We start from the raw sequence: 72,089 nt of genomic DNA on the forward strand, positions 1-72,089 counted from the left end.
CCGGTGCATCCAAACCCCGTGATATGATACGCTCTTTCACACATAAACCTCCTTATATCTTCCTCAAAACAGCCACCATACCTACCTATTATGGCATTTCCATAGCCATTCCGAGATATATTGCCATGCAACTTTCCACTATTCCATTTATCATGACACATTCATCATTGTCATATTGCTTGGCATGATCATGTAGTTGACATAGTATTTTTGGCAAAGCCACCATTCATAATTCTTTCATACATGTCACTCTTGGTTCATTGCATATCCCTGTACACCGCCGGAGGCATTCATATAGAGTCATCTTTTGTTCTAGCATCGAGTTGTAATCATTGAGTTGTAAATAAATAGAAGTGTGACGATCATCATTCTCTAGAGCATTGTCCCAAGTGAGGAATTAAAAAATAAAAAAAGAGAGAAAGGCCATAAAAAAGAAGAGAAGGCCCAAAAAAAGAGAAAAAAAAGAGAGAAGGACAATGCTACTATCCTTTGCCACACTTGTGCTTCAAAGTAGCACCATAATCTTCATGATAGAGAGTCTCTTGTTTTTTCACTTTCATATACTAGTGGGAATTTTTCATTATAGAACTTGGCTTGCATATTCCCACAATGGGCCTCCTTAAGTGCCCTAGGTCTTCGTGAGCAAGCAAGTTGGATGCACACCCACTTAGTTTCTTTTGTTGATCTTTCATACATTTATAGCTCTAGTGCATCCGTTGCATGGCAATCCCTACTCCTTGCATTAACATCAATCGATGGGCATCTCCATAGCCCATTGATTAGCCTCGTTGATGTCAGACTTTCTCCTTTTTTTCTTATCCACATACCCCCCATCATCATATTCTATTCCACCCATAGTGCTATGTCCATGGCTCGCGCTCATATATTGCGTGAAAGTTTATAGGTTTGAGATTACTAAAGTATGAAACAATTGCTTGGCTTGTCATCGGGGTTGTGCATGATGAGAGCATTCTTGTGTGACGAAAATGGAGCATGACTAAACTATATGATTTTTGTAGGGATCAACTTTCTTTGGCCATGTTATTTTGAGAAGACATAATTGCTTAGTTAGTATGCTTGAAGTATTATTATTTTTATGTCAATGTGAACTTTTATCTTGAATCTTTCGGATCTGAATATTCATACCACAATTAAGAAGAATTACATTAAAATTATGCCAAGTAGCACTCCGCATCAAAAATTCTGTTTTTATCATTTACCTACTCGAGGGCGAGCATGAATTAAGCTTGGGGATGTTTGATACGTCTCCAACGTATCTATAATTTTTGATTGCTTCATGCTATATTATCTACTGTTTTGGACATTATTGGGCTTTATTATCCACTTTTATATTATTTTTGGGACTAACCTATTAACCGGAGGCCCAGCCCAGAATTGCTGTTTTTGCCTATTTCAGGGTTTTGAAGAAAAGGAATATCAAACGGAGTCCAAACGGAATGAAACCTTCAGGAATGTGATTTTCTCACCGAACATGATCCAGAAGACTTGGACCCTACGTCAAGAAATAAAGGAGGAGTCCACGAGGTAGGGGGCGCGCCTACCCCCCAGGAGCGCCCTCCACCCTTGTGGGGCCCCTATTGCTCCACTGACGTACTCCTTCCTCCTATATACCTACGTACCCCCAAACGATCAGATACGGAGCCTAAACCCTAATTCCACCACCGTAACTTTTTGTATCCATGAGATCCCATCTTGGGGCCTGTTCTGGAGCTCCGCCGGAGGGGGCATCCATCACGGAGGGTTTCTACATCAACACCATAGCCCTCCGATGAAGTGTGAGTAGTTTACCTCAGACGTTCGGGTCCATAGTTATTATCTAGATGGCTTCTTCTCTCTTTTTGGATCTCAATACAATGGTCTCCCCCTCTCTTGTGGAGATCTACTCGATGTAATCTTCTTTTTGCGGTGTGTTTCTTGAGATCGATGAATTGTGGATTTATGATCAAGATTATCTATGAACAATATTTGAATCTTCTATGAATTCTTTTATGTATGATTGGTTATCTTTGCAAGTCTCTTGAATTATCAGTTTGGTTTGGCCTACTAGATTGATCTTTCTTGCAATGGGAGAAGTGCTTAGCTTTGGGTTCAATCTTGCGGTGTCCTTTCCCAGTGACAGTAGGGGCAGAAAGGCGCATATTGTATTGTTGCCATCGAGTATAACAAGATGGGGTTTTTATCATATTGCATGAATTTATCCCTCTACATCATGTCATCTTGCTTAAGGCGTTACTCTGTTTTCATGAACTTAATACTCTAGATGCTTGCTGGATAGCGGTCGATGAGTGGAGTAATAGTAGTAGATGCAGTCAGGAGTTGGTCTACTTGTCTCGGACGTGATGCCTATATACATGGTCATACCTAGATATTCTCATAACTATGCTAAATTCTGTCAATTGCTCAACAGTAATTCGTTCACCCACCGTAAAATACTTATGCTCTTAAGAGAAGCCACTAGTGAAACCTATGGCCCCCGGGTCTATCTTCATCATATTAATCTTCCAATACTTAGTTATTTCGTTTGCTTTTTACTTTGCTTTTATTTTACTTTGCATCTTTATCATAAAAATACCAAAAAATATTATCTTATCATATCTATCAGATCTCACTCTCGTAAGTGACCGTGAAGGGATTGACAACCCCTTATCGTGTTGGTTGCGAGGAGTTATTTGTTTTGTGTAGGTACGAGGGACTGGCGCGCAACCTCCTACTGGATTGATACCTTGGTTCTCAAAACTGAGGGAAATACTTACGCTACTTTGCTACATCATCCTTTCCTCTTCAAGGAAATCCAACGCAGTGCTCAAGAGGTAGCAATGACCTAAGGTTTATCAACCCGTGGGAGGCGTAGGTTGAAGATGGTCTCTCTCTAACAACCCTACAACCAAATAACAAAGAGTCTCTTGTGTCCCCAACACACCCAATACAATGGTAAATTGTATAGGTGCACTAGTTCGGCGAAGAGATGGTGATACAAGTGCAATATGGATGATAGATATGAGTATTTGTAATCTGAAAATATAAAAACAGCAAGGTAACTAATGATAAAAGTGAGCGTAAATGGCATTGCAATGCTAGGAAACAAGGCCTAGGGTTCATACTTTCACTAGTGCAAGTTCTCTCAACAATAATAACATAATTGGATCATATAACTATCCCTCAACATGCAACAAAGAGTCACTCCAAAGTCACTAATAGCGGAGAACAAACGAAGAGATTATGGTAGGGTACAAAACCACCTCAAAGTTATCCTTTCTGATTGATCTATTCAAGAGTCCGTACTAAAATAACATGAAGGTATTCTTTCCGTTCGATCTATCATGGAGTTTGTACTAGAATAACACCTTAAGATACAAATCAACCAAAACCCTAATGTCACCTAGATACTCCAATGTCACCTCAAGTATCCGTGGGTATGATTATACGATATGCATCACAGAATCTCCGATTCATCTATTCAACCAACACAAAGAACTTCAAAGAGTGCCCCAAAGTTTCTACCAGAGAGTCAAGACAAAAACGTGTGCCAAACCCTATGCATAAGTTCACGAGGTCATGGAACTCGCAAGTTGATCACCAAAACATACATCAAGTGGATCACGTGATATCCCATTGTCACCACAGATAAGCACATGCAAGACATACATCAAGTGTTCTCAAATCCTTAAAGACTCAATCCGATAAGATAACTTCAAAGGGAAAACTCAATCCATTACAAGAGAGTAGAGGGGGAGAAACATCATAAGATCCAACTATAATAGCAAAGCTCACGATATATCAAGATCGTGCCAACTCAAGAACACGAGAGAGAGAGAGAGATCAAACACATAGCTACTGGTACATACCCTCAGCCCCGAGGGTGAACTACTCCCTCCTTGTCATGGAGAGCATCAGGATGATGAAGATGGCCACCGGTGAGGGATCCCCCCTCCGGCAGGGTGCCGAAACAGGGTCCTGATTGGTTTTTGGTGGCTACAGAGGCTTGCGGTGGCGGAACTCCCGATCTATTGTGGTCCCCGATGTTTTTAGGGTATGGACATACATAGGCAAAAGAAGTCGGTCATAGGTGAAAGAAGTCGATCAGGGGAGCCATGAGGGGCCCACAAGGGTGGGGGCGCGCCTAGGGGGTAGGGCACGCCTCCCTGCCTCGTGGCTTCCTCGAAGCTTCCCTGACGTCTACTACAAGTCTCCTGGGTTGCTTCCGTTCCAAAAATAACTCTCCCGAAGGTTTCATTCCGTTTGGACTCCATTTGATATTCCTTTTGTTCGAAACACTGAAATAGGCAATAAAACAGCATTTTGGGCTAGGCCTCCGGTTAATAGGTTAGTCCCAAAAATAATATAAAAGTGTACAATAAAGCCCATAAACATCCAAAACGGGTAATATACTAGCATGGAACAATCAAAAATTATAGATACGTTGGGGACGTATCAGTGGATTAAAAGGGGCAGACGGATTGGGATAAGAGATGAGCAAATATTTCATAGTTACCTGGTTCTCGATGAGAAACCCCCAATACCGCGGTGACATGCAAAGTCGGAGAGGAGTGCAGGTGCGACTGGGGACGGGGTTAGCAGGTGGGGGTGAGGGTTTTGTGACCTGCAATATGTCGATTGTGCTCCCAAGGACTATCACGCCGATATCGCTGCCGATGGGCCATGCTGCCTGCACTGGCCGATGAAGCTCTTGCTCCCCCACGTGCTCCAGCTCGTTCTCGTCGCCGAAGATGTAACGCAGGTAGGCGTCGACGTCGAAGCTTTGGTCGTTGTCTGGCATGCTTCGAATAACTATGGTAGATGTGTGAGGACTAGATCCGTGCAGAGTGTCGTGGCGGTGCATTGCCGCCTGGGTTGTATGCAGCAAGCCGTTAGCTGGTGGCGGGAAACAGGTGAGGGAAGAGGCATGGATTTTACAATTCACGCATGTGGAGGGCGGGAAGCATTCGCTGGAGTGCGGGAAGCATTCGCTGGAGCGCGGGAAGACTAAGTGGAGCACACACACAACCCGAATACCGTATCCGGTGCCACGTGTTATTTATCTCACAAGTTTTAACATAAGCAAACATATGTGTAACTTACTAATCATCGCACACGAGTACTCGCAGACGCATCATGTGCGATACTCCTAGCCACCGCAAGCAACTAGTTTGCATTTTTCAAAGTTTTTTTGTACACACAGAATCGAACACGAACTAACTGTATTAACCGTCTGTGTTGTACTTTCTCATCGCAAACAGTTCATCTGAGTCGGCTGTTTGCCACGTATCACACATATCTTGTTAAGTTGAACCGTTTCTGTTGTGTTCGTAATCAAAAACAGTTCGTCCGAGTGAATCGTATGCCTATATCACACACACCTTGATCTGGCTAACTGTTTCTCTTGCACTCCCTAATAGCAAACAGTTCATCGGAGCGAACTGTATGCTGTATATCGCACACACATTGATATGGCTGCCCATTTCTGTTGTTCTGTGTCATCGCAAACAGTTCGAACGGGTTAACCGTGTGCCCTGAATCGCACACGCAACTGAAATCTGAACCGTGTTTGATGGCTCCACCATCGCAAACGTTTTGCACCTTTTTTGACGGGTTTTTTACATCCCCGTTTGTGATTAATGCATCGCACATAGTTTCGTCAAAGGGTCTCTGATCGTAGTGTCGCGTTAGGAGCATCCTGCAGTAGTGGAAGCACACAAAGCATTCTATAAAGCCATACTCAAAAGATTTAAGTGAAGCACAAAGAGCATTCTATAAAACCATACTCAAAAGATTTAAGTGAAGTGCATGAAGCATTCTATAAATCAATGAAGGACTACCTCATACTAGCATGGATCACATAGGAAAAGAAAAGAGAAATAAACACAAAAGACACATATCATGTGAGCAAAACAAAAACCGAGGTATACCTATAATTCTTGAAGAAAAAAGATGGGGTGCCTTGGGCATCCCCAAGCTTGAACTCTTGCGTCTCCTTATTCTTCCCATATCTATAACTCCTCAATCTTCGAACACTTCATCCACACAAATGTAACATCCCAATTTTCAATTTGGATGTTATACATAGGTCATCATATGCATATCATATTTTATTTGCATATTTGGTTGTGATCCTAGAAATCTTAAGCAGCTCAAGGACCCAAGGAGAGAGTTGGGGATTTCATAAATTTTTATATTTGAATTTTCTGAAATTTGAAAAGAGGATCAAATTGATTTTTATATTTTTTTTCTCTCCAATTTTTTCCAATATTAAAAATAAAAGAGAGAAGATAATATGACTTCTTCAAAAGAAAGGAAAATTGGAGAAGAAAATTTAAAATCAAATTAAAATTTTATTTGTTATTTTATTTGAATTATAAAAATATGCAATTTTGAAATTTGCATTTTAGGCCAGAAAAATGTTCACCTTGTTCTAAATATTAAGTTTAGAGGTGAAAATTGTTTCTGGTATTTTATTAGAATTTTTTTATATTTTATTAGGATTTTCTTCGGGCGGAATTTTATTTTTAAAAAATCTTCTTCCCGCCCGACTAGGCCGATGGCCCAGCCGAGCAGGCCGCGGCCCAACTCCTCGGCCGCGTGGCCCCCGACCGTGAGGCGGTTTCCCGCCGCCGCACGGTAGCCGCCGCCGACGCCGTGTCCGACCGGGACACGCGCCGCCCCCGCCACCTTGCCCTCCTCCCCAAGGCACCGTCGCCCCCTCGCCCTTTAAATACCACCCCACCCCGCCGCCTCCTCCCTCACCTCGTCCCGCAGCCTCCGCAGACTGAACCGCCGCCCGTCGCCGCTACTGCCGCCGCTGCCTAGCACCGCCCCGCGCCGCCGACCACTGCCCCTCGCTACGCTGCCCTGCCCCACAGCCGCGCCGCCCCGCTCAAGCCGCCGTCCGCTGGAGCCGCGTCGCCTCGCCGGTCGCCGGAAACCGCCACCGCATGCCAGTTTTTCCGTCGGTTTTAGGTATAAAACCTAGATCGGTTTTTTAGGGTTTTGCCGGTTTTCTTTTCGGTTCGTTGGTTTAGATCAGTTTTTTAGGGTTCGCTAGTTAGCGAACGATTACTGTTTAGCTCATTTAAACGAAAATGTTCATTCATTTGGTTCTGTTAGAGAACGTTTGTTCGATAGGTTTTTCTTTTAATTTTGTTTTTGGCCCGGAACCTATCCGCGAATACTTTTCTCACGGATCAATCCCTGATCTTCAAACCCTCGCAACCTTTTGCTCACTTGTCCAAATCCAGTGAAACCAACACCAAAATCTTATTCTTGTTCCCCTCTTTCCAGCTAACCAATTTGAACATGGCTTTGACGAATTAAAATTTGGTTTCAAGCATATTTGAATTCGAACTTCTTTTGATCATAGTTTGAGTTTCGTTGCTCCGATTTGGTTGATTCTTTTTGCAAATCGAAGCTCTTCAGTTGAACTTTCAGTTTGGATCTTTTCATTTGAGTTTTTCCCTTGCATCTTATGCTTGATTTCTTATGTATGTTATTGTCTGTTCACGATAGAGTTTCCGGAGTGCGAAGCGTGCTACTATGAGTCACTAGGGTTTTCAGATCGTTAGCAAGGCAAGTAACACTTTGATCATATCCTTTATTACCCAGATTTTATGCATCAGTCTCAATCTTCAAACATTTCATGAGTAGGATCTTTTAACATGTGGGTATTGGGAAGTAGTTGTTGAGGTAGTACCTATTGCCCTCTTATTCAAACCTGGGGATTTAATATGTTACGCTTATTATACTTTGCTATGCTAGGCTCATAGACGTGGATTGGTTTGAGTGATTCATGACAGTTGTGAGTATTATTATGAACTAAGGGTTTACGTAAGGTGGCTACTTTAACACACATCTGGGTGGATTTGTTTGTGGGCACCTGGGGAAATCCAGTGCTGTCCAAAGGAGAATCCCGGGGTATCCGTGTGATTTTTCCTATGGTTCGCCACCCAGGCTCAAAGGGATCATTATGTTAGTCATGCTGGAAACTTCCGTGTGCAGCCACAAGCCATTATGGGCTCTGGCATAGTCGAGTAAGTTGTGGGAATCCTTTCCATGATGGGCTAGCAGATGTAGGGGATTGTAGGTGTACCGGCCTATCTATCGGTTAAGGGGACCTCTTCGGAAAGACTGTGTCTCGGTCATCCATTTCTAAAACATCATGCAGTGTGAGAAATACAACAGAGGAGATCGAGTCTTGTGGGGAAAAGTGCGCAAACCTCTACAGAGTGTATAAACTAATCATGGTTAGCCGTGTCCACGGTTATGGACATCTTGAGTATCTGGTACTTGAATTACTATGCTGATCTCATCACTTTACTTAATTAACTTGTTGGGTTAATGATTATTAATTGGGATTGAGATGGGGTTACCATTCTCAATGTTTTCAACAAACTTTGTAGTTAAATAAAAATATATTCCTTTGTTGTAGGAAAAAATTGGCTTTTCGCAAAATGATAACCATAGAGCCTCCACCAGCCATATATGCATGTAGTTATAGATGCTACTTGTTCATTGCTCTATAGTGTTATGTTGCCAGCATATTCCATGTGCTGACCTACACAGGGTGCAACGTATTATGTTGCAGAGTTTTCAGATGAAGAGTAAGGTGTGCTAGGTCGTTGTCCTGCACTTAGCTATGCCGTTGGAGTTGATGGACTTATTTACCTTCGAAGCTTCCGCCGTTATCTTACTTAGATGGCCTTCAGCCATATTATTGTAATACATACTCTCTTTGAGACATTCGATGTAATAAGTGTGTGATTGAACTCTGTTATAATTCCTTCAAGTACTATGTGTGTCAGCATTACCGATCCAGGGATGACACTTATACATAGAGATTTGACCGTTTGAGGTCAGATTGGTACAAGATGGTATCAGAGCACACACTGACTGTAGGACGCAACCACTAAGATGAGCCATAGGGCACTCTTCTCTACTCATTTTTGACTCTTCTCCATTTTCCACTCTATAGATGGTGGACCCAAGGAAGAAGTTTGCTCAACCGGATGAAGACACTCCTTTTGGACGACACTTGAAGGAAGCCACTAGATACCTGAACATCGGAATACCAACCTTCACCGGGACCTACACCGCCACTCTACCTGAAGAAGAACGCTGGACAATATGAGTACATGTTTTAGGAAGGACATTTACGCCAGTTACCGAGCCCATAGAGTTTCCTTTGATGTACCAACCTGGAGTCTAGAAAAGAGCATGGCAGCTCACATAGCCATGGGACGCATTGGCGAAGTTTACCACAAGGATCTAAAGGACACCATCTACCAGATATGTGGACACCGAGATGAGCAATGGGAGATGATTTGCACCAGGAGGGACAAGTCCGTTGCAGCCTACATCCAGTAGTTCAACACATTCGTCGTTAGGAGAACCATATGTGCACCAGCATGATAGACCTGAAGAAGGTGATGACCAGGAACATGGAGCTAGAAGAGGAACTCAAGTCTACACGTGATGGATATGAAGAGGAAATTGCAGTACTATTGGAGAAGAATGAAGACCTGAAGAAGAAGCTAGGAATATTCATGGGAGGCCCTGCGCCAGGAGGTGACGACCATCCCGAAGACTACATCATCTTTGACGACACCGACTCTGACCGTGACAGTGATGATGACTATGAAGACGAAGCTGGAGCAGATATCATGGAGTCTTCTTCCGATCAAAATTTCTAGTCGACCACCATATTATCAGTAGTATTCCCCCATGTATATAGTAGTAGTCTGAGTATTTTGTAATGGTAGCTAGATCGATTGTATGCCGTTGTTTGAATTGAGTGGTGTGATATGAATGTGTTTGTCTCATGTGCATATGGGTAGTGATTTTTCTCCTTGGACCTCACTCTATTCTAATTTCTCCCCTCTAAACCTATGAGATGCCTCCGAGACGTGACCCCGGATTTGTCTTTCCACCAGAGCTCACCCAGTTGATCCAACAACAGAATGCCTTGATGCAGCTACTAGTCCAGAACCAAGGCAACAACAACAACAATAACAACCCATCGCCACCACCTCCAGTTGACAACTTAGCCCGTTTTTTAGGTTGAATCCGTCGGTGTTTTTCAGTAGCACCGAGCTGATTGTTGCTGATGACTGGCTCCGCGGGATTAGAAGGGAGCTGACCACCGTAGGTTGCACAGATGCTGAGAAGGTGCATTTTGCCGCACATCAATTGGATAGACCCGCAGCCTCATGGTGGGAGAATTACACAACCACTTTTCCCATAGCCAATGTCACATGGGATCAGTTTCAGCAAGCTTTCTACACATACCATGTCTCAACTGGAGCAATGAACATGAAGAAGTGTGAGTTTCGCAACTTACGCTAGGTAAATCGTACGATGGGGCAGCACGTGGATGAGTTTAGTAAGTTAGCTCACTATGCCCCAGATGATGTGGCCACAGATGTCACGAAGCAGGAAGTTTATGGAAGGGCTGAACGATGAGATGAGTATGCAGTTGATGGTGGCAAAATTCACTAACTACCAGGAGTTGGTAGATAGGGCCCTTATGATTGAAAGCAAACAATAGCAGATAGAGAGCCGCAAACGGAAGTATGGACAGGGGAAGTACAATTCTGGAGCTCAGCAGAAGCCTCGCTTTACCCCCTAACTCTGGAGGATACACCCATAATCATGGAGGCCATACTCATAATGGAGGAAGCACACATAACCACAGTGGCCATAAGAATGGGAATGGGAATGGAGGAAGAAGCAGCCAGAACCATCCCAACCCAGCAACACCCACTAAGAAGGACCTGAGTCATGTCACCTGCTACAAGTGTGGGAAGACTGGGCACTACGCCAATGACTGCTCAGAGTTGAAGAATGGCAATGGAAACTCTGGGAAGAAGCCCAACCCTTTCACCAGAGGACAAGTGAACCATGTTAGTGTGGAGGAGGTTGAAGAATAGCCAGATGCAGTTACAGGTAAGTTTTTGATTAGGTCATTCACTGCAATAGTTCTTTTTGATACTGGTGCATCGCATTCATACATATCAAGGGGATTTGTGGATAAGTATAAGTTGCCCACCAAAGTTGACACCTATGTTAGTAAGCTAACCTGGAGCGGTGTATATGGCAAGCAGTGGATGTTTTCAGATGCCATTGACCATAGGTAGTCATGTTTTCCCCTCAGACCTAATAATTTTGGAGTCAAAAGGATTTGATGTGATATTAGGCATGGATTAGCTATCCATGTATGGAGGAAATATCGATTGTGCCAGTAAGTCAATTCTACTCACCACCCCGGGGGGAAAGAGGATCAAGTACATGTCTAGGCATGCGCCAAGGAGGACCCAAGTGAATTCTCTCTCAGGAGTTGTTCAGGAAGAAGTGCATGTTGTGAAGGATTACCCGGATGTATTTCCAGAGGAACTACCAGGCATGCCGCCAGATTGAGACATAGAGTTTTTGATAGAGCTGTTGCTAGGCACCGAACCAATATCGAAAAGACCGTATTGGATGCCCGCAAATGATCTGGAGGAAATTAAGAAGCAAATTAAGGAGTTATTGGAGAAAGGTTATATCCGACCCAGTTCATCGCCGTGGGGAGCCCCAGTGCTCTTAGTTGAGAAGAAGGATGGATCTTTGAGAATGGTTGTTCATTATCGGGCTTTGAATGAAGTGACAATCAAGAATAAGTACCCACTACCGATGATGAATGATCTATTTGACTAGTTGCAAGGAGCTAAAGTATTCCCCAAGATCGACTTCGATCAAGATACCACCAGTTGAAGATCCGAGAACAGGATATACCTAGGACATCTTTTACCACAAGGTATGGGCTATATGAGTACACGGTCATGTCATTTGGATTGACTAATGCCCCTGCCTATTTTATTAGTATGATGAACAAGGTGTTCATGGAGTTTTTGGATAAATTTGTTGTGGTGTTCATTGATGATATTTTGGTGTACTCGAGGAATGAAGAGGAACACAAGGAACACTTACGCTTAGTTCTCGAGAAGCTCAGGGAACATCAACTATATGCCAAGTTCAGCAAGTGTGAGTTTTGGTTGAAGGAAGTTGGATTTCTTGGACATGTTATATTAGGAGAAGGTATAGCCGTAGACCCTACGAAGGTTCAGTCTGTCACTGAGTGGTTGGCACCCACCTCAGTTGGAGAGATCCACAGTTTTCTGGGACTCACAGGATATTATCGGAGATTTATTGAGAATTTTTCCAAAATTGTGAAACCCATGACTAAATTCTTGAATAAGGACACCAAGTTCAAATGGACCGAGGATTGTGAGGCCAGTTTTCAAGAGTTCAAGAAACGTTTGTTTACAGCCCCAGTGTTGATTCTTCCGGATATACACAAGGATTTCCATGTGTATTGCGACGCTTCCCTCTTGGGACTTGGAGGTGTACTTATGCAAGACGGAAGAGTTGTATCATATGCCTCATGAGAGCTTCGACCTCATCAGTTGAACTATGCCACGCATGATTTGGAATTAGCAGCCGTAGTTCATGCGCTCAAGACCTGGAGACATTTTATGATTGGAAACCGTTGTGATGTGTACACGGATCACAAGAGTTTGAAGTACATTTTCATGCAGAAGGAGTTGAATCTCAAGCAGAGGAGATGGTTGGAGCTAATAAAGGATTACGATATGAAGTTGCATTATCTTCCAGGAAAGGCCAATGTCGTAGCAGACGCTTTGAGCCGCAAGAGTTATGCCAATACCCTCGTAAGCGGAGGATTATCGTAGGAATTAGTTGAAGATCTCAAGGAACTTTGTTTGGAGATAGTTCCAAGAGGTTTTGTTGCGACAATGGAGATTCAGTCTACATTGTTGGGAAAGATTCGAGAAGCATAGAAGGATGATAAGGAAATTGCTGAGATAAAGGAGAAAATGAGCAACGGCAAAGCCAAGGGTTTTCGTGAGGATGAGCACGAAACTTTATGGTTTGAGGATCGTGTTTATGTGCCCAATAATGTGGAAATAAGGAAGTTAATACTTCAGGAGGCCCATGACTCACCATACTCGATTCAGCCCGGAAACACCAAGATGTATTTGGATTTGAAGGAACATTTCTGGTGGAGAGGTATGAAGAAGGATATTGCCGAGTATGTATCAGTATGTGATGTATGTCAGAGAGTGAAGGCAGAACATCAGAAGCAAGCCAGATTATTACATCCTATGCCGATACCCGAATGGAAGTGGGATAAACTTGGCATGGATTTCATCACCGGATTACCCAGGACCCGATCGGGATATGACTCAATCTGGGTTGTAGTTGATCGCTTGACCAAAGTGGCTCACTTTATCCCAGTGAAAACCACCTATACAAGCGCGAAGTTGGCCAAGATATATATGACCAGGATCATATGTCTGCATGGAGTTCTGAGGACCATCGTATCAGATAGAGGGACACAGTTTACCTTGAAGTTTTGGAATCAGTTGCACCAGACTTTGGGTACTAGGCTAGAGTTCAGTACAGCCTTTCATCCACAGACCGATGGACAGACAGAGAGAGTCAATCAGATTCTGGAGGACATGTTGAGAGCTTGTGCGCTTGATTATGGATCTAGTTGGGACAATAATTTGCCCTACGCAGAGTCCTCATACAACAACAGTTATCAAGGCTAGTTTGAAGATGGTCCCTTTTGAAGCTTTGTATGGAAGAAGATGCAGGACACCATTAATGTGGGATGAAGTTGGAGACCGTCAGTTGTTTGGACCATATTTGATCAAAGAGTCTGAAGAGAAGGTTAAGTTGATTCGAGATAGACTGAAGGTAGCTCAGTCCAGGCAGAAGAGTTATGCCGATACTAAATGCAAGGAGGTAGTCTATGAAATTGGAGATCGAGCATATCTTCGTGTATCACCACTGCGAGGAGTTAAACGATTTGGAGTTAAGGGGAAGTTAGCCCCGAGATTTGTAGGACCATACCGAGTTCTGGAACGTATGGGAGAAGTTTCCTACAAGTTGGAGTTACCCGAAGGATTGTCAGGAGTTCATGAATGTTTCCCAGTTGAAGAAGTGCCATGATGAGATGGCCGATATTCCTCTAAGAGATACAGTGCCCCTGGAAGCAATTCAGTTGGAGAGTGATCTGACCTATGAGGAGAAACCCGTTAGGATTCTCGAGTTTGCTAGCCGAGTTACACGCAACAAGGTTATCAAGTTTTGCAAAGTTCAGTGGAGCCACCATACCGAGGATCAAGCCACCTGGGAAAGAGAAGAAGACCTACGGAAAGACCACCCACACCTATTTTCTAGCCAACCCGAATCTCGAGGGCGAGATTCATCTTAAGGGGGTAGGTTTGTAACATCCCAATTTTCAATTTGGATGTTATACATAGGTCATCATATACATCATATTTTATTTGCATATTTGGTTGTGATCCTAGAAATCTTAAGCAACTCAAGGACCAAAGGAGAGGGTTAGGGATTTCATAAATTTTCATATTTGAATTTTCTCAATTTTGAAAAGAGGATTAAATTGATTTTTATATATTTTTTCTCTCCAATTTTTTCCAACATTAAAAATAAAAAGAGAAGATAATATGACTTCTTCAAAAGAAAGGAATATTGGAGAAGAAAATTTAAAATCAAATTAAAATTTTATTTGCTATTTTATTTGAATTAGAAAAATATGCATTTTTAGGCCAAAAAAATGTTCACCTTGTTCTAAATATTAGGTTTAGACCGTGAAATTGTTTCTAGTATTTTTTTTACAGTTTTTTTATATTTTACTAGGATTTTCTTCGTGCGGAATTTTATTTAAAAAAATCTTCTTTCCGCCCTAGCAGGCCGCGGCCCAGCTCCTCGCCCGCGTCGCCCCCGACCGCGAGGCAGTTTCCCGCCGCCGCACGGCAGCTGCCGCGAACGCCGTGTCCGACCGGGACACGCACCGCCCCCGCCGCCTTGCCCTCCTCCCCAAGGCACCGCCGCCCCCCTCGCCCTTTAAATACTGCCCCACCCTGCCGCCTCCTCCCTCACCTTGTCCCGCAGCCGCCATCGCCGCCACAACCCGCACCGCCACCCGCCGCTGGTGCTGCAACCGCCGCCTAGCGCCCCCACCCACCGCCCACCGTCGCGCCGCCCTGCCCCGCAGTCGCGCCGCCGTCGCCCGAGCCACCGTTCGCCGGAGCCGCGCCACCTCGCCGTTCGCCGGAAACTGCCGCCGCCTACCGATTTTAGGTATAAAACATAGATCGTTTTTAGGGTTTTGCCAGTTTTCTTTTCGGTTCGCCGGTTTAGATTGTTTTTAGGGTTCGCTAGTTAGCGAAAGTTTACTGTTTAGCTTGTTTAAACGAACACGTTCGTTCGTTTGGTTCTGTTAGCGAACGTTCGTTCGATAGGTTTTTCTTTTTATCTTATTTTGGCTAGGGACCTATCCGTGAATACTTCTCTCATAGATCAGTCCCTGATCTTCAAACCCTCCCAATTTTTTGCTCGCTTGTCCAAATCCAGTGAAACCAACGCCAAAATCCTCGTCTTGTTCCCCTCTTTCCAGCTAACCAACTTGAACATGGTTTTGACAAATGAAAATTTGGTTGCAAGCAGATTTGAATTCGAACTTCTTTTGATCATAGTTTGAGTTTCGTTGCTCTGATTTGGTTGATTCTTTTTGCAAATCGAAGCTCTTCAGTTGAAATTTCAATTTGGATATTTTCATTTGAGTTTTACGCTTGCATCTTATGCTTGATTTCTTATGTATGTTATTGTTTGTTCATGATAGAGTTTCCGGAGTGCGTAGCGTGCTACTATGAGTCACTAGGGTTTTCAGATCATCAACAAGGCAAGTAACACTTTGAACATATCCCTTATTACCCAGTTTTTATGCATTAGTCTCAATCCTCAAACATTGCATGAGTAGGATCTTTTAATTGTCTGGGTATTGGGAAGTAGTTGTTGAGGTAGTACCTATTGCCCTTTTATTCAAACCTGGGGAGTTACTACATTACGCTTATTATACTTTGCTATGCTATGCTCATAGACGTGGATTGGTTTGAGTGATTCATGACAGTTGTGAGTATTATTATGAAGTAAGGGTTTACTTAAGGTGTCTACTTTAACACACATCTGGGTGGATTGGTTTGTGGGCACCTGGGGGAATCCAGTGCTGTCCAAAGGATAATCCTGGGGTATCTGTGTGATTTTTCCTATGGTTCGCCACCCAGGCTCAAAGGGATCATTATGTTATTCATGCTGGAAACTTCCGTGTGCAGCCACAAGCCATTATGGGCTCTGGCATAGTCGAGTAAGTTGTGGGAATCCTTTCCATGATGGGCTAGCAGATGTAGGGGATTGTAGGTGTACCGGCCTATCTATCGGTTAAGGGGACCTCTTCGAAAAGACTGTGTCTCGGTCATCCATTTCTAAAACATCATGCAGTGCGAGAAATACAACAGAGGAGATCGAGTCTTGTGGGGAAAAGTGCGCAAACCTCTACAGAGTGTATAAAATAATCATGGTTAGTCGTGTCCCAAGTGATGGACATCTTGAGTATTTGGTACTTGAATTACTATGTTGATCTCATCACTTTACTTAATTAACTTGTTCGGTGAATGATTATTAATTGGGATTGAGATGGGGTTACCATTCTCAATGTTTTCAACAAACTTTGTAGTTAAATAAAAATATATTCCTTTGTTGTAGGGAAAAACTAGCTTTTCACAAAATGATAACCATAGAGCCTCCACCAGCCATATATGCATGTAGTCATAGCTGTTACTTGTTCATTGCTCTATAGTGTTATCTTGCCAGCATATTCCATGTGCTGACCTACACATGCTACAACGTATTATACTGCAGAGTTTTCAGACAAAGAGTAAGGTGTGCTAGGTCGTTGTCGTGCACTCAGCTATGTTGTTGGAGTTGATGGACTCATTTACCTTCGAAGCTTCCGTTGTTATCTTACCTAGATGGCCTTCGGCCATATTATTGTAATAAGTACTCTCTTTGGGACATTCGATGTAATAAGTGTGTGATTGAACTCTATTATAAATCCTTCAAGTACTGTGTGTGTCAGTATTACCGATCCAGGGATGACCCTTATACACATAGATTTGATCGTTTGTGGTCGGGTCGCTATAATAAAACTTAACAAAAAGCCTTGTGAGATCCATTAGTATAATAAAGCAAATCACTACTTTTAGATACTGTTGTAAACTCATTCCAATTTCCTATTAGCATTATACCTACTATATTCCAACTTCACCATGGTTCATACCCCCCGATACAACCCATAGATTCATCAAAATAAGCGAACAACACATAGAAAACAGAATCTGTTAAAAACAGGACAGTCTGTAGCAATCTTGAAATTTCGTATACTTATGTAACTCCAAAAATTATGAAAAAATAGGAAAAAACAAAAAATATGGATAGAATTACTGTGTAAAAATTTCAAGATTTTATCATGCTCCAGTAAAAAATGTAAATTCAATTACTACAGAAAAAGTTTCTTTTTTTCTGCTGCACACACCAAACAAGCAATTTAAACATTCTAAAGCCAAACCTTGGCACATTATTTTTATAATAAAATGGATATATACAAGGGGATAATTATTTTCATGAAACTTCCATGAAAAATTCTACATTGTTTCCATGAGCATGAGCACAAGTCTTCAAGGTCGACCCTCGCTTCTCTAATGAATAACCTTCCAACCACTTCTCTTTTTGAAAATGTTTTTTAGGCATAAGAGGCAAGTGAATTTTTTGTATTTTCATTATTTTAATTTTTTTTGTTTGTATCACCAATGATTAAATAAAACAAAAACAAAAGGGAAAAGAAAATCTACTTAGTGAAGAAAGCAAACAAGCATACACAAGAATATCAACCCCACTCTATTGCTCCTCGGCAACGGCGCCAGAAAAGAGATTGATAATCCCCAAGTGCAAGGAATCATCGTAGCAATTTCCAAAGGTGGAAGTGATAAGTATGGAGTGTCAAAACCACAAGGAGCTAAAGGTAAGATCAATATTCTCTCAAGTCCTATCTACCACTGATACGACTCTACGTACACTGAACGTTTGCTTCCATCTAGAAACGAGAAATTAAACTACATTGTGGGTATAAAGAGAATAGCTTTGCATGATATCGGAGGACTAAAATATAAAAATAGGGGCTGTTAACATAAAGTTAGAATATATTACTATATATTATAAATAGCGAGTGTGGAATAATGATGGATCGGTGTGCGGAATTATCCTAGGCAATTGTTAACAAGATCGGTAATCATTATTGCAATTCCATATGAGGGAGAGGCATAAGCTAACATACTTTCTCTACTTGGATCATATGCACTTATGATTGGAACTCTAGCAAGCATCCGCAACTACTAAAGATCATTAAGGTAAAACCTAACCATAGCATTTAAGTATCAAGTCCCCTTTATCCCATACGCAACAACCCCCTTACTCGGGTTTAAGCTTTTGTCACTCTAGCAACCCACTATAAGCGAATCATAAACATATTGTGATGACCCACAAGTATAGGGGATCTATCGTAGTCCTTTTGATAAGTAAGAGTGTCGAACCCAACGAGGAGCAGAAGGAAATGATAAGCAGTTTTCAGTAACGTATTCTCTGCAAGCACTGAAATTATCGGTAACAGATAGTTTTGTGATAAGGTAATATGTAACGGGTAACAAGTAATAAATATAAATAAGGTGAAGCAAGATGTCCTAATCCTTTTTGTAGAAAATGACAAACCTAGACAAACTCTTATATAAGGGAAAGCGCTCTCGAGGACACATGGGAATTATCTTCAAGCTAGTTTTCATCACGTTCATATGATTCGCGTTCGGTACTTTGATAATTTGATATGTGGGTGGACCGGTGCTTGGGTACTGCCCTTCCTTGGACAATCATCCCAGTTATGATTAACCCCTCTTGCAAGCATCTGCAACTACAAAAGAAGTATTAAAGTAAACCTAACCATAGCATGGAACATATGGATCCAAATCAGCCCCTTACGAAGCGACTCATAAACTAGGGTTTAAGCTTCTGTCACTCTAGCAACCCATCATCTACTTATTACTTCCCAATGCCTTACTCTAGGCCCAATCAATGGTAAAGTGTCATGTAGTCGATGTTCACATGACACCACTAGAGGAGAGACAACATACATCTCATCAAAATATCGAACGAATATCAAATTCACATGACTACTTATAGCAAGACTTCTCCCATGTCCTCAGGAACAAACGTAACTACTCACGAATCATATTCATGTTCATAATCAGAGGGGTATTAATATGCATAAAGGACCTGGACATATGATCTTCCACCAAATAAACCAACTAGCATCAACTACAAGGAGTAATCAACACTACTAGCAACCCACATGTACCAATTAGAGGTTTTGAGACAAAGATTGGATACAAGAGATGAACTAGGATTTGAGATGAGATGGTGCTGGTGAAGATGTTGATGGAGATTGACCCCCTCCCAATGAGAGGATCGATGGTGATGATGATGGTGATGATTTCCCCCTCCCGGAGGGAAGTTTTCCTGGCAGAACAACTTTGTCGGAGCTGTAAATTGTTTCCGCCAAGGTTCCGCCTCGTGGCGGCGGAGTTTCGTCCCGTGAGCTTGCTTATGATTTTTTCCAGGGCGAAAGACCTCATATAGCAGAAGATGGGCACCCGAGGCCTGCCAGGGGGCCCATGAGGCAGGGGGCGCGCTCAGGGGGTAGGGCGCGCCCCCACCCTCCTGGATGGTGGGTGGCCCCCCTCTGTTACTTCCTTTGCCCAATATTTTATATATATTCTGAAACATGCTCCCATGAATTTTCAGGACTTTTGGAGTTGTGCAGAATAGGTATCTAATATTTGCTCCTTTTCCAGCCTAGAATTCCAGCTGCCGGCATTCTCCCTCTTCATGTAAACCTTGTAAAATAAGAGAGAATAGGCATAAGTATTGTGACATAATGTGTAATAACAGCCCATAATGCAATAAATATCGATATAAAAGCATGATGCAAAATGGACGTATCATATTGCAACACCCTACAGCAGGAATCGTTCACGTGTGCGCAGCACGAAAGGCACCATAGGACAGCACGAAAATAAAACATACAACTCAAACCAATCTAGATCATCAATCAACCCAAAGGACAAAATAAATCTACTCAAAACATCATAGGATGTCAACACATCATTGGATCATAATATGTGGCATAAAGCACCATGTTCAAGTAGGGGATTACAGCGGGGTGCGAGAGAGTGGACCGCCGAAAAGAGATGGGGAAGGTGATGAAGATGGTGATTTTGATTAACACGATCAGCACATCGATGATTCCCCTGGTGGCACTCCAGCAACGCCGATAGAGAGGGGGAGAGAGTTTCCCCCTTGTGCTTCCTCCTCCATGGCCTCCCCCGTAGATGGGGAGAGGTTCTCCCTCTGGTCCTTGGCCTTCATGGTGATGATGCCCCCTCCGGCTTCCTCCTCCATAGCCTCCGGTGATGATGGCCCCCTCCGGCAGGGTGCCGGAGAGGGCCTAGATTGATTTTTCGTGGCAACAAAGGCTTGCGGCGGCGGAACTTCCGATATAGGTTTCTTTCTGGGGGTTTTGGTATTTATAGGAATTATTGGCGTCGGTCTCACGTCAAGGGGGTCCACGAGGCAGTGGCAAGGCAGGAGCACCGTACCTGCCGGGGGGTAGGCTACACCCCCCTACCTTGCCGTTGCCTCGGGACTCTTCTGGCCCAACTCTGATGCCTCGGGGGTCTCTTTTGGTCCATAAAAATCACCGTAAATTTTCAGCACATTCCGGGAACTTCCATTTCTGCACACAAAAAACGACACCATGGTAGTTCTGCTGAAAATATCGTCAGTCCGGGTTAGTTCTAATCGAATCATACCAAAATCATATAAATTTGTTGTAAACATGGCATGAATACTTCGTAAATTATAGATACGTTGGATATGTATGAAAACACTTTCAGTTTAATTCGCTAGGACCTTTGCCGCGATCTTGTAGGGGACATTCCAGAGATTGATAAACCTGAACTGTGAGAGCAGCTCCGGTGAGCTACACTTTGGGATCATGACAATAACGGTTGCATTGATAGCATCGGGAGCCGCAACGCCATTCAAAAAAATCCTTGATTGCCTGACAAGCATCATCGTGAACCAACGACCAGTGTCGTTGATAGAATAGAGCTAGATTAATAGAGCCGGTAACCCATCCGGCCCCAGCACCTTCGTCGGACCCATTTGCAAGAGCACATTCTCGATCTCGCCATCTGACATAGGTGCCATTAGGGACTCGTTCATCTCAGTTGTGACAAGATTTTCAATCTCACCTGATTTTTAGAGATAGATGAGCGTTTTCAGTGGGTGATACATCTCCAATGTATCTATAATTTTTGATTGTTCCATGCAATTATATTATCTGTTTTGGATGTTTAATGGGCTTTAATATGCACTTTTATATTATTTTTGGGTCTAACCTACTAACCGAAGGCCCAGTGCAAATTGCTGTTTTTTGCCTATTTCAGTGTTTCACAGAAAAGGAATATCAAACGGAGTCCAAACGGAATGAAACCTTTGCGAGGATCTTTTTCGGAACAAACACAATCTAGGAGACTTGGAGTGGAGGTCAAGGAAGCAACGAGGCAGCCACGAGGTTGGGCGGCGCGCCCAGGGGGGCAGGCATGCCCCCCACCCTCGTGTGCCCCTCATTGTCGATGTCAAAACTGACAGATCTCGGGGTAGGGGGTCCCGAGCTGTGGATTCTCAGATCAATGGTAACAGGAACGAAGGAGACGATGTTTTACCCAGGTTCAGGCCCTCTTGATGGAGGTAAAACCCTACATCCTGCTGTTGTTTATATTGATGGAGTATCAAGTACAGAGTTGATCTACCTTGAGATCATATGTTGTGGTCTAAAACCTGAGGGTATAATGAATAATGTCATAATCATCTAGCGACTAGCCTGGCCTCAGCTTATATAATGTACCAGAGGCCTAGGATAACAAGAGTCCTAGCCGAATACGTCGGTGGAGAGGAGTCCATGTCTTGATCACCAAGTCTTGTGGAATCTTCCTTGTATGCGACATGGGCTGCCTGAAGTGGCCCATGAGTAAACCGCCATGGGGGTCCTCGGCCCGATCCACCTGATTGGGAGACGACGTGTGAGTACCCCCTAGTCCAGGACACCATCAGTAGCCCCCTAAACCGGTCTTCAAGTTGGGGACGCTCCTCGATTCTTCCAAACTGTTCTTCATCTTCGGCCATTGGTCTTGAAAACTGGTTCAACAAATCTTCTTCTCTTCGATCTTGAGGATCGCCGACATAAATTCAAAGAGTTTACATGTCGGGTATCCGAGGATCCCCTTTAAGTTATCGGCTTTTATCAATGCCTTGTTATTTTTACGCCCAGCTCGCGTTTGAAGTTGTTCCCGGGCGGCGGTGTCCTCTTGCATCCGAGCTCCAATGCCGGACTGCATTCGGGGTATCTTTTGCAGCCGAGCGCGAACGCTAGACTATATCCAAGGTGTCATAGATCACCTTGGCTTGAAGAAGTTTAAAGGAGGTTAGTCGAGCTTAATGCCGGAAATGCCCTCTATAGAGCCAGCCACTTGCATCCGAGCATTATGCCGGACTGCTTCCGAGGTGATGCACCACTTCGGGCTTGGGATGATTGTTTACGGATTTTATTTCCGATGCATGTAAATTAATTTGCGGTCAATATGTATAACTAATAGCCCTCAAGGTGTGTGTCGGTCTAAAACCCGAGATGCCCCTGAAGGGAAACATGAAACGGCTGATCCTAGTAGCCCCTGAGACTCAGGTCAATGCGTGAAATCAGCCTGAGGATCAACTCCTAGCTCGGCAGCATACATAGGAATAGAAACACGGTGTAATATATTAGAGATAATAGTGATTGGCGAACGGGCCCTTGAGAGAGGGTCTTGAGAAGTTGCTGTAATATATTAGCTTGATGCCAGATAGGTCTAGATGGTACCTGTTGTTGTTCGAAGACACGTTTGCCTATAGTTCGGTCAAGCCAAACACTAAGCACTTTGAATTTTCTACATTGAACAGGCAATGCAGTAGCCCCCGAGACACTGGTCGGGTGGCAACACCAGATCAGGGGATCGATGTGCCCCTTTAATATTTGTGAATGATAAGCCGAAGCCCAGTAGCCCCCGAGCCTTAATGAGGGCACGAGTGGCCGAATTACGGATCAATATCCAGAGTAAAATCACAAATTATGTGTAATGATTCTATGTATCCAAGTACATTACCTCATTAATGCTCGCATCCGCATTGTACAAAACTTTGTTGACCGACCATCGGCTTCAACCTCCTCGGCCAGAAGCCGGGGAGTGTTTGTCCTACTTTATAAAGCCTTTTCAAGGGCAAAGTTTTATGACAAACAAGGCAATCCGGCCATATGGTTTTATAAACAAAGGTACGCGGAGAGATATGTTATATTACTTTTTAATGTAAGAAACATTGTCCAAGGAAAATAGTGCCGCTATCGGTTCCTTTCTTTGAGTTGTCATGCTGATCATGATAATGAAACCTCACCTCCAATCAATGTGGGAGGAAAATATTGAGGATTTAGTTTGGGGAAAGTTCCCGAACTATGTGGTCCATAGTGAACCTAAATTTTCACTTCCGTCGTTGCCGACCAATTATATCCTTTAAGATCGCTAGCTTTTGGCTTCACCTAGTCTGAGGTACTAACTCGGATGACCCGGTAGTAACAATCACAGAGGTGCTCCCTTTACCGCCTAGCCGAACAATCGGGAACATAGGGTAAGCGCAGGAGCCAGGCAACCCAGCTTGGCCAAAATCTTAAGTCAAATTGATGCATACTTATGGCTTTATAACTTACGGAAGGTAGCTCTCATATGTAAAATACGAACACCGATGATATATTTATTTTGACTCCATTGCGACCGTTTATCACTTGAAAGTGGCCCATCATCGGCTTCCACCCCATTGTAGATGCTACGCAGGGTGTTTCCGCAATAACAAGACAACCCTTAGACGATGTCTCGGTGCCCGAAGGCGGTTGTGTTAGCAGAAACAAGGCAACCAGATATGCGGGCTTTATAACTTTCACTTAATCATAGGAGCTTTAAACTGGGGAAGCTAGCTACGAGCCCCCGGTTAGTGTTCGGGACCGACCGAAGTCTAGCCATTATCACTTCGGCCAATGTTATGAATGGCCCATCATTTAACACGGGGTAATCAATATCGATCTATAGTTTGATACCGTCATCAGATCGCTGACCAGTTTACGCGCATTGTGACAGTCAGTTTTTGGCTTTCTCCACTAAGGTGCTTAACCATTCGAGCTAGAAGCACAGTCGCAGTGGTTCTCCCTTTGCACACCTAGCCAAACAAAGCGGAACATAGGAGGCAAGCACGGGAGCCGGGCAACCCAACTATCGACTGAAGACACAATTTGAAACCGATGCATATGTAGCAATATCCGAGAATGTTTTTGCCGAATCTCTAAAGGTGTCCGGTGTTGCATTGCGAGACTTATGCTGGAAACACACAAATAGTTTAAAAGTGCCAAAGGCTTGGAAGACCAAAAACTTCAGTAAAAACTTGACATCCGAACTAGATCAAGTGTTCGGTGCCAATCCGAAAATTGGCCTTAGAGAAAAAAATGTGCTTCTATCGTGCTTTAACATGACACATCCTATCTCAAGACTTAAAGCGGGTTACCTACGGCTTCAACCTCCTGTCCCGAAGGCGGAGTACTTCTCATTAGGCCAATTTAGCAAACTAAATTCTAGCGGGTTTGAGAGAGAAATTAGGCTCCCCGGCTATTGACCACACACTCGCGTCGAAAAAAGGAGTGATAGAAAAAGACTTTGCAACGACTAGGAAGAACACTTATTATAAAACAACTCAAACTAATTTAAGAGCCCCCAAGTGACTTGGGTAAAAGAATTTTATGTATAATGATTGTATGTACCGAAGTACTTATATCATATCTATGTTCACCCAAACTTTAAATGCGTCTTAATCGAACGTCGGCTTCTCCCTCTTCGGTCAAGGGCCGAAAAGTGTTATGTACTCCACCTGTCGAGAGTATCGACGATGTTTCGGATAACCAGGCAATCAGGTCATAAGGCTGTAATAGACAAAGCGCGCTCAGGGAAAATTATGCTATATTACTGACGAAGTGTAAGAAGCATCTTCGAAGAAAATAGTACCTCCGCCGATACCTTTCTTCGGTTGCTCATTGTTACTATGAGACTTGTGCAATAGATTTTTTGTACTCATGAGTTCCGTTGTGTGCCGACCATGATTGAAAACAATAAGAGCACTAGCTTTCAGCTTCACCCAGTCTGAGGTCTGAGCTCGGATGACCCGATCGTGACAATCGCAGAGGTGCTCCCTTTACTCCCTAGCCGAACAATCGGGAACGTAGGGGTAAACACAGGAGCAAGGCAACCCAGCTTGCGGAACACTTAAGTCAAAATGGTGCATATTGTGGCGTAATACATGAACAAGGAACAAAGCCATACAAGTATAATCATATGCAAGAGGAAAAGCTTCATAAAGGAAGCCCCCAAGTAAACAGGGTATTTGAATTTGTGTGTCACAAACAAAGTTTTGACAAGGAAGTTTTTCACAAACAACTTTTTGGCAAAAAAGTATAATGCTTGAACCAAACAAAATTGAAAACTAAAAGTTATTGAGCATGAAAGCGACTTAGTTGGCTAATGTGCTCGATATTGATGACGCGGTCCGAGCTTACAGCGGGATGAGCTCCCAGCTCCCAAGCCGGTCTCGAGGTGGCAAAGCAAAGAGCTCGATGCTCCAAAGTGGTGACATAGCACAGCCGATGCAGGCCGGCTGTGTGACACCGAAGTACCCAGTGTGGGTTAATGAAGTGATGATGAAGCCCCCCGTCCAGCCGAGGTGACGTGGTATGTCGATACGCCGAGGTGACAACACTGCCCAATCCGGATTATTTACTTGTGCACAGAAGATAGTGCAAGCCGGAGATAATAGTAATAATAATAATATTTTTTTTAAAAAGGATTCATGATTAATAATTTATGCAAAGTGAGTAATAAAAGAAGCATGTCCTGTGTGCCAAACACTTGATGAGGTAGAGCTCCCTCAGGGATGCCGAAGTCCCGAGACAACCGAACATGTCGGTATGGCAATTCGACCAACAAGGTGATCACGTGAGCCGATTTAGGCCGATTGGGACGACGACGTCGGCTTGCCGAAGTGATCGCGTGACGCTGTCGAAGTCAATTACCTACACATGTAAAATAGTTTAGTCCAAGAATAATAATATAAATATATAAAAATCCTCCCGTAATTAATTTACGCAAAATAATGTATTTAAAGATATGTGGCCTGGCGCCGAAGTCAATGTTGATGCAGGGCGTCGGCGTGATGCGGTAAAGGCATGGCAAAGCCGAACCACCATGCGACCGTCGTTAATGCGGCCACCATTTGATAGACCTGTGTACAGATGATGGAACAAACCAGAGTAATAATTCCTCGGGAAAAATAAATCCAAACAAGCAAAAAATACTAGGATTAATAGCACCTGGTTTATTTTTTGTAGCAATTCGAAGAAAGGTGACTCCAAAAATTGGGACACGATCCGCACACCCATTGCCTGATGGGCGATAAAGCGACGGCATGGCGACGCTGGCAAAGGTTGGCTCGCCGAGGTAAAGCCCCTGGTCCAGCTAACGTGACGAAGTTGATTGGCTGGTGACGCCGGTCACCGGAGTATGTTGATGAAGAAATAGCAAAGTCCCCGATTCAGCCGAGGTGTCGAAGCCTCCATGTCAGCCGATGAGTCGAAGCAGGTCGGTTGGTGACGCCGAAGTCACCGGAGTAGGTTTGATGAAGATATGGTGAAGCCCCCGGTCCAGCCGAGGTGACGGAGTGGGTCGATAAGGAGACTTTGCAGCTGCCGTGTCAGCCGAGGTGTTGAAACAGTTCGGCGTGAGGGACATCGGCTTGAAGAAGCAACAGTGCGGCCATGCCGATGCAGGTCGTAACTTGTGACACAGTCAATGCCGGCTTGATGAAGTGACCATGCGGCGATGCCGGTGTGCCCGCTCCGTGTGATCCGTAGGGTGGCGATGTTGGTGATAATTTATCCTTTGTGATTCCGAACTCTTTGTTCAGCTTGCCGAGATGATGATCCGAAGAAGTTGAGCTCGGCTCAACAAAGCGACGACATGTCTAGTGCAGGTCGGCAGCCGTGAAGCAATATTGTCGGACTGGTTCGTCACCAGCATGACGGTGAAGATTACCTCCGAAAAGGAGCAAAATTCATGGGCATGTGTTCGGAAACAAAACACAGTACCCTAGAAAGAGATTCTTCCAAAAAGGTTGTCCAATATCTCGTTCATGAATAGAGATGATCTCAGGTCGGATTCGTATTCGTGCAGAAAACAGATCCGAAAAGTGATGCACTAATCGGAAGGTTCCCGGAGTTTGAACGGTCGGATCGAGCTAAAATTTTGAGAGGTGGTAGATATGGAAATTCCACAGCAGATAAATAGTTGGATCTTCCAAATAACCTCCGAGCTGGGCTTTGGAGACCACGCCCTAAACTCGTCCTGATTCACATCCAGACTCGACAAGGCTCTGGTATATCGGAGATCGGCGGAGATTGCTCCATCGGAACGCAACAAAATTTTACACGGTTGTTGTAGACTCCATTATGCACAATTCCACCGAAGGAATCGTTAAAGCGATGCTCGAGGAGGTGGTGGCAGCGGATACAAGTTTGCTGTCCGGAAGAACAACACGGTCGCCCGAGGGCAATGTTGACGTTGAGCCCCCGAGCTCCAAGGATGATTCCTCCATGATCATGATAGAGATTGGAGTTGATGTTTGATGAAGGCCCTCGTCGAAACATGATGATTGGAGGCGGGGCATAGTCCTTGGCCAACCCAAGGTGACCAGTCGAGCCAGCGACAAAGACGCCGACGTCGCAGTTGATCTGCACCTTTGTCGATCTCATGGCGGAACTCTCAATGAAAGCACCATTGTTGGTGTCAAAACTGGCAGATCTCGGGGTACAAGGTCCCGAGCTATGGATTCTTGGATCAATGGTAACAGGAACGAATGAGACGATGTTTTACCCAGGTTTGGGCCCTCTTGATGGAGGTAAAACCCTACGTCTTGCTCTTGTTTATATTGATGGAGTATCAAGGATAGAGTTGATCTACCTCGAGATCATATGTTGTGGTCTAAAACCTGAGGGTATAATGAATAATGTCATAATCATCTAGTGACTAGCCTGGCCTCAACTTATATAATGTACCAGAGGCCTAGGATAACAAGAGTCCTAGTCGAATACGCCGCTGGAGAGGAGTCCATGTCTTGATCACCAAGTCTTGTGGAATCTTCCTTGTATGCGACATGGGCTGCCTGAAGTGGCCCATGAGTAAACCGCCATGGGGGTCCTCGGCCCGATCCACCTGATCGGGAGACGACGTGTGAGTACCCCCTAGTCCAGGACACCGTCACTCGTAGCTCCACCGACCTACTTCTTTCACCTATATATACTCTTATACCCTGAAAACATCTAGGGGAGCCATGAAACGACTTTTCCACCGCCGCAACCTTTTGTACCCGTGAGATCCCACCTTTTCCGGTGATCTGCCGGAGGGGGATTCGATCACGGAGGGCTTCTACATCAACACCATAGGCTCTCCGAATATGTGTGAGTAGTTTACCACATACCTTCGGGTCTATAGTTATTAGCTAGATGGCTTCTTCTCTCTCTTTGGTTCTCAATACAAAGTTCTCCTTGATGTTCTTGGAGATCTATTCCATGTAATATTATTTTGCGGTGTGCTTGCCGAGATCCGATGAATTGTGGGTTTATGATCAAGATTATCTATGAACAATATTTGATTCTTCTCTGAATTCTTATATGCATGATTTGATATCTTTGCAAGTCTCTTCGAATTATCAGTTTGGTTTGGCCTACTAGATTGATATTTCTTGCAATGGGAGAAGTTCTTAGCTTTGGGTTCAATCTTATGGTATCCTTTCCCAGTGACAGTAGGGGCAGCAAGGCACGTATTGTATTGTTGCCATCGAGGATAACAAGATGGGGTTTATATCATATTGAGTGAGTTTATCCCTCTACATCATGTCATCTTGCCTAATGTGTTACTCTGTTCTTATGAACTTAATACTCTAGATGCATGCTGGATAGCGGTCGATGTGTGGAGTAATAGTATTAGATGCAGAATCGTTTCAGTCTACTTGACACGGACGTGATGCCTATGTTTATGATCATGCCCAGATATTCTCATAAATATGTGCTTTTCTATCAATTGATCGACAGTAATTTGTTCACCCACCGTAATATATGCTATATTGAGAGAAGCCACTAGTGAAACCTATGCCCCCTGAGTCTACTTTACATCATATAAGTTTCCAGGCTACAATTCTAGTTTACTATCTATTTTGCAATCTTTACTTTCCAATCTTTACAAAAATACCAAAAATATTTATCTTATTATCTTTATCAGATCTCACTTTTGCAAGTGGCCGTGAAGGGATTGACAACTCCTTTATCGCGTTGGTTGCAAGGTTCTTATTTGTTTGTGCAAGTACTAGGCGACTTGCATGTAGTCTCCTACTGGATTGATACCTTGGTTCTCAAAAACCGAGGGAAATACTTACGCTACTTTACTGCATCACCCTTTCCTCTTTAAGGGAAAACCAACGCATGCTCAAGAGGTAGTAGTGGGTCCACCCCATGAGGAAAACACGGAGAGGCGATTGAGGCGACCGCATGGAGATTGTTCTCAAGATCTAGGATTAGAGTTTTTTCACGGTGGTGGTGAGGCTTCCGTGGTGTGTGAAGGGGCAACGGCACCACCTAGCGTGCAGATCGGCGTGCATCTCCCTCTCTTGGGGGAGGTGCATTGTAGAGAGAATGAAGAATGGGGAAATGGCGTCGCAGAGCTCGGTGGCTACCCCTAAGGCAGCTGCGACGCCGAGATCGACAACACAAATGATGGCAGCGGCTACAGCAAAGAAGACGCCAATGGGCACACAGAGCAGGAACTCGTCGCAGTCCCCTCCAGATGGCAATGTGTTGATAGAGGCGGCGGGTCAAACTGCGTGCCTAGGCGGTCTGGTTCTAACGGAGAAGGAGGCCGCAAGTTTTGTGTTTAAGGAATCAGGGCAAGAGCAACTTAGGGTGGCGAAGCGGTCTATGATTGGGAAAGCATTTACTCCAAGACTAATGAACACCCGTGCACTCGACAAGTCAAGGCCTAGGGTTTAGGGTCTTCATCGAGAAGCCAAATGCAAGATTGTTGTGAGGAACATGTTTGTGGTGAATTTTGGTAGTGAAGGTGACTGGAAACACGCTTTAAACTGGTAATTTGATTTCAATATCCTGGTTGTCGTGGAATTGTCACGGCAGATTTCCTAGTGTGAGGACTTAGTCGTGACGCCAACGCATCTATGTGGTAGCTTGAGAGAGATTGATCGGTATGAGAGATGCGAGGTGGATGAACACACAAGACAAGGGTTTAGACAGCTTCGGGCCCCGGGAAACATCATCCAGTAACAACCTTACATGTTGTTTGTGGCTAGGTCTCATTATCATCACGAGGGAGTCACCGAATCTCCGGCTCTCCTAGTTGTGTCTAGACTTAACGATTCTTCAACTTATCCCTCTTGGGGAGCCCTGCCACTCCTTATATAAGTTGAAGGGGTGGGTTACATGTAGAGTCCAGCTCGGATTAAGACTTAAACTATTCTGACTTCTCATCACGGGCTTCTTTCCATGGGCTTCTTAATGTTTTGGGCTTATTAACCCTAGGCGACTCTATTACAATCTGACTTACCATCTGACTTAACATCTGGCGGCTTAAACATCTTAAACATCCACTGGCTCAAACATCTTAAACATCTGCCAGCTTAAACATCTTAAACATCTGGCTTAAACATCTGTCGGCTTAAACATCTTAAACATCTGCTGGGTCTCCAATGAAACACCAAGTCCCAGCCGTGTCATATCTCTGGTCGGGTCATACCACGGGGTATATTGCCGACATTAGCCCCCAGTTTAATTTGGATTTATCCATGTTAAACTGATCCTGTAAACAAAACACAAGAACAAATTTAACAGATTGTGCTCCAGGTTAAATATTCTTGTAAGACGGCACCTGAACATCCTTAAGACCTTGTTATTTCCTTCTTCTAGAAAATCCAGGTCAATAAGCCAACTTCATAATCAATTTGCTAACGTTGGTTTCTCACAGAGAAAAAATGTGAAGAATAATTCATTTGACTCAGCTCCCAATGCTTAAAAATATTGGTCTTGAAATACTTATCTGATCTTCAGCCGGCTTCAAAATGTAGATCTTGCCAATTTATGATTACCAAAATTTATGGGTTATAAACAGATGATACTGAGTCATGATTGTTGCCGTTGCCGGGTCAAAACTGAGTATTCCACATATGTAGCCCCCAAGTGTTGGGTTGTCATGCCTGCAGCAACCTGGGACCTGTAATTGCCTGATGCCCATAAAAACTCCAACCAATGTAGCCCCCAAGGGTCGGGTCATTAAGCAATAATGAGCAGGGACTTTGTAGATATGATCATGTAGATTTGAATAGCAACGTGTAGCCCCCAAGGGCCGGCTTAGTAAGATAATACTGAGCTGGGACTTTGTATATACTTCATTGAAAATAATATCATATGATGTAATACTCTGCATGGGGCTCGAACCCACGTCCATAAGGTTAAGAGCTTTGTACTCTTCCAACTAAGTAGTGGACCTTTCAATATAATGGATGTAAGACTTGTGTACCTTGAATTGTTGACAGGAGCAATTGGTAGCCCCCAAGGGCCGGCTCATTATAATATGATGAGTCGGGTCTTCAATAAGGTGAGCAAAAAATGACTTTGCATTAGCCCCCAAGTGCCATGGTGACATGGGACTTGCATATTTGATGTAAGCTTAACTTGAATAATGTAGCCCGCAAGTGCCGGGTCGTAAGCCTGCAGGGACTCGGGACTATTCCTTCCATTGTAGAAGAAATCATATCCATTGATAAGATAATAGCCATTGCGCTAAAGCGACTTTGAAAATCTCAATCATAGTATTGGTTTTTGATAACCATGATAAAAATCCAGCCATGTTGGCTATTAAAGATTTGAGTAATATAATCTGGTTTGAAAACCGGTTCCTGCAATATAAACCAGTATATCCATGCACATATGATGCATGCTATGATGATGTAATGATGATGCAATGTATGATGATGTATGTATATGATGCAATGCATGATGATGTATGTGTATGATAACAGAATACTTCAATGAAACTAGCCGGAGCCACTGGATTGTTCGTGCGTTCCATGAGCCTGATCATAGTACCCAATCGACATTTGAACCCAGATAAAGTCGTATCTTGCTTTATAGACTTATCAGGAGTACGCGGGGTCAAAGTAACATCATACATCATGGGCCAATTTATCCAAGTTCCAAATAAGGCAGTTTATGAAGCCTGGATTCATCCTGACTATCCATAAACCGTGCTCTCGCATGACAAGCCGCCGTTTGAACCTTAATCAAGCTCAGATCTTGGGTCGAATACGTCGTAAAGACTGATCGTTAAGAGTTCGGTGGGTCAATCAGGATGACCTGATGGAGTTGAAGCAGCTAGTTATAGGTAGGATGACCCAGTCAGAGTTTGTTCTCTTTGGTCGAATATGCCCATGTTTGAACAAACATGGTCAAGAGGGTAGTAACGCTATGTTCTCTTTGGTCCAATACGCCTATGTTTGAACAGGAAGCCCCCAAGTGACATGCTTACAAGTGTGGCGTTAAGCTGATCAAGAGGGATATTCACAGCTATGATTCGAATACGATCAGGAAGCCCCGAAGTGACCATAAGTTTTGGCATTGTGCCGATCAAGAGGGTACCGACAACTATGATTCGAATACGATCAGGAAGCCCCCAAGTGACCATAAGTTTTGGCATTGTGCCGATCAAGAGGGTACCGACAGCTATGATTCAAATACGACCAGGAAGCCCCCAAGTGACCATAAGATAAGACAATAAGGCAGAATACCCATGTTTGAACTGCGCATCATGGCAGCAAGCTCTCGTTGGCAACCTTTAATTTTTCCTGAGAACTCAACTTTGCAAGAGATAATTCTTCTTGAGCCGGAATTTTAAAACAGATTTGAGAGTTTAGAGCTTTGTGGGAGACAAATTTCCCTTGAACCAGATTTTGAACCAGAATCCTTCTTTTTAAGCCGGAAAGTTTCTGACGGCCTTTAAATTTTCACAAATATGGCGGTAGCCTCCGGGACCGGTTATCTTCCCTCCAATGACCTGGGGTCTTGAATCTCACAATGTTTGTTAAGTAATGTCATCGTAGCCCCCGAGTCTTAAGACTACTCGAGGAGTTGGCTGGAGACTCTCCATACTTAACCATGATCTGACCAGTGGATTGCTGGAATATGTTGAATCTCGGTGGGTTATAATTGTAACAGCCTGGATTTTGTCCCTTTCCTTTTTCTTTTAATTTAATTGGTTTTTTTGCTCTGGTTTTCTTTTTGGAGTGGTTCTGTGGCCTTGTCACCTGAGAAATCATCTTCATTTCCTCTCCCAAGTAGCTCATCATTCTCAAAATCTTTCCAAGATCATGTCACTTCACTCCATGACCAAACCCTAATTTCTTTCTCTAGGAAAAATTCCTTTTTCTATTAAAAGGAATAACCCTATCTGCCCTAGGTTGTGAAGCAACCTATATTTCTGCCCATCCAAAAATCCTCAAATAATTCTCATAAATTGTTTGGGTCATGTCTTCCTCAAATATGGCAAAATATTTCATTGTCCATATTTCTCATCATGCTTAATAAATTCATTTTCTATTCTGTCCTAGATGGCACATTGTGAAGCAAGTGCTATTTATCTTTGCCCATTTGACCCCAAACTTTTTGGACATCTTTTCCTGTCCAAATAATTGATCTGTGCCAAAATTCAACTTTATTTTCCTAGCCAAACTTTCTCAGAAATTTTTCAAACTTTCTGTCAGACAGAAGGCATTGTGAAGGAAGTACTAGCTGCGATTATCGAAATGCGTTGAAATTTCGCACACTCCTTCATGTGCTCATATTAGCACACTAATACAAATTTCAATCCCATCTAATCATCTATGTGAGCACAAGACCAAATCTTTGATTCTGTTAATATTTCCAGGTTGTGAAGCAAGTATAATTTATATTGCTTAAAAAATCCTGATAAATTACCAGATAGTTCTCCTACCCAAATGACTTCTCTCCACCAAATCGGGCACCATTTTACCTAGCCAATATTTCTCTAAAATTATTGTAAGATTCTGGTCAGTGAAGATGTTTGTGAAGAAAGTACCACTTTGGCTTATCCATTTGGTATGAAATTTTTACAGCATCTTACTATGACCAAATCATTAGGCCTTGCCAAAATTGAGCTCAAGTGGATGCTTCATCGGAGTGCATCATCCTAATCTAGTTTCTGGACTAGTTTACGTGGTTGTTAAACAACTACATTAAATCTTGATCGTCATCCTCTCAAAGTTATCAGGATAAAATTCCTTCTTACCCTAAACCTACCAGACAACTCCTTTGCTTTCAAACCCCTTCCTCTTGATCAGCAGTGCTTGGTCAAGTTTACTGCAGTAAACTTCAGGTGTTAACTACCATTTAAACATGTCACTTTTAACCAAAGTACCACCGCAGTTGCAACCTCCCCAGGAAGAACAAGCCCCCAGACATTGTTTGGCCGGCCGTGTGCCACTTTGTGCACCAGTGCACGCGGTGATCACGAGCTTTGGCATGCAATGCGCACGCTCTGCTGGCGTTGGTCGCGTACAAGATGGATTCTAGCTCCGGCCCCTCTCCCTCTCGTCACCTTCGCGCTTGTGAGCCTGTCCAACAGCAATCCAGTGTCGTCTCCGTCCTCCTGGAGCCCTCTCCCCCTCCATCAGCTCTTCCGTCGGCGCTCGTCGCCGCGCGCCCACGGACGCACTGTGGCCGACCGAGCATTAATCATGCCATGGCTTCTTCCTCCTCTTGTCCCCGAGCTCTGCTCCTCCCTGTGCACCGTTGTAGATCGTCTACACCTCCCCGATGCCTTCACCGAGCTCATGCGTGAGCACACGCGTCCGCGGCGTCGGTCACGCGTCCGCGGAGACGCCAGCTCGCCTCCTCCTCCCCCTGCCTATATAAGGCCACCCGAGCCTCTCCCGAGCACCTCATCAACCTCACACCATCTCCAGCAACCTCCCCGTTGTCTCCCTCAAGCTCCAGAGCCTCTCCTCGCTGCCCTATGCCCCCATGGCCGCCATATCCACTCTCGGCCTCGTCCTTGATTTCGGCCGTCCGCGCCTCCCCTCAACTCCCTGACTCCACCAACGCCTCCTCCACCCTCCGGTGAACCCTCCCAAGCTCTCATCTCGCCTGCCCGTCGCCGGAGCACCTCGCCCCATGGAAATGGCCACCGGAGCCGCCTCTGTTCTCTCCTTCACCGTGGTCGCTCCGCTCCTCTCCGGTGTCTCCACTGCGCGGGGATGGAGGCGGCAGGCCAAGCCGAGCCCGTCGGTGGCCTCCGTTTGGCCGGAGATGGCCCGAGCCGGCCGGGCCATCACCGGTGACGCGCCCGTCCCTGCCTCCTCTGTCTCGTGCGGGAGCAGGGCGAGGGAGAAGAAGACAGAGGCCAGGTGGGCCCTCTTCTCCTCACGGGCCCCGCATGGCAGCCTCAGCGCGTTAACCCCAGGTGCCGATGTGGATAAGTGACGGGTCCCACCCCGCGGGACCCGCCCGTCAACGACCACGTGCCCAGGCCCGCCTGTGCTGACAGGGTAAGTGGAAGCGTACTTCCGAAAGTACGTTTTCGCGCGATGTAAGTGTATTTCCTTTCTTCTTCGGCTGCAAATACGTTTCTCAGCTCTGAAAGCGTATTGTCTGGAATGCGTTTTCTCTTTTCAGCCCAGGGGCCTGTTTGTAGAGTTTATTTTACAGATTGGTCCCTGGATTTCAAACGCTTATATCTTTTTGCTCGAGACTCCGATTGAGGTGAATCCAAAGCTCACTTCTTCGTCTCGTCGAGCTCTATCTTTTGGTAACATTTTCACTAGATGGTCCCACAGTGAAAATGACCTTTTTGCCCTTACACGTAAACAACCCCTCCGAGAGAGAACTGTTTCCGGGAATTCTTTCCGCGGCTTCACCGCACTTCTCCCCGGTGCCTTCTTCCACCCCAGGCAAGCCACAACCACCATTTGCACGATAGTCATGCATTAGTATTGGTTTTCAACTTGAATCTTTAATAACTATAAGTTTGTTTTGCTACTACTGTCGTAGTTTCGGTCATGCTTGTGGATCGATGATTATAGTCATGCTATGTTTCTTGCACCTTGTTATCATGGACTACTTGTTAGTATTACTTTCATATTGCTATGCTTGATAGCAGTACATGTTGGGTTGGTCATGTTCTTCAGTGCATGACTAACGTCGGTTACCGAGTATTGTTAATATGCATTGTTCCTTTACTACTAATTGGTTAAGTGTTTACTCGGTAATGTTATTGATGAGTTCTTCCATGTTATGTATGGTTGTTGATAATGGTCATGATATGCTATGAGTAGTGTTGTACTTGTAATGTTCATGCTCCTCATTATGCCATGCTCAGTTGGATAGGGTTCATTGTTGATATGGTGGATAATTATGTTGTACCCTCATGCTTATGTTGATATCATGCTCCTGCATTGTCTTTGCACCATGTTATTTTATCATGGCTCATCATATTTGCATTCAAGTTTAACTGGATTAAATTGAACTTGAACAACTGTTGGATGAGTCATGGTGCCACCATATCGAACTGACCAGTGCAACCACGCTTACCTTTATGGGAAGGTCCTAACTGGGTCTATTGTCATGCCTCTCGCCGGTGCCTCCAACTAGGGAAGGTTATGGGCGCGTGCTACCCTGATCAGGTAGGCGGACATAAGCCTTGTGTGCCCATTGTTGTTATTATGGATCCGGTCCCCGTGAGGGACGTTTTGCCACGACGTTGGTCGTTGTGTCTTTGGTAGACACGGGGCCACCCAGGACTAGCCCAGTTGGGAGTGTGTCGGAGTGGCCGGGAGAGTGTCATGGCAGTAGATCGGTTTTGTCGGAACGCCGTTGGTCCACCCGAATGGGAGTGTGAGGCCATGGGTTCCGTAGTGTGGCTACAGTGTGCTAACCTTTGCAGAGTGTATATTAAATCTATCAATTATCGCGCCCGCGGATATGGGCCCAGTTCATGTCGGTCACACTATGAGTCAATAGTAATAATAATAATAATAATAATAATGAGGAGATAACTTGGTTGTGATCGCCGGAAGGATCACTGTTTGAGATAAGTTGGTTGTGATCACCGGAAGGATCACAGTTTGAGACCAAGTGTTGGTCATGGTTGTGATCGCCGGAATGATCACCTTGGTATCGAGGATACTGAGTTGTTGGATATTCGTGATGTTGTGCGAGAATCATGGGTAAAGATCAAGCTCCTTGTGGTCATTTGATGATTACTACGGTATTGTTTATACCAAGCTTGATTTGATCCTGAGATGATCGTGTAATGTCCGAAGTTGGTAAGTGATGCATGTGATGGTTACAAGGTAACCCGAACAGGATAAATGGTGCATGTAGTGTCATCATGTTGCATGCTAGTATCATCAGATTTATATGTTCATGCCATGATAATATTGTTCTAGCGATATTATGTTCATGTTATGTTATCCTGATGATCTCATGATAATTCCTGTTTAACTTGTAATTGCCATGCTGTTGTTTGTCTTGAATGCTTCTGGTTATTGTGAGCTTGCAAGTACATTCAATGTACTAACCTGGCGTGTCATGCCAGTTTGCAGGTCGTGCCTGGATTGCTTGCTTGTTTGGTGTTGTTCCTATGTTCGCGAGCTAGGATAAACGTTCCAGCCAGAGTCCCTGCGGAGTGGAGCCCATCATCGATGTTTGTTGTTCCACTGCCAATAGTTGTTCTGCTGCTTCTAGCTGTTATGCTGCTTGTATAGAGCAACTGTGGTTGTCCGTACCGATGTTATTCATTTTAATATCGGAAACCTTGTATTCATATTCGTGTTGTAATAGAGAGCTGGTTTGTTCTATGCTAAGCAGTGCCGTATTCCAGAAGACTTCACCTCGATCTCTGGGCTGGAATACGAGGCATTTCGGTTTTCTCTGAGCCGGGGTGCCACAATAATTAACCCTGTCCATTGACCCATCCGGTGTAGTCAAGAGCCATAGCTTGATGGCCTCTTTTGTAATAATGAATTGTTATGCATAAGAAATTGCACAAATGAGAATAATTGTTCTCGAAGAAAATAAAGATGTATCACTAAAAAATGATTGGACAACTTTCACCTGATTGGTGTGGATGAAAAATGAGTCGTATAGAGAGTCCATAGATCACTTCCAGTAACTCCAGTTATGATTTAGCCACTCTCTCGTGGCTGCGGTGGAGGTGGCGGCTTAAGGTGTAGCACCGGGCGGCTCAAAAAGGGACCCTCCGGGTCATGTTGACCATTTTTTAGATGGGCATCCGACCCTTTTCTTGCGCAAACAACCGGCTCAGCAGGTAAGCGACGATGGCTCAAAAAACCATGGCATAGGAACAGAGGCCGGTCCTTGGGGTAACACCGATGTGCATCCATACCAGAGGCAAGGCAGATGGAAATCGACTGGACTGAGCCGCTGGCGTGTGAAACCGATGTGTACTGGGGACGCGTCAGTCTTGGTCAAGCTCGGAGGAGTGAAGCGCGACGGCGGCTTGAACAAGCAAAGCCGTGGAATCAGGTAAGGCGATTCTCAGCAGAATCCTAACAAGGCCGAGGTGGCTCAATGTGAAAATACTCAACGCGATGGCTCGAGGCAGAAGCCGATGGAGACACCCTGGCGACTCGTAGCAGAGGCCCTCCCGGCGACCCGTGCGAGGCAGGTTATGGCTGTGGCAGTTTTAACAATGTTGCGGCTTGAGACCCGGTGCTCAGGCTGTGGCGGGTCATGGTGATGGAGAACCGGCGAGCTTGGGGAAACGGACGAAGATAGTGGTAGCTTGGATGCCCTGGTGGTTCAGTGAATGGCTATCGAGCAGCTTGGGTGGCCGGGCGAGATCACAGCGGCAGCGCGAGCCGCCGGTGGCTTAGAGGCGGTCGCAGGAACGAGAACCGATGGAAGCGGTTCAAAGATGACGACTTGAGGCCACTATAGCAAGGACGACATCTCAAGGCGAGGTAGTTTCGAGGCCGGCTCATCGCACGGTGGATTGATGGCGAGGCCTCGAAGTGATGACGGCGACCTAGTGACAACGGGGAAGATGGCGGCGGCGTTTAGGCGTGATAGTGGATCAGAGGCGACCTAGCAGGGTGCACAGCCGGCTTGTGGGTGCAGGGGCGGCGGTTCTGAACGAGGCACTAGTGGAGGCTGCTTGGTGAACTCGGCGATGCAGAACCACAACAACTGTGGAAACAACAGACCGGCGCGAGGTACAATGACGGTGGGTCGGTGAGGTACGTCTGTGGCAACTCAGCGGCCGAGGTCCGCGGCCCAACGCGATGGCAAGGGCGGCCTGGAGCTGCAGTCACGGCGGGTCAGCATCTCTCCAGCGACGGCTCTCGAACAGTGGTGGCCCCAGGCAGAGGAGAACCCGTACGCCGGTCCAGTAGTAACAGGTGGAAATGGCGGCTCGGCAACGATTTCAACGGTGTTGGGCCAGCATCCCAGCGCAGATGAACTGGGCGGATGAGTAGGAGTCGCGCGGCGTCTCACGGTCAGAGGAAAGGCCGTGGCACGGCGGCTCGAAGTGGCACCAGCGAGTTGAGGGAACGGCAAAAGCAAGCCCTTGGGCGAGGCGGCTCGCTTGATACAAGGCCGCGTTGGAGAGGCAGTAAACTGGCGGGGCAAACTTGGCAGGTGTTGCAGAAGGAGGGCCGAGGGCAGCGGCGGAGGAGTCCGGCCACGGGGCAACTCAACAAAGGCTCAAGGCGGAGACAGGTCTAACCGGGCGCCGGTGGTTCAACAGGCGTGACGGCGGAGTCAGTCCGCTATGGTGGTGAGGGCTTCCGCGGAGGCCTTCGAGTAATTTGATGTGAGGCAAAGGCGCGTCCATGGCAGAGGTAAACACGCGGTAGCTCAAAGGCGAGGTGAAGGGATGTGCCGGCGGTTCAGTGGATTGAGGCAGGTAGCTGGCGCAGCCGGCGAGCCCGTGTCTCAGCCAACGGAGGTGACACCATGGCTGAGGAGTTTCCGCGGAGATCGGTGAGGGAGTCCTAGACTAAGGGGTCCTCGAGCATCCGGCCTGTTAGCCATGGACCGGAGTGATGGGCTGTGAAGATACGAAGACCGAAGACTGCACCCGTGTCCGGATGGGACTCTCCTTGGCGTGGAATGCAAGCTTGGTGACTAAATATGTAGATTCCTTTCTTTGTAACCGACCTTGTGTAACCCTAGATCCTCCCGGTGTCTATATAAACCGGAGGACTTAGTCCGGAGGGAGAGATATATACATTATCATAGCCACACAAGCTAGATCTCTAGGGTTTAGCCATTACGATCTCGTGATAGATCAACTCTTGTAATACTCATATTTATCAAGATCAATCAAGCAGGACGTAGGGTATTACCTCCATAGAGAGGGCCCGAACCTGGATAAAACATTGTGTCCCGTGTCTCCTATTACCATCGACCTTAGACGCACAGTTCGGGACCCCCTACCCGAGATCCGCCGGTTTTGACACCGACAGTCGGTGCTTGAACAATGGATTGGCCGGCGCTTCCCTGACAAGGATTAACATATCGGCAGAGATGGCCACAGCGACGGGGGTGGCAGGTTGACCAGGTGGCAAGTGGCGCTGATGGCCAGAGCCAGCCACAAAGATTTCACGGTAGAGGCCAGCGGAAAGGCTCGAGACGGAGGTATCTTGGAGGCTCACGATGAGCCCGTGGCGGCGACTTAGAAGCAGTTGCGGGGCCGGCCTGTGCTGGTGGCAGAAGAAACGGCGGAGTCGTGCCACGACCGTGGGTGGCGAGCCGGCGGCGACTCTGTAACGCGTGTCCGCGACAGCGGGTTAGCATCATAGGGCCAGCAAGGTAGAGACCCGGCAGAGAGTAAAGGCAGGGATGGCTTAACAACTCGGCGACCACGCGAATCAGAGGCGGCTCGGAGTCGAGTTGACCAGTCCGTATTCCTCTACGGCCCCTGGTTGTTAACGGTTCTTCCCCGGCTCAGAAAAGGACCCGATTATTCTGCCCAGCTGCAGGAAATATTGATCGTTCTTTGTTCTGATAGGACGCCCATGTAGATGTGGTAATCCAGCACAAAAACTGCCATACTAGTCTTTTCATTAGCACTAGTAATTGCCCGTGGATATAACCGTAGCACTTGGCTTTGTTTCCTATGATAAGTCATAGTATCAGTAGTGCCTAGTCTCCTCGGGATTTGATATTGTATATGGTGTTGTAGTAGCGACAATGGCTGCACCTTGTACAACCGGCCTGATGATTTGGCGGCAGATTCCTGTCTGGTCTCAGCTATAGCAGGAAAAACAATCTGTCCTTGGTCGAATGAACCGCCGTATATGTTGATGGCGGTGCATAGGTAACAACCCTAATTTCTCTTTCACTTTAAATCTCATAGATGATGAATTTGGACTGATGAACTTGAAACTGATGCAAATCCTTTTAAACCGGCTCTTTCATCCGGAAAATGGCGAGCTCCTCGATCCCTATGAGAGATCCCTCCAAGAACTCAACACCACTGTGCACGGGCCCCATGGTGGGCACCAACTGTCGTGGAATTGTCACGACAGATGTCCTAGTGTGAGGACTTAGTCGTGAGGCCAACGCATCTATGTGGTAGCTTGAGAGGGGTTGATCGGGATGAGAGATGCGAGGTGGATGAACACACAAGACAAGGGTTTAGACAACTTCGAGCCCCGGGAAACATCATCCGGTAACAACCCTACATGTTGTTTGTGGATAGGTCTCATTATCATCACGAGGGAGCCGCCGTATCTCCGGTTCTCCTAGTTGTGTCTAGACATAACGATTCTTCAACTTCTCCCTCTTGGGGTGCCCTGCCCCTCCTTATATAAGTTGAAGGGGCGAGTTACATGTAGAGTCCAACTCGGATTAAGACTTAAACTATTCTGACTTCTCATCACGGGTTTCTTTCCATGGGCTTATTAACCCCAGGCGACTCTGTTACAATCTAACTTACCATCTGACTTAACATCTGCCGGCTTAAACATCTTAAATATCTGCCGGCTTAAACATCTTAAACATCTACCGGCTTAAACATCTTAAACATCCGCGGACTTACAATCTGTCGGGTCTCCAATGAAACACCAAGTCCCAGCCGAGTCATATCTTCGGCCGGGTCATACCGCGGGGTATATCCCCTACACTGGTGATCAAAGATTATGATGGTGCAACTTGGCCATCGAAGATGACGTTTGACAAAGTGGATGTTTGGGGTAGGGTAGCAGATTTATGACACTTCTATGACGATAATTGTGAAAAAACCTGAAATCATCATAGATGTGGTGGGCTCCTACTTCTATGATAAAAAATCATGACAGAAAATGGGATTTCATCCTGGGCGGGCTGGAGACGCAGCTGCAGGACATTCTTTGGGCCGTCCATGATGGAAAAAACCGTGGTAGAAGTGGGGGCGAGGAAAATATCGGGGAGTTGCCGGTTCCGGTGGGTGGTCGGGGGCCGAGCGATGCGTGTTTGTCTTGTACACGTACGCGCGTGGGTGCGAGGCGTTGGGCTCTAACTGAACCCGAGCGATTGCACTGCAGGCTACACATTACTGAACCCGAGCGTTCTATCGGCCTGGGTGTTAACTGAACCCAATCGAGCGATTCCTTCGCTACTGCTGCTAACTGAAGCGGGTCGAACCTACTGCCTCTTGATGAACAATGAGCGTTGTTGGGTGTTTGGATGAATAGTTCTTGGTGGGGGGTTGGATGAACATGACCCCGTGGTAGTAAATGCCATTGCTGCTGGATCAACATGACCCCGATCAAGCCGGTTGGGGGTGGATGAACAGGACCCCGTGGAGGGCTGGATGAATAGGACCCCGTGGAGGGCTGGATGAACAAGACCCCGTGGAGGGCTGGATGAACAGGACCCCGTAGAGGGCTGGATGAATAGTAGCCCGTGGAGGGGTAGTTGAACAGGACCCCGTGGAGAGGGTTGGTGGAACAGTAGTCGGTGGAGGAGCGGTGGAGGCTGGATGAACAGGAGCCCGTGGATGAATAGTAGCTAGTGGAGGCAAGAGGGGAGACGCCGTGGATGAACAGTCGCAGGTGGAGGCTGGACGAGGTCGACGGTGGATGAACAGTAGCCCGTGGAGGCAGTCGACGATGGAGATGAACAATAGCCCGTCGAGTCCTATTTTGTGGTACGCCACACCCCTCCCGATGAAAAGGACCCCCATTTCGACCGTAGCACTCCAACACAAGTCTGTTTCCTCCGTTTTGCGGTACGCCACACCCCTTCTGATCAACAGGACCATGTTTTGACCGTAGGAGGTCGAAGAGAAGTCCGTTTCCTCCATTTTGCGATACGCCACACCCCTCCCGGTGAACAGGATCCTATTTTGACCGTAGGCGGTCGAGCACAAGGCCGTTTCCTTCGTTCCGCGGTACGCCAAACCTCGTTTCGATCGGCTGTTCCGTCCAGGACAGTTGGCTCCCGATGAACATGACGCAATCCGTTACCTCTCGATGAACATGACGACGTAGTTTCTCTGTTCCAACCCAGTCGGTTGGCTGTCGATGAACAGGACGCCGTCGCTGCCTCTCCATGTACACGAGCCCTGGACGTATATATGCACGAGTAGGCGTTCGAGACCCCCACCCGTATGTACGTATGTGGCCGTATTTACTTTCTTGCACCATGGTTGTTCGTACATCTACATGCTACGTGTGCGCCTCTACTACGACACATGCCCTTCCTTACTTGGCCATGGTTCATCGCTGCAGCCTGCAGACAGACCGATCGACCATTATGTATGTACACGTTCGCGACCAGAATGACAATGCTACGTACGCTTTGACCAGGTGGGTCCTGACTGTCAGGAAGGATAAGGAGGCACTTCCTTGCGTGCGAAGATATAGCTAGTGGGTCCCACCTGTCAGGGGGAGAATAATTTTTTTCGTGAAATATAGTGGCCCGTCCGGTGGGCCCCTGCTGTCAGGTGGAGGAATCATTATTTTATGCATAATAAGGTTGCACTTCCTTACCGTGGCCATGGACCTAGCCGTCAGCTTCTCCACGTACAGTACTCTTCTGATAGAAGTCTGTTCCTTGACCACATTAAGCACGCCGCACCGAGAGCACCAAGGCGGTGGACGACAGCAAGGCCTAGGAAGGGCACGACGCAGAGCCGAGGAAGACACAACAGTGGATGCCCACGCGGGAGGAGTACGAGGGTGACTGGTTCAGCTACGGTGTGAGGCTGCCGCTGCCGTAGAATAACATGGGGTGTGGGTGAGTAGAGGGATGGCCTGGCCAGCGATGGGAGTAGTAGGGGCTGGTGAGGCCTCCGCGGCACCATAGCCGGTCACGGGAGGCAAGAGCAGGCAGCACGACCGGCACTGGTTTGGGCGGCTGGAGCAAGAAGACCAGAGGTTGAAGAAGCACTACGGCCGTTGGATGGACGTATGGTCACTCGAGCTAGCATCATTCATATTGACTAAGTTGACAAAGCCCTCCATCCGCGTCAGTAGGCCCACAAGTCAAACTCCAACTATGGTGGGTCCCAGCTAGCTGGGGGAGTATTCATTTTCTTGTGCGTAATAAGGAGGCACTTTATTGCGTGCGAAGATATAGCTGGTGGGTACGAGCTCTCAGCGGAGGGAAAATTTTTGACGCGAAACAGAGAGGCCCTTCCGGTGGGTCCCAGCTGTCAGGTGGAGGAATCATTATTTTGTACGTATTAAGGAGGCATTTCGTTGTGGTCGGCCGTGGACCTGGCTGTCAGCCTGTCCATGTACAGTCCACTTCTGATGGATGTCGTTCGTTGAACACGTTGACCACGCCGCGTCGAGAGCACCAGGGCGGTGGACGACGGCGAGGCCTAGGAAGGGAATGACACGAAACCAGGGAAGACTCGGCAATTGTTTCCCACGCGGAGGGGAGTATGAGGGTTTACTGGTTCGTCTGCCGTCGCCGGAGAATAACAGCAGGTGTGGTGAGTGCTACCTCTTGAGCACTGCATTGGTTTTCCCTTGAAGAGGAAAGGGTGATGCACCAAAGTAGCACAAGTATTTCCCTCAGTTTTTAAGAACCAAGGTATCAATCCAGTAGGAGGCCACACGCAAGTCCCTCGTACCTACACAAACAAATAAGAACCTCGCAACCAACGCGATAAAGGGGTTGTCAAGCCCTTCACGGTCACTTACGAGAGTGAGATCTGATAGAGATAATAATGATAAGGTAAATATTTTTGGTATTTTTATGATATAGATTGAAAGTAAGGATTGCAAAATAAAATAGATTGGAAACTTATATGATGGAAAATAGATCCGGGGGCCATAGGTTTCACTAGTGGCTTCTCTCAAGATAGCATAAGTATTACGGTGGGCGAACAAATTACTGTCGAACAATTGATAGAAAAGCGAATAATTATGAGAATATCTAGGCATGATCATGTATATAGGCATCACGTCCGTGACAAGTAGACCGACTCCTGCCTGCATCTACTACTATTACTCCACACATCGACCGCTATCCAGCATGAATCTAGAGTATTAAGTTCATAAGAACAGAGTAACGCATTAGGTAAGATGGCATGATGTAGAGGGATAAACTCAAGCAATATGATATAAACCCCATCTTTTTATCCTTGATGGAAACAATACAATACATGTCGTTTCCCTTTCTGTCACTGGGATCGAGCACCGCAAGATTGAACCCAAAGCTAAGCACTTCTCCTATTGCAAGAAAGATCAATCTAGTAGGCCAAACCAAACTGATAATTCGAAGAGACTTGCAAAGATAACCAATCATACATAAAATATTTTAGAGAAGAATCAAATATTGTTCATAGATAGACTTGATCATATACCCACAATTCATCGGATCTCGACAAACACACCGCAAAAGAGTTACATTGAATAGATCTCCAATAAGATCGAGGAGAACTTTGTATTGAGATTCAAAGAAAGAGAAGAAGCCATCTAGCTAATAACTATGGAACCGAAGGTCTGAAGTAAACTACCGACACATCATTGGAGGGGCCATGGAGTTGATGTACAGGCCCTCCGTGATCGTTGCCCCCTCCGACAGAGCTCCGGAAAGGCCCCAAGATGGGATCACTTGGGTACAGAAGGTTGCGGTGGTGGAAATAGGGTTTCATGGTGCTCCTGGATGTTTTCAGGGTATATGAGTATATATAGGAGGAAGAAGTAGGTCGATTGAGCCACGAGGGGCCCACGAGGGGGGAGGGCGCGCCCAGGGTGGTAGGCGCGCCCCTGCCTCGTGGACTCCTTATTTGTTTCTTGACGTCCATGTTGGGGAACGTAGTAATTTCAAAAAAATTCCAATGCACACGCAAGATCATGGTGATGCATAGCAACAAGAGGGGAGAGTGTCGTCCACGTACCCTCGTAGACCGTTAAGCGGAAGCGTTATGACAACGCGGTTGATGTAGTCGTACGTCTTCATGATCGACCGATCCTTAGTACTGAACGTACGGCACCTCCGCGTTCAACACACGTTCAGCTCGGTGATGTCCCGCGAACTCACGATCCAGTAGAGCTCGAGGAAGAGTTTCGTCAGCACGACGGTGTGGTGACGATGTTGATGAAGCTACCGTTGCAGGGCTTCGCCTAAGCACTGCTACAGTATGACTGAGGTGGATTATGGTGGAGGGGGGCACCGCACACGGCTGAAAGAGATCAATGATCAACTTGTGTGTGTAGAGGTGCCCCCTGCCCCCGTATATAAAGGAGTAAGGGGGGAGGCCGGCCGGCCCTAGAGGGCGCGCTAGGAGGAGGAATTCTCCTCCTAGTTGGAGTAGGATTCCCCTCTTTCCTACTCCTACTAGGAGGGGGAAAGGAAGGCGGAGAAGGAGAAGGAAAGGGGGGCGCCGCCCCCCTCTCCTAGAACAATTCGGACCAGAGGGGGAGGGGGCGCGCGGCCTACCCTGGCCGGCCCCTCTCTCTCTCTCTCCACTAGGGACCAACAAGGCCCATTAACCCCCGGGGGGTTCCGATAACCCCTCCGGCACTCCGGTAAAACCCTGATTTCACCCGGAACACTTCCGATGTCCAAATGTAAGCTTCCAATATATCAATCTTTATGTCTCGAACATTCAGAGACTCCTCGTCATGTCCGTGATCATATCCGGGACTTTGAACTACCTTTGGTACATCAAAACATATAAACTCATAATACCGATCGTCACAGAACTTTAAGCGTGCTGACCCTACGGGTTCGAGAACTATGTAGACATGACCGAGACATGTCTCCAGTCAATAACCAATAGCGGAACCTGGATGCTCATATTGGTTCCTACATATTCTACGAAGATCTTTATCGGTCAAACCGCATAACAACATACGTTGTTCCCTTTGTCATCGGTATGTTACTTGCCCGAGATTCGATCGTCGGTATACCAATACGTAGCTCAATCTCGTTACCGGCAAGTCTCTTTGCTCATTCCATAATGCAACATCCCGCAACTAACTCATTAGTCACATTGCCTGCAAGGCTTATAGTGATGTGCATTACCGAGATGGCCCAGAGATACCTCTCCGACAATTGGAGTGACAAATCCTATTATTGATCTATGCCAACTCCACCAACACCATCGGAGACACCTGTAGAGCACCTTTATAATCACCCAGTTACGTTGTGATGTTTGGTAGCACACAAAGTGTTCCTCCAGTATTCGGGAGTTGCATAATCTCATAGTTATAGGAACATATATAAGTCATTAAGAAAGCAATAGCAATAAACTTAAACGATCAAGTGCTAAGCTAACGAAATGGGTCAAGTCAATCACATCATTCTCCTAATGATGTGATCCTATTGATCAAATAGCCACTCATGTCTATGGCTAGGAAACTTAACCATCTTTGATCAATGAGCTAGTCAAGTAGAGGCATACTAGTGACACTATGTTTGTCTATGTATTCACACATGTATTATGTTTTCGGTTAATACAATTCTAGCATGAATAATAAACATTTATCATGAAATAAGGAAATAAATAATAACTTTATTATTGCCTCTAGGGCATATTTCCTTCAGTCTCCCACTTGCACTAGAGTCAATAATCTAGATAACACAGTAATGATTCTAACACCCATGGAGTCTTGGTGCTGATCATGTTTTGCTCATGGAAGAGGCTTAGTCGGTGGGTCTGCAACATTCAGATCCGTATGTATCTTGCATATCTCTATGTCTCCCACCTGGACTTGATTCCGGATGGAATTCAAGCGTCTCTTGATGTGCTTGGTTTTGTTGTGAAATCTGGATTCCTTTGCCAAGGCACTTGCACCGGTATTGTCACAAAAGATTTTCATTGGATCCGATGCACTAGGTATGACACCTAGATAGGATATGAACTCCTTCATCCAGACTCCATTTGCTTCTTCCGAAGTAGCTATGTACTCCGCTTCACACGTAGATCCTGCCACGACGCTTTGTTTAGAACAGCTCCAACTGACAGCTCCATCGTTCAATATAAACATGTATCTGGTTTGCAATTTAGAATCGTCCGGATCAGTGTCAAAGCTTGCATCGACGTAACCATTTATGACGAGCTCTTTGTCACCTCCATAAATGAGAAACATATCCTTAGTCCTTTTCAGTTATTTCAGGATGTTCTTGACCGCTGTCCAGTGATCAACTCCTGGATTACTTTGGTACCTCCCTGCTAAAATAATAGCCAGGCACACATCAGGTCTGGTACACAACATTGCATACATGATAGCCTATGGCTGAAGCATAGGGAACACTTTTCATTTTCTCTCTATCTTCTGCAGTGGTCGGGCATTGAGTCTTACTCAACTTCATACCTTGTAACATAGGCAAGAACCCTTTCTTAGCTTGATCCATTTTGAACTTCTTCAAAACTTTATCAAGGTATGTGCTTTGTGAAAGTCCAACTAAGCGTCTTGATCTATCTCTATAAATCTTGATGCCTAATATATAAGCAGCTTCACCGAGGTCTTTCATTGAAAAACTCTTATTCAAGTATCCTTTTATGAAATCCAGAAATTCTATATCATTTCCAATCAATAATATGTCATCCACATATAATATTAGAAATGCTGCATAGCTCCCACTCATTTTCTTGTAAATACAGGCTTCTCCAAAAGTCTGTATAAAACCATATGCTTTGACCACACTATCAAAACGTTTATTCCAACTCCGAGAGGCTTGCACCAGTCCATAAATGGAACGCTGGAGCTTGCACACTTTTTTAGTACCCTTTGGATCGATAAAACCTTCAGGTTGCATCATATACAACTCTTCTTCCAGAAATCCATTCAGGAATGCAATTTTTACATCCATTTGCCAAATTTCAGAATCATAAAATGCGTCAATTGCTAACATGATTGGGATGAACTTAAGCATCGCTACGGGTAAGAAGGTCTAATCGTAGTCAACTCCTTGAACTTGTCAAAAACCTTTTGCAACAAGTCGAGCTTTGTAGACAGTAACATTCCTGTCATCGTCAGTCTTCTTCTTGAAGATCCATTTATTCTCGATGGCTTGCCGATCATCGGGCAAGTCAACCAAAGTCCACACTTTGTTGTCATACATGGATCCCATCTCAGATTTCATGGCTTCAAGCCATTTTGTGGAATCTGGGCTCATCATCGCTTCCTCATAGTTCGTAGGTTCGTCATGGTCAATTAACATGACCTCTAGAATAGGATTACCGTACCACTCTGGTGCGGATCTTACTCTTGTTGAACTACGAGGATCAGTAGTAACTTGATCTAAAGTTTCATGATCATCATCATTATCTTCCTCACTAATTGGTGTAGGTGTCACAGGAACTGGTTTCTGTGATGAACTACTCTCCAATAAGGGAGCATGTACAGTTACCTCATCAAGTTCTACTTTCCTCCCACTCACTTCTTTCGAGAGAAAATCCTTCTCTAGAAAGGATCCATTCTTAGCAATGAATATCTTGCCTTCGGATCTGTCATAGAAGGTGTATGCAACAGTTTCCTTTGGGTATCCTATGAAGACACATTTCTCTGATTTGGGTTCGAGCTTATCAGGTTGAAGATTTTTCACATAAGCATTGCAGCCCCAAACTTTAAGAAACGACAACTTTGGTTTCTTGCCAAACCACAGTTCATAAAGCGTCGTCTCAAGAGATTTCGATGGTGCCCTATTTAACGTGAATGCAGTTGTCTCTAAAGCATATCCCCAAAGCGATAGCGGTAAATCAGTAAGAGACATCATAGATCGCACCATATCTAGTGAAGTACGATTACGACGTTCGGACACACCATTACACTGTGGTGTTCCGGGCGGTGTGAGTTGCGAAACTATTCCACATTGTTTCAAATGTAAACCAAACTCGTAACTCAAATATTCTCCTCTATGATCAGATCGTAGAAACTTTATTTTCTTGTTACGATGATTTTCTACTTCACTCTGAAATTCTTTCAACTTTTCAAATGTTTCAGACTTATGTTTCATTAAGTAGATATACCCATATCTTCTCAAATCATCTGTGAAGGTGAGAAAATAACGATACCCGCCGCGAGCCTCAACATTCATCGGACCACATACATCAGTATGTATGATTTCCAACAAATCTGTTGCTCGCTCCATTGTTCCGGAGAACGGCAATTTAGTCATCTTGCCCATGAGGCATGGTTCGCAAGTACCAAGTGATTCATAATCAAGTGATTCCAGAAGTCCATCAGTATGGAGTTTCTTCATGCGCTTTACACCAATATGACCCAAACGGCAGTGCCACAAATAAGTTGCACTATCATTATCAACTCTGCATCTTTTGGCTTCAACATTATGAATATGTGTATCACTACTATCGAGATTCAACACAAATAGACCACTCTTCAAGGGTGCATGACCATAAAATATATTACTCATATAAATAGAACAACCATTATTCTCAGATTTAAATGAATAACCATCTCGCATCAAACAAGATCCAGATATAATGTTCATGCTTAACACTGGCACCAAATAACAATTATTCAAGTCTAAAACTAATCCCAAAGGTAGATGTAGAGGTAGTGTGCCGACGGCGATCACATCGACTTTGGAACCATTTGCCACGTGCATCGTCACCTCGTCCTTAGCCACTCTTTGCTTAATCTGTAGTCCCTGTTTTGAGTTGCAAATATTAGCAACAAAACCAGTATCAAATACCCAGGTGCTACTGCGAGCTCTAGCAAGGTACACATCAATAACATGTATATCACATATACCTTTGTTCACCTTGCCATCCTTCTTATCCGCCAAATACTTGGGGCAGTTCCGCTTCCAGTGACCAGTCCCTTTGCAGTAGAAGCACTCAGTCTCAGGCTTAGGTCCAGACTTGGGTTTCTTCTCTTGAGCAGCAACTTGTTTGCTGTTCTTCTTGAAGTTCCCTTTCTTCTTCCCTTCACACTTTTTCTTCAAACTGGTGGTCTTGTTGACCATCAACAATTGATGCTCCTTCTTGATTTCTACCTCCGTAACCTTTAATATTGCGAAGAGCTCGAGAATCGTCTTATCCATCCCTTGCATATTATAGTTCATCACGAAGCTCTTGTAGCTTGGTGGCAGTGATTGAAGAACTCTGTTAATGACACTATCAATTGGAAGATTAACTCCCAGCTGAGTCAAGTGATTATGGTACCCAGACATTCTGAGTATATGTTCACTGACAGAACTATTCTCCCCCATCTTGTAGCTGTAGAACTTATTGGAGACTTCATATCTCTCAATCCGGGCATTTGCTTGAAATATTAACTTCAACTCCTGGAACATCTCATATGTTCCATCACGTTCAAAATGTTTTTGAAGTCCTGGTTCTAAGCCGTAAAACATGGCACACTGAACTATTGAGTAGTCATCAGCTTTGCTCTGCCTGACGTTCATAACATCTGGCGTTGCTCCTGCAGCGGGTTTGGCACCCAGCGGTGCTTCCAGGACATAATTCTTCTGTGCAACAATGATGATAATCCTCAAGTTACGGACCCAGTCCGTGTAATTGCTACCATCATCTTTCAACTTTGCTTTCTCAAGGAACGCATTAAAATTCAACGGAACAACAACACGGGCCATCTATCTACAATAACATTGACAAGCAAAATACTATCAGGTACTAAGTTCATGATAAATTTAAGTTCAATTAATCATATTACTTAAAAACTCCCACTTAGATAGACATCCCTCTAATCATCTAAGTGATCACGTGCTCCATATCAACTAAACCATAACCGATTATCACGTGAAATGGAGTAGTTTTCAATGGTGAACATCACTATGTTGATCATATCTACTATATGATTCATGCTCGACCATTCAGTCTCAGTGTTTCGAGGCCATATCTGCATATGCTAGGCTCGTCAAGTTTAACCCTGGTATTCTGCGTGTGTAAAACTGTCTTACACCCCTTGTAGATGAACGTTGAGCTTATCACACCCGATCATCAAGTGGTGTCTCGGCACGACGAACTTTGGCAATGGTGCATACTCAGGGAGAACACTTTTACCTTGAAATTTAGTGAGAGATCATCTTATAATGCTACCGTTAAACAAAGCAGAATAAGATGCATAAAGGATAAACATCACATGCAATCAATATAAGTGATATGATATGGCCATCATCATCTTGCGCCTTTGATCTCCATCTCCAAAGCACTGTCATGATCACCATCGTCACCGACGCGACACCTTGATCTCCACCGTACCATCGTTGTCGTCTCACCAACTATTGCTTCTACGACTATCGCTACCGCTTAGTGATAAAGTAAAGCAATTATAGGGCGATTGCATTGCATACAATAAAGCGACAACCGTATGGCTCCTGCCAGTTGCCGATAACTCTGTTACAAAACATGATCATCTCATACAATAAATATAGCATCATGTCTTGACCATATCACATCACAACATTCCCTGCAAAAACAAGTTAGATGTCCTCTACTTTGTTATTGCAAGTTTTAAGTGGCTGCTATGGGCTGAGCAAGAACCATTCTTACCTACACATCAAAACCACAAGGATAGTTCGTCAAGTTAGTGTTGTTTTAACCTTCTCAAGGACCGGGCGTAGCCACACTCGGGTCAACTAAAGTTGGAGAAACTGACACCCGCGAGCCACCTGTGTGCAAAGCACGTCGGTAGAACTAGTCTCGTGTAAGCGTACGCGTAATGTTGGTCCGGGCTGCTTCATCCAACAATACCGCTGAACCAAAGTATGACATGTTGGTAAGCAGTATGATTTGTATCGCCCACAACTCACTTGTGTTCTACTCGTGCATATAACATCTACGCAATAACCTGGCTCGGATGCCACTGTTGGGGAACGTAGTAATTTCAAAAAAATTCCTACACACACGCAAGATCATGGTGATGCATAGCAACGAGAGGGGAGAGTGTCGTCCACGTACCTTTGTAGACCGTTAAGCGGAAGCATTATGACAATGCGGTTGATGTAGTCGTACATCTTCACGATCGACCGATCCTTAGTACCGAACGTACGGCACCTCCGCGTTCAGCACACGTTCAGCTCGGCGATGTCCTAGGAACTCATGATTCAGTAGAGCTCGGGGAAGAGTTTCTTCATCACGACGGTGTGGTGACGATGTTGATGAAGCTACCGTTGCAGGGCTTCGCCTAAGCACCGCTACATTATGTCCGAGGTGGATTATGGTGGAGGGGGGGCACCGCACACAGCTGGGAGAGATCAATGATCAACTTGTGTGTCTAGAGGTGCCCCTTCCCCTGTATATAAAGGAGCAAGGGGAGAGGCCGGCCGGCCCTAGAGGGCGCGCCAGGAGGAGGATTCTTCCTCCTAGTAGGAGTAGGATTCCCCTCTTTCCTACTCCTACTAGGAGGGGGGAAAGGAAGGGGGAGAAGGAGAAGGAAAGGGGGGCGCCGCCCCCCTCTCCTAGTCCAATTCGGACCAGAGGGGAGGGGGCGCGTGGCCTGCCCTGGTCGGCCCCTCTCTCTCCACTAGGGCCCAACAAGGCCCATTAACCCCCGGGGGGTTCCGGTAACCCCTCTGGCACTCCGGTAAAATCCCGATTTCACCCGGAACTCTTTTGATGTCTGAATGTAGGCTTCCAATATATCAATCTTTATGTCTCGACCATTTCGAGACTCCTCGTCATGTCCATGATCATATCCGAGACTCCGAACTACCTTCGGTACATCAAAACATATAAACTCATAATACCGATTGTCATAGAACTTTAAGCGTGCAGGCCCTACGGGTTCGAGAACTATGTAGACATGACCGAGACATGTCTCCGGTCAATAACCAATAGCGGAACCTGGATGCTCATATTGGTTCCTACATATTCTACGAAGATCTTTATCGGTCAAACCGCATGACAATATACGTTGTTCCCTTTGTCATCGGTATGTTTCTTGCCCGAGATTCGATCATCAGTATACCAATACCTAGCTTGATCTCGTTACCGACAAGTCTCTTTACTCGTTCCGTAATGCAACATCCCGCAACTAACTCATTAGTCACATTGCTTGCAAGGCTTATAGTGATGTGCATTACCGAGAGGGCCCAGACATATCTCTCCGACAATCGGAGTGACAAATCCTATTCTTGATCTATGCCAACTCCATGAACACCATCGGAGACACCTGTACAACACCTTTATAATCACCCAGTTACGTTGTGACGTTTGGTAGCACACAAAGTGTTCCTCCGGTATTCGGGAGTTGCATAATCTCATAGTCATAGGAACATATATAAGTCATGAAGAAAGCAATAGCAGTAAACTTAAACGATCAAGTGCTAAGCTAACAAAATGGGCTAATGATGTGATCCCGTTGATCAAATAACAACTCATGTCTATGGCTAGGAAACTTAACCATCTTTGATCAATGAGCTAGCCAAGTAGAGGCATACTAGTGACACTATGTTTGTCTATGTATTCACACATGTATTATGTTTCCGGTTAATACAATTCTAGCATGAATAATAAACATTTATCATGGAATAAGGAAATAAATAATAACTTTATTATTGCCTCTAGGGCATATTTCCTTCAGTACACTCCAAGTCCTCAGGATCACGTTTGTTCCAAAAATGACATTCCTGGAGGTTGCATTCCGTTTGGATTCCGTTTGCTATTACTTTTCTGCAAAACACTGAAATAGGCAAAAAAACAGCAATTTGCACTGGGCCTTGGGTTAATAGGTTAGTCCCAAGAATAATATAAAAGTGCAAAATAAAGCCCATCAACATCCAAAACAGATAATATAATAGCATGGAACAATAAAAAATTATAGATACATTGGAGACGTATCAAGCATCCCCATGCTTAATTCCTGCTCGTCCTCGAGTAGGTAAATGATAAAAACAGAATTTTTGATGCGGAATGCTACCTAACATAATTCTCATTGTAATTCTCTTTATTATGGCATGAATATTCAGATCCAAAAGATTCAAGACAAAATTCTAATATTGACATAAAAATAATAATACTTCAAGAATACTAACTGAGTAATTTGGTCTTCCCAAAATAACATGGCAAAATAATGTTCATCCCTACAAAATCATATAGTTTGGTCATGCTCCATTTTTGTCACACAAGAATGCTCTCATCATGCACAACCCCGATGACAAGCCAAACAATTGTTTCACACTTTAGTAATCTCAAACTTTTTTCAACTTTCACGCAATACATGAGCGTGAGCCATGGTTATAGCACTATGGGTGGAATAGAATATGATGATGGGGGTTATGTGGAGAAGACAAAAAAAGGAGAAAGTCTCACATCGACGCGGCTAATCAATGGGCTAGGGAGATGCCCATCAATTGATGTCAATGCAAGGAGTAGGGATTGCCTTGCAATGGATGCACTAGAGCTATAAATGTATGAAAGCTCAACAAAAGAAACTAAGTGGGTGTGCATCCAACTTGCTTGCTCACGAAGACCTAGGGCATTTGAGGAAGCCCATTGTTGGAATATACAAGCCAAGTTCTATAATGAAAAATTCCCACTAGTATATGAAAGTGACATAACAAGAGACTCTCTATCATAAAGATCATGGTGCTACTTTGAAGCACAAGTGTGGAAAAAGGATAGTAGCATTACCCCTTATTATTATTATTTTCTGGGCCTTCCTTTTTTAATTTGTCTTTCTCTTTTTTTGGGACAATGCTCTAATAATGATGATCATCACACTTCTATTTATTTACAACTCAATGATTACAACTCGATACTAGAACAAAGTATGACTCTATATGAATGCCTCCGGCGGTGTACCGGGAAGGGCAATGAATCAAGAGTGACATGTATGAAAAATTATGAATGGTGGCTTTGCCACAAATACGATGTCAACTACATGATCATGCAAGGCAATATGACAATGATGATGTGTGTCATGATAAATGGAACTGTGGAAAGTTGCATGGAAATATATCTCGGAATGGCTATGGAAATGCCATAATAGGATAGGTATGGTGGTTGTTTTGAGGAAGATATAAGGCGGTTTATGTGTGATAGAGCATATCATATCACGGGGTTTGGATGCACCGGCGAAGTTTGCACCAACTCTCAAGCTGAGAAAGGGCAGTGCACGGTACCGAAGAGGCTATCAATGATGGAAGGGTGAGAGTGCGTATAATCCATGGACTCAACATTAGTCATAAAGAACTCACATACTTATTGTAAAAATCTACAAGTCATCAAAAACCAAGCATTACGCACATGCTCCTAGGGGGATAGATTGGTAGGAAAATACCATCGCTCGTCCCCGACTGCCACTCATAAGGAAGACAATCAAATAACACCTCATGTTTCAAATTTGTTACACAACGGTCACCATACGTGCATGCTGCGGGACTTACAAACTTCAATGCAAGTATTTCTCAAATTCACAACTACTCAACTAGCACACTCGAATATTACCACCTTTATATCTCAAAACAATTGTCAAGTATCAAACTTCTCCTAGTACTCAATGCACTTTTTATGAAAGTTTTTATTATACCGATCTTGGATGCCTATCATATTAGGACTAAATTCATAACCAAAGCAAATTACCATGCTGTTCTAAGGGACTCTCAAAATAATATAAGTGAAGCATGAGAGATCAATAATTTCTATAAAACCACCACCGTGCTCTAAAACATATAAGCGAAGCACTAGAGCAAAATTATCTAGCTCAAAAGGTATAAGTGAAGCACATAGAGTATTCTAATAAATTCCAATTCATGTGTGTCTCTCCCAAAAGGTGTGTACAGCAAGGATGATTGTGGCAAACTAAAAAGAAAAGACTCAAGTCATACAAGATGCTCCAAGCAAAACACATATCATGTGGTGAATAAAAATATAGCTCCAAGTAAAGTTACCGATGGACGAAGACGAAAGAGGGGATGCCTTCCGGGGCATCCCCAAGCTTAGGCTTTTGGTTGTCCTTGGATTTTACCTTGGGGTGCCTTGGGCATCCCCAAGCTTAGGCTCTTGCCTCTCCTTGTTCCATAATCCATCAAATCTTTACCCAAAACTTGAAAACTTCACAACACAAAACTTAAAAGAAAATCTCGTGAGCTCCGTTAGTAAACGAAAATAGACCACCACTTCAAGGTACTGTAATGAACTAATTCTTTATTTATATTGGTGTTAAACCTACTGTATTCCAACTTATCTATGGTTCATAAACTTTATTACTAGCCATAGATTCATCAAAATAAGCAAACAACACATGAAAAACAGAATCTGTCAAAAACAGAACAGTATGTAGTAATCTGTAGGTTTCGAATACTTATGGAACCCCAAAAATTCTAAAATAAATTTCTGGACGTGAGGAATTTATCTATTAATCATATGAAAAAAATAATTAACTAAATATCACTCTCCAATAAAAAATGGCAGCAAATCTTGTGAGCACTAAAGTTTCTGTTTTTTACAGCAAGATCGCAAAGACTTTCCCCAAGTCTTCCCAAAGGTTTTCCTTGGTACAAACACGAATTAAAAGCATAAAACCACATCTAAACAGAGTCGAGATGAATTATTTATTACTAAACATAACCAAAAAGCAATAAATAAAAATAAAATTGGGTTGCCTCCCAACAAGCGCTATCGTTTAACGCCCCTAGCTAGGCATGAAAGCAATGATAGATCTAGGTATTGTTATCTTTGGTATGCAATCCATATAGTGGCACTCATAATAGGTTCATAAGGTAATTTAATTTTCTTTCTAGGAAAGTTTTCCATGCCCTTCCTTAACATAAATTGTAATCTAATATTCCCTTCTTTCATATCAATAATTGCACCAATCGTTCTAAGGAAAGGTCTACCAAGAATAATAGGACATGAAGGATTGCAATCAATATCAAGAACAATGAAATCTACATGCACATAATTCCTATTTGCAACAATAAGAACATCATTAATTCTTCCCATAGGTTTCTTAATGGTGGAATCCGCAAGATGCAAGTTTAAAGAACAATCATCAAATTCATGGAAACCTAGCAAATCACACAAAGTTTTAGGAATCATGGAAACACTAGCACCCAAATCACATAAAGCAAAGCATTAATGATTTTTAATTTTAATTTTAATAGTAGGTTCCCACTCATCATAAAGTTTTCTTGGGATAGAAACTTCCAATTCAAGCTTTTCTTCATAAGATTGCATTAAAGCATCAACGATATGTTTAGTAAAAGCTTTATTTGACTATAAGCATGCGGAGAATTTAACACGGATTGCAACAAGGAAATACAATCTATCAAAGAGAAATTATCATAATTAAATTCCTTGAAATCCAAGATAGTGGATTCATTGCTATGTAAAGTTTAGACCTCTCCAATCCCACTGTAATCAAATTTTGCATCAAGATCTAAAAACTCCAAATCATTGGGACACCTTCTAACTAAAGTTGACTCATCTCCAGTCCCATGATTATCAAGATTCATATTGCAAAACAAAGATTTAATAGGGGACACATCAATAACTTTTAGATCTTCATCATTATTACCATCAAGTTCTTCCGGTTTGGCGGCCATCTTATTAACTAAGGTGGCCTACTTATCCGAAAATTGGGCTATTAAGTTTTCAAGATGAGCGAACTAAGATTTTAAACCATAAAATTCTTTAGACATATCATCGAGCTCTTTATTCATGTACCCTATAAAACTTTTTTGTTCTTCAAGCTCGTTTCTGAAGAAATAATTATGCTCAAACTGCAAGGACATAAATCTTCTAATGTTGTTTTCAATTTCTTCCAACCTTCTAATGTGAGGATCAAAACTTTTTGGTAAGGCCATCGCGACACACAAGCAAACAAGGAATGAGCAAAAAGAGGCGAACTGGAAAAGAGAAAGGGGAACAAAAAAAGAGGGCGAATAAAATGGCAAGGGTGGAGTGGGGGAGAGGAAAATAAGAGGCAAATGGCAAATAATGTAATGCGAGGGATAAGAGTTTGTGATGGGTACTTGGTATGTCTTGACTTGTGCGTAGACTCCCCGGCAATGGCGCCAGAAATCCTTCTTGCTACCTCTTGAGAATTGCGTAGGCTTTCCCTTGAATAGGAAAGGGTGATGTAGCAAAGTAGCGTAAGTATTTCCCTCAGTTTTTGAGAACCAAGGTATCAATCTAGTAGGAGGCCACACGCAAGTCCCTCGTACATACAGAAAAAATAAGAACCTCGCAACCAACGCGATAAATAGGTTGTCAAGCCCTTCACAGTCACTTACGAGAGTGAGATCTGATAGAGATAATAATGATAAGGTAAATATTTTTGGTATTTATATGATATAGATTGAAAGTAAATATTGCAAAATAAAATAGATTGGAAACTTATATGATGGAAAATAGACCCGGGGGGCATAGGTTTCACTAGTGGCTTCTCTCAAGATAGCATAAGTATTATGGTGGGTGAACAAATTACTGTCAAGCAATTGATAGAAAACCGAATAATTATGAGAATATCTAGGCATGATCATGTATATAGGCATCATGTCTGTGACAAGTAGACCGACTCCTGCCTGCATCTACTACTATTACTCCACACATCGACCGCTATCCAGCATGCATCTAGAGTATTAAGTTCATAAGAACAGAGTAACACATTAGGTAAGATGACATGATGTAGAGGGATAAACTCAAGCAATATGATATAAACCCCATATTTTTATCCTCGATGGCAACAATACAATACGTGTCATTTCCCTTTTTGTCACTGGGATCGAGCACCGCAAGATTGAACCCAAAGCTAAGCACTTCTCCTATTGCAAGAAAGATCAATCTAGTAGGCCAAACCAAACTGATAATTCAAAGAGACTTTCAAAGATAACAAATCATACATAAAAGATTTTAGAGAAGAACCAAATATTGTTCATAGATAGACTTGATCATATACCCACCATTCATCGGATCTCGACAAACACACCGCAAAAAGAGTTACATCAAATAGGTCTCCTAGAAGATCGAGGAGAACTTTGTATTGAGATTCAAAGAGAGAGAAGAAGCCATCTAGCTAATAACTATGGACCCGAAGGTCTGAAGTAAACTACTCACACATCATCGAAGGGGCCATGGAGTTGATGTAGAGGCCCTCTGTGATCGTTGCCCCCTCCGGCGGAGCTCCGGAAAAGGCCCCAAGATGGGATCTCTTGGGTATAGAAGGTTGCGGCGGTCGAAATAGGGTTTTGTGGAACTCCTGGATGTTTTTAGGGTATATGAGTATATATAGGAGGAAGAAGTAGGTCAGTTGAGCCATGAGGGGCCCGCGAGGGGGAGGGTGCGCCCAGGGGGTAGGCGCGCCCCCTGCCTCGTGGACTCCTCATTTGTTTCTTGACGTCCACTCCAAGTCCTCTGGATCATGTTTGTTCCAAAAATCACGTTCCCGAAGGTTTCATTCCATTTGGATTCCGTTTGATATTCCTTTTCTGTGGAACACTGAAATAGGCAAAAAAAAACAACAATTTGCACTCGGCCATGGGTTAATAGGTTAGTCCCAAAAATAATATAAAAGTGTAAAATAAAGCCCATTAACATCCAAAATAGATAATATAATAGCATGGAACAATCAAAAATTATAGATACGTTGGAGACGTATCAGTAAGTAGAGGGATGGCTAGGCCAGCGATGGGAGCATGGTGGGGCGGTGAGGCCCGCACGGCAGCACAGCCGACCGCAGGAGTAGGGAGCAGGTAATCCCGCCGGCGCTTGTTTGAGCGGCTGGAGCAGGAAGATCATAGATTGAAGAAGCACGACGGCCGTTGGATGGACATCCAACAGTCACGGCTCTCGTGTGTTGACTAAGTTGACACGGTGTTGCGTGTGTGTCAACCTATAGTAGGCGCACAAGTCAGCCTCAAATGTGTGGAAAACAGCATACAACCCATCTACCATTATTTCTAATAATTTATAGCCCATTTTCTAATTCTTAAGGATATTTTTGTAGCCCATCTTTTTTTAGCATTATAGCCCATATTGTGGCCACGGTTAAAAATTGTATGAAATTTTGCATATTTCGGTGCGGTCAACTATTTTTATTCCTGAAATTTCGAGTCACATTCAAACTAATTTGAAAAATAATTTATATAAATATAAAATCCAAATAATTGTCCACGCATAAAAATCAATGGAATTTAAAATCTTGTAATGAAAAAAAATTTAAACTAATTCCCGGTTTGATGTTTTTTCAAAATGTACAACCCATTTCTCATTTCTGATAGCCCATTTTCGGGGCAAGCCGAATGAAACTCTCCTCGTCTTGAAAGATTTGCAGCCCAGCAGGGCTGACAAAGCAAGTAGGCCTCATTTGGGTATTTCTTTAAAAAAGTAGAACTGGGCTAGCCATTTTCAGCAAGAAAAAAACACAACTGGGCTCATGATGTGGTAAACATAAAAAAACCCTGGCTAGATAGGCCACAGCCCCCACATAGCCCCGTTGTTACCCTCATCCATCGCTAAAACTAGTATAAATAACAACTGCTTGTTCCTAAAAAAGTAAATAACAACTGTGCAACCTGCTGGGTCCCTTGTGTCAGCCGCTCGTTGTGTAATTCTCTCGTTTATTGACTACGTTGACAGTGGCGTGAGCCCCAGATGTCCAACCATTAGGAGGAACCATTTTTTGGGCTTGTAATAACGAAGCACTTGCTTGTGTACTGCCATGACGCTGGTGGGTCCCTACTGTCATCCTCTCCACATACAACACAAGAGGGCGGTGCACTAGGCACGACGAGCGAACCAAGGCGGAGGACGACGGCGAGGCCTCAGACGGAACAAACAGGAGCCATGGAAGATGCGCTGGTCTAGTCACAAGCGGAGGGGAGTACAAGGGATGACTGGTTTGGGTGTGGGTGCGTGTTGTGGCTGACGTCAGCAGAGAATAATAGGACGTGTGGGGGAATAGAGGGAGGGACTGGCCAACTTTGGAGGGTACGGTAGGGCGGCGGAGGCACAGCTAGCCATGGGAGGCGGAATCGACGGAGTGGTTTGGTTTGGTGACTAGAGGAAGAAGACAAGAGATAGAAGATACACGACAGATGTTGGATGTCAATCCAATGGCTTGTGGGAAGAATCATTTGTTGACTAGCTAGTAAGTCAACACCACCTTGGATAGGCTTTTTCCTCATGGGTCCCAAACATCAGAATCCTAATCTGTCATGGTCATGCAGCCTTTCTTATGAAAATTTACATCCCATTTGGTTTGCTAGTTCAAAATAAGTTTGTGGGTGCTGGTGGGGGCTAATCACTTGGGTTCTGTAATGCACAGTGAGCTCAAGCAGCTGGCGAGAGCGATGTTATTTCCCTTGGATGGGATTTGTTATAATATGTTACTCTAAATTAAACGAATGGCAAGCCATTTGCCTTGTTCCAAAGAAAATATGACAGTCACAGTCGAGTTGAAAAGGGCAACAACATCTAACTCTAGCTTACAAGCTATACAAAAGCACGAGGGTTAATTTTTCATCAGGTTTAGACAAAATCCAGATTGAAAAGGGCAACAACATCTAACTCCAGCACTGGTTTCGGCAGTCATAGTCAAATGGATCGGTCAGGTCCATAGAATGAAAATCCTGGGTCTTTAAAAATTTACTGGATTATGACCACAAGATGTTGTAAATAGAAGCCTGGCACGTTCAGAAGCTCTTTTGTCCGCCTAAAAATCCTTTTTTTCTCTTTGACATACCCATCCATCAGAACCATGCTGCTGATAAACTTAAGCCTGATGGACAATAGTGACCTCGCATTCAGCAGGAAGAATGTGAAAAATCTAGTGTTTGCATGGTTGGCTACATATCGTTCTAGCGTTATTGTCTTCAATCGAATGTCATGAGAAGTGAGAAAATCCCGGTGCTTACGAATCCACCGATTGTCTACAACTTTCTTACCCCATCTTGTTGCCTAAATAGACATGAAGATTGAAAACAGTTAAGGTCTAAAAAAGAGTGTCGAAAGAGCAACAGCTGAACGGTTAATTCTAGTACACTATATGCGGGCTTTGCGGGCTTCCAATGTGCGTGAAATTACCACCTTTATATACAACTTCTCCAGACATGGAAAATATTGCAGCAAGCCAATAATCTTGTTTAGATCAAAACTATTCATTTGGATATATAAGTTCTTGACAGAATCCAGCACCATTGATAGGCTATCCATGGAGAAAATCTTCATTGAGCATAGAACATAATATTAGTACAAAATGTGCACTCCAAGGTGATATATAACTTATGCACAAAAATTTAAAATGCAGCTTATGGTTACAAGTGTAGATGATAATATAAAGTACGTGAAGAACTGTAGCCAAACACCATCTTGAAATGAGCACATAGATCATTTATTACACCCAAGGTTTCCAGTTTAGGCGCAGTGAGGACGGTTATTTGCGATGGTGAATAACTAGAATCAAGGATCAACCTTTGAAGTGAAGGGCCATCTTGGATGATGAGCTGCCTTCCGCCAAAAGAAATTCCAATTCTTACAAGGTTAGGCAACTTTATTTGGAGACAACCGATTCTAACTGTGAAAACAAGCACCAAGCACTCCAGGGCAGGGCAACTGGAGTGGATGATGTTGTCAATGAGGCCTCCGATATATGAACCCGCACAAGTGATAGTTTTTTGAGAAATGGGAGTCGAATGTTTAGTACCAGATTGTCTAGTAGGTAGCACAGCACAAAGGTGGCGGTGTGGAGTGAGGAGGAAAACCGCGAGATGGACATCGGTGCTGAGGGCACAAGTACATGGCGTTCGGTATCTGGTAGGTGATTTCTTGGGGAATAGAAGAACTCAAGCAGCTATAGTTCTGTGAATTCAGGGGATTTCAGCAAGGCGTCCACCATGCAGGGCATGGTATGCTTGCGCAGGTATCATGACGGGATGTAGAGGCTTTGAACGGAGCCCTGGTGGGAGGAGATGATGGATGTGGGAGTTCAAAATCATTGAAGAGAGATAGCTGACGACAGTAGATATTAAGGGGCATGACGCGCCATAGAGGGCGCCACCAAATTGAGAGGACTTGGGTGCGGTAGCAATCCTTGGTGGGGAGAAGCGAGATGATCTCCCCAGGGATGGTGTCCGAGAGATCGCTGATGCGGTCCACCGGAGATTCTACGGGTTCCACGGATCCGGTGGGGGCAGGCTTGCCGCTTCTCCCCGTGCTGCCGGGTGCGGGATCTACAACATGTGTCACATCGAGGGCGCTGGGGTCAGCTGACTTCATTTTCCTCGAGGGCGTCGCATCAAGCTCACTGATTTGAGCAGAGTAATGAATGACGAGCCTAGTTGTAGTGTGAGTGAAGAAGGGGAGCTGGGGTTTTTCTATAGTAGTGAGGAAGAAGGGGAGCTGGGGTTTTCTGTACGAGTGAGTTGAGAAATTTGGGGGTACCAGTGGAGCGAGCTGACGCGAGGTGGGTGGGAGTGAGGAGGAAGAAGAGCACCCAAGTTTTTTGGGGGGGCGGTGTGCTGGGTGTGGGTAGCACCTCTGATTAAGTAAATATATGGGCTTTTGAATTGATTTTATTATTTACTAGGTGGTTGGGCTGTTTTGTCTTGGGCCCAGAGAAACAATTACTACTAGTATAGTGGAGACACTCTATAGCTACCCAGAAAAACAATTACTACTAGTACAGTGGATACATTACCGCTTTTGGCTCTTCTGAGGTCATCGAAACATCTCCCTCTATTTAATGTAGTTTTACTTTAGTTCACCGACATGCGGACCATGCAGCACGCGGGCCCAAATGCCTTCCACCAAATTAGAAGGCAGTATGCAGGCAGAGAGTCAGCCCGGTCGTAGCGCGGCCGTAATGAGGCATCGTCTCACAAAACTCCACCTCCCCGCAGTCTAGTTTAATGCACGAAGCAACCATCATTTCACTCTTCATTGAATCCCCTTCTCCTTCACCGTCTTCAAGAAAGCCAACACTCGCATCTGCCACTATTCTTCTCTCCCAACGAAGGGAAGGTAAGCGGATCCGTTATGTTGGTATATTTTTGTTCATAAAAATTAAAAGAACTTTTGCAAAGAAGTAAACGGTCCTCACTCTCTTTTGTGTTTCATTGTCATTGCGATTGTGTTTTCCTTTCAGTGGTCTCCTAGTATTTGTCAGTTTCATGATGGTTCAAGGAGAACCAGGCAAAGATCTGCCAATGTTGGAGCAGACGCGGGAGGCCGATCCCCGTGAGACAGAGAGCTCCAAGAAGATGGAGGCAGCCACCAAGCCGACCCCGGATACGCTCACGACCACTACTGAGGTGGTCAACGCCCCATTTGAGGTTACAGCCCCCGTGTCTTGGTAGGAGCAATTTTCCCCCTTCGAGGATGTGCCCCCCCACTGGCTGCCCAAAGTGATTTTCTTGTTTGCCGATATCTATTGCGGTTTTTCATCTAAGTATGTGGTGATAAATAATGCAAAATTTTATTAGCTTCTATGCCATGCTACTTTCCCTATCATGCAATCTTTCAAATCTACATAGTGATTTAAATAACTTGTGTTTCTTATATTGGAAAGTAAATCAGAATTTGTTTCTGTTTCAATTAGAGCCCTGATGCAGACAAGGATTGTCTGGTTGTACATGTCACTCTCTATGAGGTGGATGACCTGAATATACGCACCGGGAAAACAGAGTTCTTAGGTTGTTGGATCCTGGAAGCCATTTGCACTTATACCAATGTCGAGATGTATTCCGGCCTCACTATTGTCAAGAGTGTTGTCCAGGGTGTACTGAGCCACAAGAAGTTCGAAGCTACTCCTTCGTTTGTGAGGCATACTGTTCTTGTCAAGCTACACAGGAAGATGACATGGCATGCCTCCACAAACAAGTTTATGAGTGGCAAGGACACAAGGTTATCTTCAGGAAGGTTCATAGGATTGAGCTGCTATCGGACGTCCTCAATGATGTTCATGGCAAGGTCCATCTTGTGTCCATCCAAAATTAGATCGAGGCATGAAATAGTTGCCCCAGCTAGTGTTTAATAGTAGTTTGGATTGTGTCTAATTATCCGAACCTTGCCTATTATCGAGCCCTCTAGGGCTAGTACTCTGTTTGAATCCGTCTATGGGATCTGCTGCTACTTTTGTGTGCCCATGAATCATGTGAGAACCATCCTAATTGTTGCCGAAATAGATGCGTCCTCCCTAGTTTCTTCATGAATATGGCATGGTAAGACATAGGTTGTCACGGTTTATCATACGACCAGTGTGTGTTTGATGAAATAGAGTACTCATTCGAGAACTATGCGCCGACATATACATAGGGTACATAAGGCTGGTTAAGTACTTGTAAACACTGTTGGTGCTACCCCACTTGTAAGCAGTTGTGTAAAAGATGGCACATTGGCTCAGCTCGCTTCAACACTAGAAAAGTCAGCTATCGACCAGCTAACAATCAATAATCTGTTGTCGGACATATAAGCAACTACGTATCTTGTTACAGTGGTTCATGCAGTTAACTAAGGCCACAATGTAAATTCCAAACGTTCACACGCTAGTCCAGCGTTCATGTGGAACACTCACATTAAACTCGACTTCATAAAAAACTTGAAAAGCATAAGTTAAGCAATTTTATACATCTCAATGATTCATAGAACATAACAAACATATACTAGTTCACAATAGAAGACAAAGTTGTGAGAAGGTTTACAAATTAGGAAAAATCAAGCAAGGCTTCTATAAGCAAAGGGCCTCCCTAGGCAGGCTTTAATTTCCTAGAGTTCACTCTGGTTTTTTCTTGTAGCCACCATCCAGGGTTGGGTTCTCTCATTCCATAATAACCAATTATAATTGTGTTCTCAGCTGGAATGCTGAACTGAACCATGTAGTGTACGGACTATCTGAAATTCTTGTCCATTCCAGTAAATTTAAGCACCGATATTAGCAGAAATAAGCAGACCACAATACCTCTTGTCAGCGCACCTGTCCCAAAAACCTCTGTGTAACCATGCCAGGTAGTCCTCGGTCCATGGATGAACTCGTAGAAAGTGCATTCCGGACTAAGATGCAGTTGTTTTCGCCCGTCCCTGCACTGCAATCAGGAAGTAAAATGTATGAATCAGCTTCTTTTATATTGCGTTGGTCATTCTACCTAGTTACTACCAATGTAGGAATACCTAGAAGACGGGTGGTTAGAGGACGACAGCTAGGAATAGCCATCTCATTTTGTGCAGTTCTACTAAAACTGAGGTGTGTACTTTTGATTGCGCAGATAGAAACGATATGGAGACAGAACATCCCTGCTTGCGCAAATATGAAATACGGTCATTTAAACAGTGACACTTGTTTGTAGTGGAATATGATTAACAACAGCATCTATTGTGTTATAATTGGCACTACATTGATAGTATGGAAGTTCCCTTAAGTAAGTACAATCACATCACATCAACACTGCCACTAGATTAACATGCAGAACAATAACATTAGTATTACGGTCATGAGAGTAGCACATGGTCAGTAAATGTGCAATCAAATTTGTGCAGTTCCATTGGGATGAAGCAATGTTAGCGGTGTAAGATTTAAGTGTAACTACAAAAACACAATTCATGGGAAATAAAGCAAGATGGAAGCACTTCATAAAATGGTGGTGGCATTGCTTGAATTTATCGACGACACTAGACCATCACTTAATAGTGACATTAGGTGGCATTTCTTAATACTTCATGTGATTTTAGTTTAACGGTGGTGATATGGGTGTAAGGACAGCAGGGGCATAAAATGGTGAGGCAGATGTGGTTCCCGAGAGAGGCAAACACTCAGGAAGCATGTCTGCATTTGTCCCATTTTTTATCTCCTCGGCGACATTTTCCTCTATGAGCACAGGAAATCTAGACCTGCTCGTTCTCATTTGTGTTGTCCCCCAATACCCCTCACTTTCTTTCCCTTTTCGACCAAGAGACAGGTCCACTTCCCCCCACCCTTTGCCATCCACCATGCTTTCTTCGCCTTTTCAACCAAGATATAGGTTGGGTAGCTAGTATCTACTACTTTCCCCCATTTCCTATTAGAACTGTCGGATTACGGGTTCCGCAGACCCTTGAAAGGTTCGAACACTGGGGTGCGCACGAAGAACTCTCTCTCTCCCTAGCTTGCTAACGATCCCACGGCCTAGCTCGACAAACCCAAAGAACGAGACACACAGAGATTTATCCTGGTTCGGTCCACCTTGCTGTGTAATACCCTACTCCAACTTTGTGGTGGATTGCCTCGAGGGGCTGAGGATGAACTAGTACAGTGGATGAACAACCTCAGGAGGTGAGGTGTTCTTGAGCTAGATGAGCTGGTGGGTGACAGGATGGTCTGAATGATCCGCCTCTCTCTATGCTTGTGGCTAAGTCCTATTTATAGTGGCCTTGGTCCTCTTCCCAAATGTTAGGCAGGAAGGGATCCCACAACGACCAAGTTTGAAGGGAGACAACTAGTACAAGATATCTTGTCAAAAGTAGTCTTCGCCTGCAAAAGGCTCTGGTGGTGATGCTGCAGTGGGCTCCGCGATAACCACCGTCCTGTTTGTCCTGGCGGTCTTGGTCTTGTTGCACCGATATGGAAACATTTTCCTAATGCCTCGGGACCCCGTGCCTACGCTTACCTCCTTAGAACCAAAGAGGAAACTAGTACACTGCACCCGCTAGTGCCCGCCTAGCCTTGGTCATCATGGCTCACGTCATGTGAATCTCGCGAGGTGCACCCTGCATAGATATCTCCGCCCCTCGGGAGCCAACCTAACGAGGCTGCCCCCAGGGAGGTCTTGGTGTCATCCGGCTCGCGAGGCTTGGCCCCTCGTGAGGGTCTTGAGTTATTGCTGCTGAAGCTGGGCCGTACCGGGCCATCGATGGAGCCACGCCATGGGCCGCAGGCAGGCAAGTCTGGGCACCCCCGGTCCTAGAATGTCGATAGTAGCCCCTGGGCCCAAGGCGCACTCGAACTTGGCTTCGAGGCGAAGCCAAAGGGCAAGTGCGGAGCGCCGTGGGCCCCAACCGCCTACGACCTCAGTTGAGGCGTGGCGATTGATGGGAAGTCAGCGCCTCTGCTTCCCATGTTGCCTTGGCAACTGTCCTTGCCTGACGAAAAGGGCCGACGCCCACCATAGGGCTTTCATTGCTCTCCCTTCGTCTTGCTCCAGATCCCATTCTCCTTCTTGCCCAAAGAGACTCCAGATCCGCCGAAACCACTACAAAAAATACACTTCCGTGATGATACGTGTTTGTCACAGTAGGTCGCATTTTCTGGCATGCATGTACATCCATGACGATTTCATGACAGAATCAAGATAGTCATACATGTGCTGTCGTAGAAGTGTTCCATGACATTACCAAAATTATCATCACAGTAGTGTCCACTTCCATGACGATAAATCCCGCGTCACAAAAGTGCTTCTGTCAAGGGTGACCGACACGTGGCATCCACCATAACGGAACACCGTTAAGCTATCGGGTCGGGTTTTGGATCCGATAACCCGTTAACAGCCCCGACCAATGCGGATTTTCCACGTGTAAAACCATCATTGGCTGGAGGAAACATGTGTCGGCTCATCGTTGGGACAGATGTCATCCACTCATTAGATAGAAGGCGCCTATGATACGTCGACACGTGGCACGACCCAACAGAGGCCCATTATTGTGAAAAGGCCGGCCCGTTTGACTTGGTCAAAAGGTGGCGGGCCGGCCATGTAAAGCCTGTCAACGGCCTGTTCGCATATAGCCCATTTACAGCCCGCTAACCCAAGGCCTGTTACGCCCTATCCGAATTAGGCCCAGTAGCGTCATCTGGGCCACCCAATATGATTCCAGCCCATTTTCACTTCTGGCCCATGTATGGCCCATGACGTCTTTCGGCCCTTATGAGGCCCTATGTAACTCTTGGCCTATTAACGGCCCGTGGTGAAACTGGCCTGTAATGAACAGTGTATCACTTTACACCCATTAACGGTCCGTGGTGAAACTGGCCCGTAATGAACAGTGTATCACTTTATACCCATTAACGGCCCGTTATTCCGTTGGGCCATTTCCAGCCCATGTTATCTTTCGGCCTTCTCAGAGCCCATTTATTCTTGGGCTCATTTCCAGCATTCGTTTACTTACGGCCCATTACTGTCATTTTCTGCTAGTGGGCCAAATTCAGCCCGTGGTTACAGTCGGCCCGTTTGAGGTCCGTTAATACGTTGGGCCGTTTTCATAGCGTCATCAAATACGACCTATTAACGATGGCCCGTTATGGTCGGCCCATGAACGGACGATTCCAACTCTAGCCCGTTTACGGCCATAATGCGGCTTGTTATTGGCCCATATTTGGCCAATCGACCATACTGCCCGTATAAGGCCCATTGATGATACGGCCCGTAGAAGGCCCATTGTTTCTACGGCCCGTAGAAGGCCCATTGTTTCTACGGCCCATAGAAGGCCCACTGTTTCTACAGCCCGTAGAAGGCCAACTGTTTCTATGGCCCGTAGGAGGCCCAGTGTCACTACAGTAAATATTAGCCCATGGTTATTGTGGCCTAGTTTTAAAAAATAGGTTATTGCAGCCACTAGCAAACCACGGAAAAAGAACTGCAATGACTACAAGCAAACAAATAAACAAGACAACAAGGAAATAAATAAGCAAGCAACTTACGCTAGGCTATCACGGCTATCACACATATTACATCCACTGGGCATCAAAGTTCGCCACCAGTGCAAATAAACACGCTGACAAAAGAATATACAAAACTGAGAGCACTTAAGAAGGCACTAGGCCTGGCCAGGTCGGGCCCCCCAAACAGCTAAAGAAGCTGAGTAGACCTCAGTTGTGTCAACGGTAGATGCATCAACACTAGATTTAAGGCATGATGGTGCACACGACAGTCCTCTAACATCTTCATTGCATCTTTGACTTCAAGTCAGAGCTGAGCTGAAGCAAGCCTTTCCGCTTTAAGTTGAGACTGAAGAAGTCGAACTGATTGAGGCAGCGATTGCACAGAGGTTGTCTCACACCTGCTGGTGAGTAGCTTCAACTCACTGTCTTCATCAAGACAGGACCATGGGGTCATCTTACTGTCCTCAAGATTGTTTGGCTCACTATATTCCCTAAAGTTCTGCCTGGTGTAAGAGATACGAGTCTGAAAGAGAAACAAGGAGACACGTAACAGGTTTCACAATTATATAAGCAAATAAATGGATATGTTCTGCATAAGGAACATGTTTTGACAACTAGAATTTGAAACTGGTAGTTTTTGCAAACATCCAATCAGATGTAAACAGCAAAGCAAATAGCAGTGGAGGAAATGCTGCCTATCCAAATCTATACTAGAACAAAGTTTGAAGGCTTGAGAAGGATGAACTTACATTACATGTTAACACGGCCTGGACAAAGCCCTTCTCCATTTTGATGGAAGGATAATTCAATAAATTCCCCAAAGAAAATTCTTTATA

This window comes from Triticum urartu, chromosome 4, assembly GCF_003073215.2.
Source record: "Triticum urartu cultivar G1812 chromosome 4, Tu2.1, whole genome shotgun sequence".
Classification (NCBI taxonomy): Eukaryota; Viridiplantae; Streptophyta; class Magnoliopsida; order Poales; family Poaceae; genus Triticum; species Triticum urartu.